The sequence below is a fragment of the Bufo bufo genome, chromosome 1, assembly GCF_905171765.1.
Source record: "Bufo bufo chromosome 1, aBufBuf1.1, whole genome shotgun sequence".
In the NCBI taxonomy this organism is placed as follows: Eukaryota; Metazoa; Chordata; class Amphibia; order Anura; family Bufonidae; genus Bufo; species Bufo bufo.
This window is the reverse complement of record NC_053389.1, coordinates 66,363,586-66,424,879: the sequence shown is the minus strand read 5'-3', so window position 1 is coordinate 66,424,879 and position 61,294 is coordinate 66,363,586. Positions and strand designations below refer to the sequence as shown.

At 44.4% G+C, this 61,294-nt stretch overlaps 1 protein-coding gene and 1 long non-coding RNA gene across 3 annotated transcripts; one reads left to right on the top strand and one right to left on the bottom strand.

Annotated features, from left to right (window-relative positions):
- Positions 1 to 7,169: 7,169 nt before the first annotated feature.
- SCN2B (sodium voltage-gated channel beta subunit 2) lies at positions 7,170 to 46,356 on the bottom strand. Of its 2 annotated transcripts, none has more exons than XM_040425695.1 (5): positions 46,190 to 46,356; positions 36,931 to 37,094; positions 15,551 to 15,761; positions 14,561 to 14,797; positions 7,170 to 9,239 (listed from the first exon to the last, which is right to left on the bottom strand). In XM_040425695.1, the coding sequence occupies exons 1-4, from the start codon at positions 46,254 to 46,256 to the stop codon at positions 14,586 to 14,588; spliced, it is 654 nt and encodes a 217-aa protein (XP_040281629.1). In that variant the 5' UTR covers positions 46,257 to 46,356; the 3' UTR covers positions 7,170 to 9,239; positions 14,561 to 14,585. The 2 variants fall into 2 exon arrangements, with proteins under 2 accessions (XP_040281629.1, XP_040281620.1); XM_040425686.1 differs by having other exon boundaries at positions 14,601 to 14,797.
- On the top strand, positions 19,820 to 39,254 carry LOC120996040. The gene is made up of 3 exons (XR_005777711.1): positions 19,820 to 19,937; positions 22,276 to 22,280; positions 39,244 to 39,254. It is a non-coding gene; the product is annotated as an uncharacterized LOC120996040 (long non-coding RNA).
- Positions 46,357 to 61,294: the final 14,938 nt, after the last annotated feature.

The following is a 61,294-nucleotide window of genomic DNA, read 5'->3' as shown; positions in this document are numbered from 1 at the left end:
GAAGAGGTTACAATTTACCAAAGAGCACATTGACGGCCTAAAGAGACATTTTGTGGACTGATGAAAGTGAGATTGTTCTTTTTGGGTCTAGTGGCTGGAGACAGTTTGTCAGACGACCCCCAAACACTGAATTCAGCCACAGTGCACTGTGAAGACAGTGAAGCATGGTGGCGCAAGCATCATGATATGGGGATGTTTCTCATACTACGGTGTTGGGCCTATTTATCGCATACCAGGGATCATGGATCAGTTTGAAGACATCAGAATACTTGAAGAGGTCATGCTGCCTTATGCTGAAGAGGTAATGCCCTTGAAATGGGTGTTCCAACAAGACAACGACCCCAAACACACCAGTAAACGGGCAACATCTTGGTTCCAGACCAACAAGATTGACGTTATGGAGTGGTCAGCCCAATCCACGGATCTTAATCCAATAGAAAACTTCTGGGGTGACATCAAAAATGCAGTTTCTGAGGCAAAACCAAGAAATAGAGAAGAACTGTGGAATGTAGTCCAATCATCCTGGGCTGGAATACCTGTTCACAGGGGCCAGAAGTTGGTTGACTCCATGCAACACGGATGTACAGCAGTTCTCAGAAACAGCAGTTATACAACAAAATATTAGTTAAGTGATTCAAAGGAAAGCAAAATCTTCAAACATTTTTCAGTTTATATAGTGAATGTTTGAGTTTGTAAAGAAGAATACAAACACTGCTATTTTTTTGAACAGTCTAATATTCACTTTTCTTTAATTTTTTTTAGTGGAACAACACAAATTTGATATATTTTTCTTCATGATTTGGAATAGAATGTGTAGTGTTCCCAATGCATTTGTGTGTATGTAAATAAAAGCTATTAGAAGGATTTTGAGCTTGATTCACTTTTTAAACACACTGCTATTATTTTGAACACAACTGTAAGTCGTGACTGATGTACGGCGTCATCACTGGCCTAGGAAGAGGCCAAGGCTCTTGGTGAGCGCAACGTTCTCTTCAAATGGCTGATTGATGGCAGTACCAAGAATTGAACTCCCCTTGATCACATATTGATGACCTAATCCTGAGAATACGCCATCAATTAAAAAATTCTAAAGAACCCCTTTAATTAGAAAGACCACCGTAGAGCTGCGCAAGATCAACCTGCAGTGATCACATGAAGTCTACTAGAAAAGGAGGGAGGATCGATGCTATGAGCAAATATGTCAGGGGGTGACATAGGGCAGAGGTGAGGATCAATGCGGTGTCATGTTTGTCTCTCCCCCGGTGTGTCTTCTGTCTCTGTGTCAGCCTCTGCTTTGTGTCTCCTATCTCTTCCCACCTTGTGTCTTACGTTGGCGGCTTCGTTCTGCAGCTCTGGGCACAGGATCATTTTCTGGTTGCCAGGAAAACGGTGTCTGGATGGATCGGTCATCAAATTTACTGTCCCAGAAAACCCCTTCAACTGTCAGCCGAGCCATCAATATTTCATTGGTGAAGGTTCATCTCCTGGCCCGCCCGCTAAATGGAGGGGTCACAGTCCTGCAGAGAGCGCCAAATCCTTTAAAAAGGTTGTCCAAGATTTTGATATTAATGGCCTATCCTCAGGGTAAGTCATCAATATCAGATAGGCGGGGGTCCGACACGCTGCATCCCACCAATCAGCTCCTGCTTTAATAAAGATTGCGTTGTGCAGGGTGGGTGTTTTGGGCTGATATGGGCCCCCTGGGAGAATTGGGCCCTGGGCGGCCGCCCAAAACTCCCACCTTATAACTCGCCAGTCATTTATTTGGAATTGTGCTTAGATACTGTCAGATGTACTACTACTCCTATTCTGTACTATATTAAATGGAGACTTATTTATATCAACTAGTCCAGCACTACGCCAGTCACTGATTCCACACTCCTGCCTTGCACCCTGCCAAAATGCTTAACACCAAGGGCACCCCAATTACCACCCGACAGGAGCCGCAACATTAAGGTGTGCCCCGAGGGACTCCTGTCACTGCACAGCCCTAGGGGGTATCAGTGAGAGGAAAGCCAATGTGATCCGTGTACTCAGTTATCATTGCCAGAGCGACTACCACTCCCATCCTCTGCTCGCTCCTTCTGGGCTCGCTGCACATCCAAATGCATCTATCATTCTCATATCTATCTATCTAAAATATTGAATTCCACGGCACATCCAGAAACACGTGAGTTTATTCACCAGAGATACAGCAACGTTTCAATCCTCTCAATGGGATCTGTCTCCTATCTATCTCCTATCTATCTATCTATCTATCTATCTATCTATCTATCTATCTATCTATTATCTATCTATCTATCTATCTATCTATCTATCTATCTATCTATCTATCCATCCTGTATCTATCTATCTATCTATCTATCTATCCATCCTGTATCTATCTATCTATCTATCTATCTATCTATCTATCTATCTATCTATCTCCTATCTATCTCCTATCTATCTATCTATCTATCTCATATCTATCTATCTATCTATCTATCTATCTATCTCATATCTATCTATCTATCTATCTATCTATCTCCTATCTATCTATCTATCTATCTATCTATCTATCTATCTATCTATCTATCTATCTCCTATCTATCTATCTATCTATCTATCTATCTATCTAATATCTATCTCATATCTATCTATCTATCTATCTATCTCATATCTATCTATCTATCTATCCATCCTCTATCTATCTATCTATCTATCCATCCTGTATCTATCTATCTATCTATCTATCTATCTATCTATCTATCTATCTATCCATCCTGTATCTATCTATCTATCTATCTATCTATCCATCCTGTATCTATCTATCTATCTATCTATCTATCTATCTATCTATCTATCTTATATCTATCTAATATATGTATAAGTGAAGAAAAGTTACACGTTTTCCCTTTCATCAGCTACTTTTATTTGTCTGTGTCCATCTATTATCTATTGTTTTAGTACAGATGTAGCTGAGCTAAACATGTGACCGTGTTATCTTTGTTATCTCGTGATAAAATTCATTGAAAAGTTGAATATCTTTTTCTTGCCATTCTTTACTTAACGCATTAACCATCAAGTTTAGCTCGGCTGCATCTGTATATGTTAAAGGGGCTTTCCTGGAGAGGTCATCGGTTATGTGATCAGTGAGAGGTCCAACCAGCAAAATGAAGCGGCTGACGCACTCCAGTGAGCACTGCTGTATTTCAATTATTTTCCGCTCACAGCCACACGTATGGACGAGTTCATTTGTTATGGAGTCCCAGGGGTCGGATCCACACTGATCACACTGATCACACTGATCACACGCCTTCAACATGTTTTCCTGGAAACTCCCGGTAACTCTTTCATGCTGGGATAATTACTCTGCAGGTTAGGAGCAGAGACTGCTTCACCACTAGTTCAGGAGCGGCGGCACATGTGTCAATAGGAAAATCTTTGGTTTTTTTAAGAACTTTTCACCATATAAAAGAAATGTATCGGTCTGATGGCGCCCATGCACCTTCAGTAGCTGTCTCCTGAATGCTCATTCAGCCAAGAGCCATCCTTCCTGAATCCCCCCCCATCCACGCCTATGCTCAATAATTGCAGATTTGGCCAACTTTACTCATACGTGCATCATGGCCACCCTAATGGGGTTGTTCTAAAGAGGTTTTCAAAGTTGATTACAAATTTGCTCCTTCTCCTCCACCGCTCTCAGCGCCACTTTCCCGATGCCCCTCCCGCTGTCTGTATACAAGGCTGCAGCAGTGACATGCTGGTATACAGCACATTACCACAGCAGCCAATCACTGTACTCATGGTATACAATACAAGGTACTATCCATTTAGTGCTGCCATTGTCAGACTGTTCAGGGACATACCCCCAGTTGGTAACACCCCGCTGGAACTTCATTGCAGACTGCTAGCAATTCATTTATAAGGAAGGATAAAGGAATGGTACAACATAGTCATGAAAAAATCGGGGCCCCGCCACCCCCCCGTTTACATTTGCCCCGCCCATTTTCAGCTCGGGATTGTCTCTGAAAATCAGGGATAATCCCTTGAAATTTGGGACAGTAGCAGAAGTGACAGCGCCTCTTTAAAACATTAGGTGGTATGACACCAATTTATAATTAACTTGGAAAACCCCTTTTAAAGCTATGGTCATCTCAGATTTTTTTAAAAATATTATTGCATTGTACTTATTTTGGGCTAAAAATTTGTTTTCCAACTGGTGTATTGAACTGTTTGTCCTCTGTACCGTGCATAGAGGAGTTGTCTAACCGCTTGTCCTCTAGTCTAGGCCTTATCTCTGCACTCTTGAGAGTGCACACTCATTTAAAGGTGTTGTCCGGGTTCAGAGCTGAACCTGGACATCCCTCCATTTTCACCCAGGCAGCCCCCCTGACATGAGCATCGGAGCAGTTCATGCTCCGATGCTCTCCTTTGCCCTGCGCTAAATCGCGCAGGGCAAAGGCATTTTGGAAGCCCGGTGACGTCACTGGCACTGATGGGCGGGATTTAGCGCTGCCCTAGCCAGTAAAACGGCTAGGGCAGAGCTAAAGCCCGCCCATCAGAGCCGGTGACGTCACTAAATACACTGCAGTATGTTATTGAAAACAAAAGAGCCCGTGCCCTGCGCGATCTAGCGCAGGGCAAGGGAGCGCATCGGAGCATGAGATGCTCTGATGCTAACCTCAGGGGGGGTGCCGGGGTGAAATTATGGGTATGTCCTGGTTCAGCTCTGAACCCGGACAACCCCTGTAAGGAACCATTCATTCCTGATCATTGCCCACTCTTTTAGGCTAATCTCACACGCGCGTTTGGTCCGGATCCGTCATAGATCTGCACAGACGGATCCGTTTAGATAATACAACCGTCTGCATCCGTTCAGAACGGATCAGTTTATATTATCTGTAAGGCTACTTTCACACCTGCGTTAGGTGCGGATCCGTCTGGTATCTGCAAACGCTTGTATCCGTTCAGAACGGATCCGTTTGCATTATTCTTTAAAGAAAAAGTCTACTGTGTCAGTGAAAACGGATCTGTCCCCATTGACTTACATTGTGTGTCAGGACGGATCCGTTTGGCTCCGCATCGACAGGCGGACACCAAAACGCTGCAAGCAGCATCCATAGCTGAATGGAGGCGGAACGGAGGCAAACTGAGGCATTCTGAACGGATCCCTATCCATTCAGAATGCATTGGGGCTGAACTGATCCGTTTTGAACTGTTTGCGAGATCCCTGAAACAGATCTCACAAACGCAATTTAAAACGCCAGTGTGAAAGTAGCCTAAGCTGCATTTAAAGAGGACCTTTCACTTGTAAAAACTATGTGAACTAAGTATGCTGCCATGTAGAGCGGCGCCCGGGGATCTCACTGCACTTACTATTATCTCCGGGCGCCGCTCCGTTCTCCCGTTATGCCCTCCGGTACCTTTGCTCCTTAAGTTATAGTAGGCGGGTCTTCCCTTGTCCTGTGGGCGTCTCCTTAACTTAGGCTGCAGCGCTGGCCAATCGCAGCGCACAGCTCACACCTGGGAGTTTTTTTTTCTCCCAGGCTGTGAGCTGTGCGCTGCGATTGGCCAGCGCTACAGCCTAGGAGAAGGAGACGCCCACACGACAAGGGAAGACCCGCCTACTATAACTTAAGGAGCAAAGGTACCGGAGGGCATAACGGGAGAACGGAGCGGCGCCCGGAGATAATAGTAAGTGCAGTGAGATCCCCGGGCGCCGCTCTACATGGCAGCATACTTAGTTCACATAGTTTTTACAAGTGAAAGGTCCTCTTTAAATGCAGCAATCCACTTATCTATGCGAATGAATGACCTTTACTACAATCATTCATCCCCATACAGTTTCATTGTTTGTCAGCCGCAGTGTTGAGGAAATTATTCTTAAAACCCAATCCTTGTATCATTAATAAAGTTTAATATGCTTTGAAATAATGAAATAGACCCTGGTGGCAAGTGATTGGCTCCAACCTAGTTTTCAGCTAGTGTGGCCAACTTTATTTACAGCATATATAGTGTCTGACGACGCTGGTGCCAGTGAATGGCTGCAGCGGTGCATGTGATGACGGATGGGATGTAACACTTCTGGCCCACAGTTCTGGAAGCTGCATGGACGGGACCCTCAATCGTGGTACAGAGCCTCGGTAAATAGGTTAGTGGTTTTTTTTTATATATATACTTTCAGGGGTATAAGTAACATTGCTTTATGGTGGGGTCAGACAACCCCTGAATGTATAACACAAAATACCTATGTTTTACGTTTTGCAAAAAAAAAAAAAAAAATAGAAAATACAGAAAAAATTAATCTCATTCTCTGCTTTGATCCTATCTTACTGAAAATGAATGCTTCTGCACGTATACCAGGAGGTCAGTCCCCTCCATCCCTTCGATCAGCTCACATATTTAGAGGATGCTCAGATTTATGTAGATATACCACACAAGGGGACATATTTGGATTTCATCATTTTTATTTTTCCCTGAATTAATGAAGGACAAAGTGAATAGCTGAGTACTGTATCAAACAGTGCCGAGCTTGACCAACTTGGAATATAAAGCTTATGCCTTTAATCGGTGTCGTTTCGTTATTGCCCTGTGATATAGCAGCCATGAACCAAACATCCCTGTGGCTTCATAATGAATACGCAGTGCTTGTTTGCTTTTACCTCTAGTCTAGGCATGCAGGACCCATAAACACAGAAATGCATTAAGCAGGGGGACCCTTCTGCTGTGTATGACGGCTTACGCTTAAATATCGTGTATTGTTACTGCTTTTTTTTAGCTTCATTATATGTTCTCCTTTGTGTAGGATCTTGCAGGGTAGGGTCTTTATGCGGGCTGGTGGTCTACATGCAGTACAGAAGCTATGACTGTGTTGTTACGACATATGAGCAAGAATACAATGTAACATTGCGAAGAAGTATGCGAATGAGCTCTCCTCCAGAAGGAAGAAACCTCTCTCTATGGCTCCATTCAGACGCCCGGATGAACGGTCGGGATCTGTTCCGCAATTATGCGGAACGGGTGCGGACCCATTCGTTTTCAATGGGGCCGGAAAGGATGCGGACAGAACACAGTGTGCTGTCCGCATCTGCACTTCCGTTCCGCGGTCCCGAACTTCCGGTCCGCGGCTCCGCAAAAAAATAGCAATACCTGACAAGAATAGGCATTTTCTATTATAGTGCACATGGTCGGTGTCAGTGTTTTGTGGATCCGCAAAACACTTACGGGCGTGTGAATGGACCCTAATGCTGTCTACAGGTAGCTACTTCGTAGGTCAATGACTGATCCATTAAGGGTGTTTTCTATGTGTTTAATGTTAATGACCTAGCCTCAGGATTGATTATCAATATCATATCATATCAGCAGGGGTCTGACACCCAGCACTCAGCTGTTTGAAAAGGCCGTGACCTCCTCGCAGCTTACTATTCACGGCACTGTCCAATACATAACGACCGTGCTTGGTATTGCAACTCAGGCCCTTTCACTTGAATGGAACCGAGCTGCACCTAGCCCACATGAACGCAACGTCACATGGCCTAGAAAGAGGCTATGCTGCTCACTGAGTGCTCCTATCTCTTCAAGCAGTTGATCGGTGCTGGTGCCAGGAGTCAGACCCCCACTGAGGATAGGTCACCAATACCTGACTCCTGAAAACGTCCTTTAAAGAGCCTTCAAACATGACTTGAACATGAATCCCCTTCAAAAGGAAGAAGCACCCATCTGTAGACAGCTTTTTGGGGCTCTTGCCTCTCATCCATACAGTTGTCTCTTTTTGGAGGACATTTTGTCAAGGCTTTAAAGGGGTTTTCTCAAAACCAGAGGATCCACTACGATCCTCATCCATCATGAAAGCTGAGGCCCCAGAATGCCCTATGAGCATGCACATGTGTGACCAGCGCCCCATTCCCTTTTAAAGGCCTGCCGAGTACAGAGTTCTGTGTTAACTCCGACAGTCCCATAGGAAATACCTATAGAGGGCAGTAGAGAGACGTTTTTCTATCTGGAGAGCTAATTTGCATATCTTTTCCCAGGGAGCATTGCCTGTAAGACTGCCTATGCCAGCTGAAAAAGTATCCCCCTCCCCGATTGTTGAGATGAGATATGTGCAGTCCATTGCTATCACACTGAATGAATTGGGGGCTGTATTTCTTGCTTAGTGTCATCGGTTAGCACTTAGGAAAGTCATTTCTTCACAAGCTTGGCACAACACCAGCAAAGAAACTGAGTTAAGGTAACATTCATAGGCGTTAAAATGCCTGCATTGATGCAATTGGCAGTATATTGGCAGTGCTGAGTAGGGCATCCTGTGCGCCGATATGTTTTCTTTATAAAATTGGCAAGCCCCTACCCAGGTTATGCTATCAGATGTTCCCTGGCAAATATAATAGAAAGTCTATAAAGGAATAGATAGAAATTTACAAAAATCTCCCGCAGTAATGCCCAATAGATTTGTATCTTATCAGGTATTGGCAGTGCTCAACTATCTTTGATTGTAGTTTTTAATTGGACCCATTGTGATATCATTATTAAAGGTTTGGGCGGCAAGAAAAACACGAGAAGATCAGTGAACGTCAGAAACCAAATTGCTTTGGGCCTCGATCCACAGGATGCACTTTTTCAGTCTAGACTGCACTGTATTGTTTCATAGTCCATGGCGCCTTGCCATGAGGACAGCCATCTTGGCCATCTCCATGTCATGGATCCTACAGGCAAGGTTCTTCTGACATGGATACACAATGAGATCAGACACTGTTCTCGCACGGTTAAAGACGTATCATGTACCGAACCGGTAATGGGTGCTATAAGCAAGTATACAACATGAGCGAAATCTACGCAGTGCCACGAAACATTCCTTCATTCTGTGTGTGATCCGTACATACAAGGAGACCTTGGTTTCTTCTCCAGGACTCATTCACACCTATGCAGAACACAGTCCATAGGATAGCCCAAGTTATCGAGCCTGACATAATCAGCAATTATACAGAGTTTATCAGGATCATACACAGGAGAAGGCTCAAAATGTGTCTCCAGACTAAAGCTGCCCAGATGTGTCCTTCAATATGTCAGGATCATACACAGGTGAAGGGTTCCTGTCCAGATTATGTCACATAATCCTCATGCCCGGGAGCCGATTAATGCTCAAAATGAATATCAGTATTGTTAATATATTCTAAGAACAATGCTGTCCCCTTCTCCCTGGGAATCCACTTGAGGCTGTATATGTAAGAGGCAGGTCATAGGACCTCAGGGATGGTTGCCTGTAGGAAGAAAAAAACATGAAGACATTATTAATAATTATAGATAGTACGGAAGACCAGGGATGAATCCATATTTGAAAATGTACCCCTCTAAACTCACGAGACATCCGGACCCCACCAGCACCCTATGAACTAACCAGGGTGGTTTATGAGCAGCACCAGGCATGTCTTTCTGTATGTAACTGAAATATGTCTTACTTTTTACAAACAGTCCCAAGTTTAAAGGCCCTTTTGTTTATTGCATTGGTTATATCTGAATTTTTTGTATTAGCTTTGTCTTTTGCTGCCTTTATGTCTTCTCACACATTGCAGGCTGCTCAGTTCCATTCAGTGGGAAATCCATCAGACAAGTTCCCCGCAGCACAGTTTGCAGCCCTTCTGTCTGCTCTCTTGTGCTCATAAAGCAGGGGTTATTTACCTTCATGTTTTTTACAGACCCCACTGCATGGCCGGATCCATCTTCACTGCTGGGTTCAAGGCTCTGCAGATCTTAGGTCTTCCTGCATCAACATCTGGTTTGACGTGGGGCGCATGACCACAGCAGCCAATGACTGGCCGCATAGGTCACATGTCACCCATGTCGCGGCACATCACTCAAGTCATGTGCTGCACTTGCAGAGCCGTCAGGGCATTGATGGAGCCAGAACCCAGCGGCAAGGATCAGGTAAGCATAATCATTACTGCGGTTCCGGCCACGCTGTGAGGTCTGTAAAAAAAAATCATAAAGTTGAACAACCCCTTTAAATGGGTTATCAAGGAAATTATAAAGATGACCTATCCTCAGGATAGATCCTCATTATCAGATTGGTGGGGGTCTGAGTCCCGACACCCCTGCCAATCAGCTGTTTCAGCGGTTGTAGACAAAAAGGAAAGAGAAGGCGCTCATAGGGTGAATATGTAAAGGATTATTTCCCCTTTCAGACAGGAGGTAATATGCTCACCTGTTAGAGTTGCACCAATTGGGTGCAACCACAATGAGAGCCGAGTGATCTTGAGGGTTGGTTGGTGCCGCCGGCTTTGTCCAAAACACCCTTCGGTCGGTGCCGAACCGCCGAATGTGTGAGTATAGGAACTGTGGGTTTGGTGGACCAAGAAAGTCCAAGAAAAACGGACAAAGTAACAGGCGCAAATCCACAACCAATGGTAGAAAACAAATTGGTTTATATAGGTCCTGAATAAACCAATTTGTTTTCTACCATTGGTTGTGGATTTGCGCCTGTTACTTTGTCCGTTTTTCTTGGACTTTCTTGGTCCACCAAACCCACAATCGGCTGTTTCAGGGAGCACCGGGGAGTGCAGCCACCTCCCATCAGCTTTCCAAACACAGCCCCATTCACTTCAATGGTGAGCTGCAACTAGACCATGTGACCAAAGTATGGTGATGTCACATGGCATAGGAAGAGGCGCCCAACCTCTTCTAACAGCTGATTGGCGGAGGTTCCAGTTGGTGGACCCCCACCAATCTCATATTGATGACTTATCTTGAGGATAGCAAATACAAAAAAGTATACCGCGGCACTCTCATGTCTTCATAATTCCAACGTTTAATCACCAAATCACAGCAACGTTTCGACCAGTGTGGTCTTTCTCACTGCTTGGGAAAGACCACGTTTAGTATAGGCCATCAATATTAATTACCAGATAACTCCTTTAAGTTCATAATATGTGGTAAAGATGTCAGCTTAGATTTACACTGAAGGGGACTGAGCAGCCTGCAATGTATGAGAAAACATGCAAATATGTATTTATCCTGTAATACAGCCAATTCAGCAACAAACAATGAGATAATGTAATGAGATTAAAGATATATATTGTACAATGATTGGTATATATTTTACATGGTATATTTTAAATGTATGTGCAATAGCCCCAGTTCTATCCAGGCTGCACTGCTCATGATACTGTATGCTCAGTCGTACCTGCCATGCAGCAGAGTCCCTGGGAATGTTATCCATAGCTTGGCAACTATGAAGAGCAGTCCCATGGCAGATCCCTTGTATAATTACTATGGCTATAGTGACAATATTCTAAGCAATTCCAGCCCCCAGCCAACACATTGTATGTGCAATGTACTGCAGGTCGGCATGTTATTTCCTGTGATATATAGTATGGACAGTTGCAATGTACTGCAGGTCGGCATGTTATTTCCTGTGATATATAGTATGGAGAGTGGCAATATACTGCAGGTTGGCATGTTATTTCATGTGATATATAGTATGGAGAGTGGCAATGTACTGCAGGTCGGCATGTTATTTCCTGTGATATATAGTATGGACAGTTGCAATGTACTGCAGGTCGGCATGTTATTTCATGTGATATATAGTATGGACAGTTGCAATGTACTGCAGCTGCTTTCCCTTCACTTTGGGGGCTCTGTTCTAAGGATAGGAGCAGGTTCTAGAGGTGGGACAAACACCACTCTGGCATTGATGCCCTATCCTATACGTATGATATAAATGTTCCAGATGGGAATACTCCTTTAAGCTTTATCTCTACATTCTGTAGTCATTTTTCTTCCACTTTGTACAGTCACTTTATTGACATATTTCCTGACCTGTGAAACACTCGCACACATATACTAGATCCATAGTGAAAACCCTTGTCTTCTTCACGTTGAAAGCTTCTCTGCCTATAGCTGGATCATATGTTTCAGACAGCTGTTGACCAAATGCTTATTTAGCCGACAGCGATCTCTCCCGACTACCCCAAGCACATGCATACTCGACCGAGCACGCATGTATTCTGCATGGGGAGCGGTGAGTAAACCACTGACAGACAACTCTGACAAAAGGAGAACAAAAAGATTGACGTTGAAATTCAGCAGTCTCATCCTTCTCTCTTCCTTATATCTGCTGTGAGGGGAAGTCAGATAGATAGCCGGACCTATCAAAATCTTTAGGTTCAGTTGACATAAATCGAATGTGTATGGTCAGCTTAACTTCATTGCTCACCTTATTAACCTAGACAAGAAGTATTTGACCCATTTACCTCATCTCCCCTGTGTTTCAAGCTTCACCAACCTCCAACTTCTTGTTAACCATCTTCTGTCCTTCACCAACCTATGTCCCCCGGCTTCAGCCACAAAAACCATTGAATGTTGAGACCTGAACTTGGTCTCTCTATTACAGAGTGCTGAAATTTCTCAGTACTCAAGAAGCCTAATGTATCCCATCGTGCCATGGTAACCCCCTTACTTTATTTGCTCCTAAAATCAACCATGTCTATGATTGCGCTGATTGAGCACCATACATTCTCATTTCTGTGCGCCCTTGTCATTTGGTTTCCGATGGGGCTCCCTCTCCTGCCCATTTGGTCTGTCCCACCAGATCAAATACTATCTGTATTATTTGGATTTCAATAGTATATGCCACAAAACATATGATGCAATAGCCTAATTATAAACAGTATATGGGAAGCAATATCTGGATTGTGCATTCATCATCCTGGGTATTTGGCAAAGTTATTTATCCTCTGGTTTAGAAAGGTGGAAACCTAATTCCCTCTGGAGACACATTGTACTATTGGAAAGGTGCAATATGAACCAGAGCCCTACATGTTCTGAAGGACACTTGTGTCCTGACTCCTGAGCAAAAGATAAAGATCTATAATGATTTTTTTTTTGTTTTTTTGCAGATGCATTCCTAGGGTTACATGTTTTAAGTGGAAATTTTTCAGATTTGCTGTTTATCCTTGGCATTATGTTGTTCTGTACATCATATCTGTGAAGCATTCCGTTTTGTTAGATTTTATCATTGCTATGAGACAGAAAGTACTGAGAAATGTGAGAGAAATTTTGTAAAGGCAACTTAAAAAATCAGTTGCCTCCCCTGGACAACCATTTATCTAAATGATAAAGCAGAGGAAGTGAACTAATTGGCATGAGAATGGCAGCTGATACATCGGGTAGTCAGTTGTCATCACTGGGGTTAGCTGTGGGCTAAACCTAAAATATCTCCTGCAGCAACCAGAGTTTTGTATTGCCTTGTTCTCCAGCTATCAACTGTCTTCTCTGCCCCACCTTTTCTAAACTAGCTTTCTCTCAGAAATTTGTGAGAAATCCATATTGTGATACCAAGATGAGCTGCTTTCTCACTGAAGGATCAGATTACATAATCCCATAGAAGTCTATGGGGGAGAGAGAAGTGCAGAGAGAGAGACACACCACAGCAATGATTCAGCAGATTATGCAGCTAATAGTAGGTGTTATATTTCACCCCCAAGTGATTTATTCACATTTATTCTGCTAGTACCTCTTTATAATTTTCTATATGTTGCTTCTGAGGGAGCAAGAAAGAGTTAAGAAGTAGAATCTGCTGTCTCTATGTGTAGTCTATGGGGAGACATGATTACAACCAGTCTCCACCCAGCAGAGTTAGAGATGCAGTAAGCAATAGAGAAAACTGCTAAAATGGTTAGATATAGAGATATAACTCTTGTATACATATATGACAGCTTATTTTGAAAATGTATCTGAAAGTTTAGGTTGTCCATAAAAAACTTGTTTGCGTTGATGCCTCTAGAATGAGAGCAATTCTGACTAGCTGACATCCTGTTCCTATGACAAATATGCCATATAAACTACATAATTGATACATGACCCAAGTGTGTTAATAATGCCTAGTTCCCTTATGTGTAATCTAAAGTCACCCATGTTGTCCATGCTTTTAAAGGTAAAAAAAACTCTAAATATTTGGAAATTGACTTCCATGTTGTCTGGCCAAGCTTGCTTTCACCTGGGTGAAGGATTTATTTTGTTACCCTAGTGCTGTGTCTATGTACCCAGACCAAGGTCTGTTGGTGCCCCCTATTACCCATGACATGGGGCTCATGCTCCGACAGTCCCTCCCTCCATCTATGCCCCTGCTTCTTTAAAAGGGTTGTCCGAGTTATTAAAAACTTTGCCAAAATGCACTAAATGTTATAAAATAAAAAATTTGCCTATACTCACCTGTTACTCCTGTTTTAACCGCCGCAGCTTCGGTTTTCTTTGCGGTGTTTGTGTACAAAACTGCAGCATTGACATAGCCATGTACGGTATGTGACAACTGCAGACAATCACTGGCCCCAGTGGTCCTGAGCCATATGCTGCTTAGGCGGGTGATTGGTTGCAGCAGCCACAAACGATATACAGGCACATCAATTACATCATGGCTGAAGTGGGGAGCTTTGGAGCGGTGGCACTAGAAACATAGGGGTTCAGGATAAGGGGTGTAAGTTTTTGTATTAGTTTAATGCCCTTCCTGCTATAAAAAAATAAATAATTAAGTCGGACAACCCCTTTAAATGACTGGCAACGGGGAAAACCCCTCTACCTTACTCACCCTCTCCCATCTCTCCCCAAGCTTCTCATTGTTCACATACTTTCAGTTCTCCTTCAGGGTTCCCCTCTCCATCAGTCTTCACTTCTTCCTCGGTTTTCTGATCCTCTGAGTTAAGGTTTTGCATTTTTTTTCTTCGGACACATTTCAGGATGACAAGGCAAAGAATGACCACAGCCAGAAAACCGCCGACCGATGCTCCGACCAAAACTGCAACTGTGGAGTCCCTTTCTGGAGGAACTAGAAGAACACAGAAAGGGTGAACGGTCACTAGTAGCTCTGTACACAGGGAAGAAAAGCATATGGACACCTTCGGGCCAAAAAACATTTTTGAAATTGCATACTATTAAACATTTTCAACCGTTTTAATCTTCTCATGCATTCTCATACATTGCAGGCTACTCGGTTCCATTCAGTGTGAAATCAGCCAGACGAGTTTCTGATGGCTGAATCTATAGCTCCTCTCTCTTCACAAACTGACTAAAACAGAATAAAAACAACTTAAATAAAAATACATTTTAGCCTGTTTGAAGGAATTTACAGTGAATGGCATTTTGCAGCATGCTGCATAATTTGAAACATAGAAGCAGCATTAGCCAAATGGTTGAAAATGTTTTAAAAAAAACAAATTACGGTGATGATTTTTAATCAATAATATATGCTTTTAAACATGCAATGGATTGTTTATAACTGCAAACATTAAAGGCTATGTACACCTTCAGGAGACATTTTTTTATGATTGCATTTTACTAATTTTTTTCAGTACAACGCAATAATATATATATATATATATATATATATATAAAATGCACCCAAAGGTGTACATATCCTTTGAGCATTCATATCTGTATTAACTGGGCAGATGGTGCTGTAGGAAAACCATGCGTGCTACAACCCTATTTATAAATGTCTTCCCCTGGCATTTAATGAAACCTAGGTAACAGTTAATAGAAGGATCCTGGCCAGGTCAATACTTTGATGCCTATGTAATACCTTCTGTAAGGACCTCTAAGCGAATTTTCCCAGTGCCCTTGTGACGGTCTGGAGGGTTCAGCACATAACAATGGTACTCTCCTTCATCTTCCAGCTGAACATCATGGATTGTCACGGCCAAATCATTTTTGCTGGGGTTTCCTGTAAATTCTATGCGGTTTTGAAAACGCTCAAGTCGCTGGTTGATGATCTTCTTGTCGTACTGGATAAACTGTAGGTTCAGAAACAGGATAGTCACATTCTTGGTATGGAAATGGTAAAAAACTTGAACAATACGCGGACGGCATTAAGAGTTCATCTATTACATCTAGTTTCCACCTCATGCTGCTGGCTGTGGTATGATTTAGACACAGTCTTATGACATTGTTTGAAGGGCTATGTGTTCACTGTGTGGCACTGTTATGTACACACTCTATGGCAGTTATACAGCGGTGCTGTGTGGAGCTGTTTTTTGTGACTAGTGGTATTATCATGGTACAGTATAGCACTGGCTAGTAGAGAAGTCTTACATGTCTGATAGTGGCCTCCACAGGCATGATGCTTGCAAGATCTGAAAACCCAAGTGACAAAAGCATTGTCAAAGCAGTGTTAACAGTGAGGGACCTAAGCTAGGCAGCCTAGGCTGGGACAGGGCCGTCTTTTCGAATGGGCACGCTGGGCAGTTGCCCGGGGGCCCCACTTGCCTGGGGGCCCGCCTGCCCAGTGAACCCACCAGCCAACTTCCCAACCGTCATTTAGCAGCGTTGCCGCCAGGGCCGTCTTTACCAAGGGGCAAAAGGGGCAGCTGCCCTGGGCCCAGTTGCTCCTGGGGGGGCCCAAGGCAGCTGCCTCTTGAGCCCTGCTAGCTACTGCCCCGGGTGTCAGGCTGTCGGCTACACAGGCATCATGATCGTACTGTGTTAATGATCTTAATTCTAGGACCTTAATGAGTTTTGATCTAGGACCTTAATGACATCATTACCATGTGACCAGTAACCTAGCAATTACTGGTCACATGGCTATGAAGTCATCACAGGTCCTATCAGGAGTGTTGCAGAAGTTAACTGTGGAGCTTTTCTGTGTAAAGATTACATCAGAAAAAGGTGACATGGGGTTGTTATTTTAATATACTGTAAACTACTGTATAGTGGGGTGCTGTGTACTGTGTGGGGGGCTGTATACTGTGTGGGGGCCTGTATACTGTGTGGTGGGCTGTATATTGTGTGGTGGGCTATATATTGTGTAATGGGCTGTATATTGTGTGGTGGGCTGTATACTGTGTGTGGGGGGGGGGGGGGTGGCCTGTATACTGTGTGGTGGGCTGTATAGTGTGGGGGGCCTGTATAGTGTGGGGGGCCTGTATAGTGTGGGGGGGGGGGGGGGGCTGTATAGTGGGGGGAGTGCTGTACTGCTGTACTGTATAGTGTGGGGGGCTGTATACTGTGGGTGCGGTATAGTGTAGAGTGCTGTACTGTATAGTGTGGGGGGCTGTATCGTGTATAGTTTGGGGTGCTGTATACAGTGAGGTGCTGTATAGTGTGGGGGTCTATACTGCTCTACTATATACTGTGGGGTACTGTATAGTGTGGGGTGCTAAACTGCATACTGTGTGGTGCTGTATACTATAGGGTGCTATACTGCATACTGTGTGGTGCTGTATACTATAGGGTGCTATACTGCATACTGTGGGGTGCTGTATACTATAGGGTGCTATACTGCATACTGTGTGGTGCTGTATACTATAGGGTGCTATACTGCATACTGTGTGGTGCTGTATACTATAGGGTGCTATACTGCATACTGTGTGGTGCTGTATACTATAGGGTGCTATACTGCATACTGTGTGGTGCTGTATACTATAGGGTGCTATACTGCATACTGTGTGGTGCTGTATACTATAGGGTGCTATACTGCATACTGTGTGGTGCTGTATACTATAGGGTGCTATACTGCATACTGTGGGGTGCTGTATACTATAGGGTGCTATACTGCATACTGTGGGTTGCTGTATACTATAGGGTGCTATACTGCATACTGTGTGGTGCTGTATACTATAGGGTGCTATACTGCATACTGTGTGGTGCTGTATACTATAGGGTGCTAAACTGCATACTGTGTGGTGCTGTATACTATAGGGTGCTATACTGCATACTGTGTGGTGCTGTATACTATAGGGTGCTATACTGCATACTGTGGGGTACTGTATACTATAGGGTGCTATACTGCATACTGTGTGGTGCTGTATACTATAGGGTGCTATACTGCATACTGTGTGGTGCTGTATACTATAGGGTGCTATACTGCATACTGTGTGGTGCTGTATACTATAGGGTGCTATACTGCATACTGTGTGGTGCTGTATACTATAGGGTGCTATACTGCATACTGTGTGGTGCTGTATACTATAGGGTGCTATACTGCATACTGTGTGGTGCTGTATACTATAGGGTGCTATACTGCATACTGTGGGGTGCTGTATACTATAGGGTGCTATACTGCATACTGTGGGGTGCTGTATACTATAGGGTGCTATACTGCATACTGTGTGGTGCTGTATACTATAGGGTGCTATACTGCATACTGTGTGGTGCTGTATACTATAGGGTGCTATACTGCATACTGTGTGGTGCTGTATACTATAGGGTGCTATACTGCATACTGTGTGGTGCTGTATACTATAGGGTGCTATACTGCATACTGTGTGGTGCTGTATACTATAGGGTGCTATACTGCATACTGTGTGGTGCTGTATACTATAGGGTGCTATACTGCATACTGTGTGGTGCTGTATACTATAGGGTGCTATACTGCATACTGTGTGGTGCTGTATACTATAGGGTGCTATACTGCATACTGTGTGGTGCTGTATACTATAGGGTGCTATACTGCATACTGTGTGGTGCTGTATACTATAGGGTGCTATACTGCATACTGTGTGGTGCTGTATACTATAGGGTGCTATACTGCATACTGTGTGGTGCTGTATACTATAGGGTGCTATACTGCATACTGTGGGGTGCTGTATACTATAGGGTGCTATACTGCATACTGTGTGGTGCTGTATACTATAGGGTGCTATACTGCATACTGTGTGGTGCTGTATACTATAGGGTGCTATACTGCATACTGTGGGGTGCTGTATACTATAGGGTGCTATACTGCATACTGTGTGGTGCTGTATACTATAGGGTGCTATACTGCATACTGTGTGGTGCTGTATACTATAGGGTGCTATACTGCATACTGTGTGGTGCTGTATACTATAGGGTGCTATACTGCATACTGTGTGGTGCTGTATACTATAGGGTGCTATACTGCATACTGTGTGGTGCTGTATACTATAGGGTGCTATACTGCATACTGTGTGGTGCTGTATACTATAGGGTGCTATACTGCATACTGTGTGGTGCTGTATACTATAGGGTGCTATACTGCATACTGTGTGGTGCTGTATACTATAGGGTGCTATACTGCATACTGTGTGGTGCTGTATACTATAGGGTGCTATACTGCATACTTGGGGGTTTACATCCACTTTAATCATACAACTAAAAAAACGAAATAAATATAGATATATATATAAATGTACACACACTCTGGTGCTGGTGGGTAATGCTGGTGTGGGTACTGCTGGTGCTGGTGGGTATTAATGTTGGAGTGGCGTGTGTACTGCCTGGGTACTCTACATTGTGACATCACAAAAAAAAAAAATGTTTGGGTTTACATCCACTTTAAGTTATTAGTGCCCCTCAAGTTTTGACTGTAATATCTTATGTGTCCCCCTTATATAGCAATCTTAGAGTTGCCACTCGTTCGAGGAAGTGTAAAAAAGGTGAGGAAAAATAAAGTTTATTACGTGTTGGTGAAAATAACCTTTAGTGCAGAAATGAAACGTAATGTTTTGAGTGGAGCACAGAAGAGGAAAAAGGCTGCAGAGGAGAAAGAGAAAATGTGCAAACTTCCAAAACTAACATCTTGGCTCAATCCAGGTGCAACGTCAGCCAGTAGTTCTGCTCCTCCAGATGTAGCATCCACATCTACATGCACTCCAATTCCAGCAGAAATACCAATGGTATCATTACCTGATCCTACTGCTGGGGAAAATCCACAAGAGGAAATGCCCAATAAATATCGCCTTATTGATAATTTGCATTTTTATTCTAGTGCGTGATTGTGTAGACAGGGCCCCAGTGCACTGTATTGCCCGGGGGCCTATAATGCTCTTAAGATGGCACTGGGCTGGGAAACAAAGGAGTGGACACCCATCGATGAGAAGGATTTGCCAAAAAAATAAAATGTGGCCAAAGACCTATAAAACAAATGGACCAAGGTGTTTCCCTTGTTTAGAAGTGATGGCATGGTGTTCCTCAGCCCTAGTTACACCCTGTGGTTCCACCATTGGCCTGCTGTGCAGGGAACTGCTTTATAGCTCCATTCCCCAGAACTCAGACCCCCACTGATCATAATTTCATGGTGCATTCAGATGTTACCCCTTTAAACCACTGAACATCAAGGAGCAGATATCAGGCACCGGGATTATCAAGCATTTTGATCACTCAAATGAGTAGATTATTCTGCCAGCTTTCCACTGCTTTTCCATGGGGTTCTTTTTAGAACAAAAACAGATCAGACACAACATTAAAACCACTGACAGGTGAAGTGAATGACATTGATTTGGTGACAATGGCGCCTGTCAAGGAGTGGGATATATTATCCATCAAGTGATCAGTCAGTTCTTGAAGTTGAAGCGCTGGAAGCAGAAAAATTGTCAAGTGTAAGAATCTGAGCCACATTGACAAAGGGGGCAAACTATGATGGCTAGACAACTGGGTCAGAGTACGTGGTCCAAGGAAGGACGACCGGTGAAGCTTTCATCCAGCAAAGCTTATGAACTTGCCCATTGCTGTGTTTGAGTTTGTACGTCTAGGAGATGGAACGCCAGAATGATCTCCAGTGTCTGTAAGTCCATTCATAAAATACAAACCACAATATAAAAACCAAGAAAGAACGCTGACTGAGGTTAAAGGGGTTTTCCAGGAGTTGGATATAGATGACCTATCCTCAGGATAAGTCATCAATATCAGATCGGTGGGGGTCCGACTCCCGGCACCCCCAGCGATTAGCTGTTCACCAGTGTTAGCTAAAGGTTTCACTAGAATGGGTGAGTCTTGTGGGAAATTCAGACCTAATGGTGCACAGTCCAATGAACACATGTGAATTAGCCGATTAACTATTTAGTGGGTGTTCAGTCTGAATGCTCTTCGTTCTACACTGGGACTGCATCCATATGTCTCTGAATGAGCCCTAAGCAGAACAGGGAAAAGGGAATAGATAAGGTTCTTTTCATTCCTTAGGCCTTATGTCACATGTCTTTGCCCATGATGATGTCCATGACAAGACACAGGTCACTGTTTCATCCATGAGGACATCTTTGAAGGGTCAGTGTGTTTGGTCTGTGTGTCTGTTTTTGCCCTCTGTGTGTCATCCGTATTGCACATACACTGCTAGGCTGAAAAGAGATTTTCCAGATCATCTCCAACTCATCTCCAAAATTACTGGATGACATCCATGTTATTTCAGTAATTTTCCGCCGGTCTTGATTGGCCATGGAACTCTGGAGGAGACATTTAATTTATGACAAGGCTTGAGTCTCTGGCAGTCCATGCACCAGACTGAAATCTACTCTAGGCGTAAATTTCAGTTATTATTTATACTAGTTTCTGGATAATAAATGTACCAAGCTCTTCCCACACTCTTCCTTCCCCACACCAACTTTTTGGAAACTGGCGAGGGAAAAATAAAGGATGTAAAGTTAGTAACCACATTAAATAGATACATATGCTGTCTGTGTCCTCTATGGGCAAAAACCAAACGAAACCTCTGGCAAACAGGGGGTTTATTTATTTAGGTGTCTGTCTTATGGTGTCTGGTCTGGGGTCTGTATTTATTTTGTGGTCTGATCCAAGTCTGCATATATCTAGGAGGTCTGGGGTCTGTATATATGTTTGCCTCTGGTCTAGGTTTTGCATATACTCTGGGGTCTGGTTTGAGGCTTGTATATATTTTTGGGTCTGGATCTGTATTTTAAGGGTTGCATTCTAGGGTCTATATTTATTTTGGGGACTGTAATTATTTTGTAGTATGTTTATTCTGCGGGTTGGTCTGGGGTTTTATTTGAAGAGACGTTTCAGAAATTGAATTTTTGTTTTCTTTTAGAATTTTTGGCCATTTTTCTTTTTCATTGAAGCAGTACCCTATCACTGAAAATTAAATGCAGAACATTGTCCTTCTGTAGCAGTCAGCACAGAGAGATAAAACTTCTATATAAATGGGTAATCCGTGGTCAGTTTACTGCTGCTGTGAGGAGATGTTATCTGCTAATATAATAGTAGGTGAAGGATTGGAATAACAGTATGGCAGGTCTATTGTTTTCTTGACAGGCATGGATAAAAATGCCCACAGCAGAGCATGGCACTTATGCTTTAATTCAATCACTCATCCCCCTTCCCTCCCTGGTCGTAGTGAATGGTCTGACTGAGAAAGTTAAGCGAGACTGTCTGCCATGCTAAAATACCAAACAAAGAGGAAGTTAAAGAGCCAGGACAGGAAGTAGAATACATGGAGGGACGTCAGCAAATTATATACTGAAAACCAGTAACCAGTATTTTGTTACAATATATAAAATACATAAATATTCACATTTATACTACATTGTTACTATATGATAATTATATATATTTTTTAAGGTAGCGTCCCTTTAATTTTTGAGGCGAAATGAAGGGTATATGCATTACATGTGACTGGAACTCAGCAGCCCTATGTTAAAAACTAAATTCAGGCCATTTAAGACACCTCTTCCCTGAATCTTGTAACCTGGCATATATGTGTAGTATGTATAAGCTGTATGTGTGGTTGCGTGTCCCTATATATATGTGTTACTGCCATACATACCAACGTTTAAGTTGGCAAATTTGGTGCATCCAAACCCCGCCCCCTGGGAACGCCCTACTCTATCCGGAAACACCCACTTATGGGTAGGGTTATCGTTATCCCCAGCCATTTTTTGCCTAGGGCAGACCAAATTTGCTGGGACTGTCTCAGAAAATCAGGAACAGTTCTGGCAAAGCCACTTGACAACTATGTACTGGCTTTATGCCTTTTGCTGGCAGTCCGTGCAGCAGGATCCCTAGACCTATCTCCTGCCAGCCTCCTTGTAGACCAGTGATTGGGGCATCAGAGGAACCAGTGGCGTAGGGATCGCCATAGCAGCCATAGCAATGGCTATGGGGCCCTACGCCACTGGGGGCCCGCCGCCGACTGAGGATAAAAAAAATAAAAATAAAATATGTGGCAAGTGGGCCGGGCGTGGGTGGCGCTGTGATAGGGGGCGGTCGGACTCGGAGCCGGAGGGCGGAGGTAGAGAGGCAGTCTGGGCGGTGGTTCGTCGGAAGTGGAGGAGGCGGAGTCACACATACAAGGAAGCTGCTGGAGTGTGGGTGGCTGGCTTGGCGCGCGGCGCGCGTGCGCAGTACGGGTAGGGTTCGGTCAGGTGTCGGTCGGTTCATCTTCAAGTGGCTGAGGTGAGGGCTGACTGGGGAGTGGGACTGAGTCTGTCACTGTCTGAGTCTGTCCGACCGAAACGTCAGACGGCAGTGTCAGTCAGTGGAGAGACGTGTACTCCACACTGTAACTGGAGACTAGTGTAGTGGACAAGTAAGGAGACTGGAGTTATTTCATCTGTGTGTGTGAGGTACAGCCGGATCTCAGCATCTTCCCTGCTAATCCCTATTCACACATATACCTGCTCAAGCCTGGCAGGCGCAGCTGCATTATTTAATAGTGTGGTGTGGTAATGGTTAATGGCATTGGCGAAGACAGCCACCTAATCCTATCTGAGGGGTCTGTATTCGACCCCTTCAGATAGGATTAGGTGGCTGTGTCCGCCAAAATGCCATTAACCATTACCACACCACACTATTAAATAATGCAGCTGCGCCTGCCAGGCTTGAGCAGGTATATGTGTGAATAGGGTAGATGCTGAGATCCGGCTGTACCTCACAGTGAGGTACAGCCGGATCTCAGCATCTTCCCTAATCCATATTCACACATATACCTGCTCAAGCCTGGGAGGCGCAGCTGCATTATTTAAAGGGATTCTGTCATCAGATTTAACCCCTCTAACCTAAACATATGCTTATGTCCAGACTAATAAGAAGAATCCTAAGCTGGCCTTATTAAACCTCACTGTGGGTCTATTTGCCCCCAAAAAAGGTTTTTCTAACCTGTCAATCACTTACTTAAGGTGCCCAAGGGGAGGTCCGTTAATACAGGGTGCCCGGCCGCACCCCTCGCCGTCTGGTGCCCAGCGGCGCTGAGCTGTAGAAGGCGGCGCAGAAGACAGGGAAGGCGGCGCTGGGCACCGGATGGCGAGGGGTGCGGCCGGGCACCATGTATTAACGGACCTCCTCTTGGGCACCTTAAAGCGAACCTTTCACCTGGATTTCACTTACTAAACTATCAAAAGTACCTTATAGATCATCCTCATTGTGTTAGCACACGGTCTTGTCCCGCTTTTCTGTGATGTATATGCATGGAAAAATCGCTTTATAAAGTACTCTTCTACCGTGACTTGTGGAGCTGGAGAAGTCAAGGGGGTAGCCCTTCCCTCACTCCAGGCTGTAACTCCCCTGCCCTAACCCCACCTCTCTGCAGTCTAACTGACACCCGGCTCAGTCGCCGGGACCGCGCTTGTACAGGCGGCGCATGCGCCGTCGGACTCAAGCGCGATCCTGTAACTGAATCGCACATGCGCCGTCCCCGATGCCTGCCTGTCTTCTCTTCCTCACGCGCGATTCAGTTACAGGATCGCGCTTGAGTCCGACGGCGCATGCGCCGCCTGTACAAGCGTGGTCCCGGCGACTGAGCCGGGTGTCAGTTAGACTGCAGAGAGGCGGGGTTAGGGCAGGGGAGTTACAGCCTGGAGTGAGGGAAGGGCTACCCCCTTGACTTCTCCAGCTCCACAAGTCACGGTAGAAGATTACTTTATAAAGCGATTTTTCCATGCATATACATCACAGAAAAGCGGGACAAGACCGTGTGCTAACACAATGAGGATGATCTATAAGGTACTTTTGATAGTTTAGTAAGTGAAATCCAGGTGAAAGGTTTGCTTTAAGTAAGTGATTGACAGGTTATAAAAACCAGTTTTTTGAGCAAATAGAGCCACAGTGCGGTTTATTAAGGCCAGCTTAGGATTCTTCTTATTAGTCTGGACACGAGCATATGTTTCGGTTAGAGGGGTTAAATCTGATGACAGAATACCTTTAATAGTGTGGTGTGGTAATGGTTAATGGCATTGGCGAAGACACAGCCACCTAATCCTATCTGAGGGGTCTGTAACACAAGAAGGTGAAAGTACATATCGTGGGGTGTGTATGTGTATTAGACAGAAGGTAGGGATATGTATCTTGTGCAGTTTGGGTATTAGGGATAGTAAGGGGTATATATCTAGTGCTGATACAGAGCCGCTCTTCACCTACACGTGTATCAGCGCTAGATATATACCCCTTACTCTCCCTAATACCCAAACTACACAAGATACATATCCCTACCTTCTGTCTAATACACATACACACCGCACGATATGTACTTTCACCTTCTTGTGTTACAGACCCCTGTACAATTTAACAATCTTCTTTAATACACAGACATTTAGATTCATACATTTCCTACACTGGCACAAATGCGTTGCCAGTGACCAACTGTCTGTGCTCAGTCCTACGCGTAACCGTCGCAAGTGCATGAGGAGCTGCGGATGTGGCGGCAAGGTCTGCGAGGTATGTGGGGGAGGGAGATCCGGGAGGGGGGGCCCATAATTTTTTTTTGCTATGGGGCCCAGTCATTTCTAGCTACGCCCCTGAGAGGAACGTTGGGCCCCGAGGAGGTAAGTAACCCCTGGACACCAGGTACTTGACTCAAAAATGTGCCCATTAACCCATTACATTTCATAGACTAGCAGGGATGTTCCCATTAACCCCCTCCCTACCAGTGAACCATTCCAATCACTATCATTTTGAAGTGATTTTATGAATGGGCGTAGTAGGGATGCAATTAAGCCTTATTTGCCTATGGTACCAAAATGTCCTGGCCCCGATTTGGAATTCTGAATCAGAAAAGCAGGCACAGATTATTGTATGCTTCCATCGATTGTCTGTGTCTAGTTGAGTCTTATGTCAGTAGTTTTCCTTTTAATGGGGTTTTCCCATAAGAACATTTTTCACCTACTCACAGGATAGGAGATAAGCGCCTGATCGCTGGAGCCGACCTCTTGTACCCCCACCGATCCTGAGAATGGGGGGCTGGAGTCTCTTATGCGAATAGGGCTCTAGTGAGCATGTCTGACCACCGCCACATTCACTTCTATTGGACTGTCGAGTACAGCACTATCGCGGTTAGCCCCATAGAAGTGAATGGTGCAGCAGTCACACATGCATACTGCCATCCCATTGACACAGGAGAATCAGGGACGCCTGTTGTCAGGATTGGAGCCCCAGTGGCCACCCGTTCAGTGATCACACATTTATTACCTATCCTGTGGATAAGTTATAAGTGTAATTTATAAAAGATTTGTAATTTTCAGTGATTTTTAGGCTGCGACCCATTGCATGACCAACAATCGCTGTGCAGCAATGTAGTCATGAACTGAATGTGGTCGCAGCACGACTTGCAAGTTGTCAGAACCATGACCCCAGAATTACAGTCTGGATTTTTTGCAACTCTAGGGTCAAGGTTGCAGCAATTTGCAATTCGCCATTTGACCACTATTCAGATCAATGGCTGTGCTACGATCATAGGTAACACGATGAGTGTCACGGCCAAGATCATTGTATAGACCCATCCATATTTTCATAGACTAATATCAACTGTACTGATTCAGTCTGAAGATAAATACGGAGCATGGCGAGAAAAGAAATATCTAAGGTTGACTTCATTCCATACGAATGAAGTTGTTTTGGTAGCCAGCACATTCTGCAGAATCTGTTGCAAGTGAATTTACCTTTGAAGGGGTTGTGCACTAATTTCCAGACCTCTCAGACTGGAAGGACCCGAGTTGGTGATCATGTTTACCTGATCCTTGGCGCTGGGTCGCGGCTTGTTCGTTCTCCGCTGCTTGTCTCGGGTCCTTTCATATACGTTTTCATATAAACTTCCTGTTTGATGTCACTACAGCCAACTGGCTGCTGCTCCCCCTGCGTCATATCAAATGGCAGCAGATCACCGCTGCAGCCAGGGATTGGCTGCAGTGGCATCAAAGAGGAAGTTTACATGGAAGGACCGAAGACAAGCAATAGAGGCTGGAGCAAACAAGCCAGGACGTAAGTATAATCACCAACGTGGGTCCTGCCAGTCTGAGAGGTCTGTAAATGAGTGCAGGAAAATTAAAGAAGAAAAAGCTGAGGATCACAAGAGTTAAAGTAGATTCTGTGCGGAGAATGGCATTAGCAGGCAAGGAGAAGATGAGAAGATACTAGACTTTATAGCATCACTAACTTTGCAAAATAACTTTTAATATGTCATAGACCCAGCAGCAGCAGTAAGACCCCCTCCAATCTCTAGAACGAGCGGACAGATGGCCGCGCATATCACACTCTCTCTCCTTGCTGCTGAGGACGGAATCAAGACGGGCCCATAACCCATAGACATGGAGCCTGTCTTGTGCAGCCAAGAGAGAGGGTGCTATATACACGTGGCATTTGTCCCCTCGTTCTAGAGATCGGTGGGGGACTCAGCACTCAGACCCCCACCGATCAAAACCTTTGATATGTATCTATGACTCATCAAAAGTTAGTGACGCTTTCAAGGCTATGTACACCTTTACTCAGTAAGATAAGAACTAAGCTGTAATGAGTGTTTATAAGGTCAGAGAGCAGAGATAAGGACCGAGCCCGTCAGCTCCTGGTCTGACGGAAAAGACAGAAAATCCAAAGGGTGCTACTAGAGCATCTCATCCCTGTACAGAAAAAAGGACGCCACATTTTTAATAAGCACCAATTGAAAAATATATTTTTAGCTCAAAATGAGTATAATGCAATAATAAATAAAAAATGCCCCAAAGGTATACATAGCCTTTAAAGGCTAGTATCTTCTCATCTTCTCCATACCCACTATTGCCACTTTCCCTTCAGAATCTACTTTATATTGTGCACTTGTGTTCCGAACTCAGCTTTTTCTTCCTTAATTTTCCTGAACTCTGCTATGTCTTTCCCCACACCCGCCACCCTTCCTCCAGCACCCGTTGTGTTTATTACAGGAGGAGGAGATTTCACCCACACGCTCCATATTCACTTGCAAGTTACATATTTCTTCCCCGGCGTTTCGACCTGTGCACTTATATGCAAGACTCGTTAACTGACTAATCCAATACACATGGCTTCTTTTCTGCTTTAGGCTTCATGCTATGTTCTTATTCCACATATTCCCACACGTTATACACTCCCAGCGGGATCCTGAAGCCCACTTATAATGGCGTGGTGGGTTCTAGTTCCTGAGACATTGTTATACTTCCATTAGTGTTTGCTTTCCTACCACTATAAAACATTTTTGTTTTTTGTCTTTTCAGCTTTAGTTACCTTTTCTCTGGGCAAGCAGCTTGAAGTTATAATGGGCTTCTTTTGTAAAATATATGTTGGATCAAGTGGGGCTGACTGCTGGTAACCACATCGGTTAAAAGAACGTAGCGTCCCCTCTCTGAATGGAGCAGTACAGTGTATGGAGGTCCACCCTTCACTTGTATGGCAGTAGTGTTGTCTTCATGTAGTCCCATAGAAGTGAATGGTGGAGTGGACCAACATGCCCACTAACGGTCCATTAACAGAGGGGACACCCCCCCAGGGATCCAACATTTATGCCCTATCCCTAGTATAGGCGATACATTCCTTTTGTGGGACAACTTAAAGGAGTTCTCTGGACTACAGATATTGATCCTCGTCTGGATAGGTCATCATTATCAGATTGGTGGAGGTCCAAGACCGGACATCCTCAACCATCAGCTGTTTTGGACAGTGCTGGAAACTATACAGTGTATGGAGCTGCAGGTGGTAGGCGCTGTACACTATGTTCAGTACCCCAGTACAGGGGGTAACTGCAATTGTTTGGTAATGTACTATGATTCTATGCTATGTAATGTGTACTCAGAATATGTGTGCATGGTGTAGGTACAGCCAGGGTTAATCATCCTGGTCAAATCCTCTTAGGAAGCTTAGGGTGTGGGCTGGCTCCACCCCTAGCTCTAGAGAATTCTAGTTACTTTGAGGAAGAGATTGAAGGGGGAAGGGAACAGACACTATTAGGGTCATTTATCAAACAGGTGTAAATTAGAACTGGCTTAGTTGCCCATATCAACCAATCAGATTCCACCTTTCATTTTTGACTGGTCCTTTGGAAAATGAAAGGTGGAATCTGATTGGTTTCTATGGACAACTAAGACAGTTCTATTTTACACCAGTTTGATAAATGACACCATATGTGCTCCTGTCACGGATGTTCCCGCGACAGGTGGTAGGAGATCGGCGAGACTGGCAACACGTGGTTTGATCTGACTGATTTTCCTTGTGGATCAATAGGCATCTGTGTTGTTTCTGGTAATGGCCACACCCCTTGCCTCAGGTGTTGCTAATGTGGTCATTTAACCTTCCTTATTTATTGTTGCTTCTTCCACAATGCTGTGCGGTTTATAGCTTCAGTTTCAGTTGTGGATTGCTGGTGTGTGGATCTCGGCGGAGTTCCTGGTGCTTCCATAGCCCCTTTGAAGTTAAGTCTTTCCTTTCCCTTTTTGTATTTCGTTTGGGTTCTGTGTGTTGCATTTCCTTATTGTTTCTATTAAGCCTAAAGGAGACTCCTGTTCGTCCTTCTTTTGAAGGAACAGGTAGTCTCGTCCCTGCCATTAGTACCAGGGTCCTATAGGACTAGATAGGACTCTAGGTATTCCTGCGTATAAACACACCTACCTCTGGGGTCTGTTCATACTGGTAGTCGGTCAGGATTTTGGTTAGGGTTTTACTAGGAGGTGTCCTTCTTCCTTCCCTAGTTCTCAGGCCTGATTCCCTGTTCCCTCATTCCCTCTTATGCTCGGTGTGGTGTTTCCCTCCCACACCGAAGCGTGACACCTCCTCTCCTCAGGCCTCCAGCTTCAAGAATCCAGAGACTATTAGATCTCCATACGATCCTCTACTTTTAGAGAATCCACATGGCCAGGTGAAGAGTCAGTCAGCAAGGTAACCTTGTAAATAAGGACATTTGTTTTGTTGAACCTAGCCTGGTTAGTGACCCCTATCACACCACACAATGGCCATTGCGTTGCAGTGCACTACTACATCAGCCAGACACCCATACAACCAATGTCAATGGCACCCTGAACTGTCATCAGGCCGGAGCCCCAAATACAAGGAGTGCCCCAAGCGAAGAAAGGGTGCGCCCTCCTTTTCACTTCACCAGCCCTAGGGAATGACGGCCTGGGAGAGACCACAGTGACACATTCTCTAGTTAAGGCCATTACCACTCCCATCCTAAGCTCCAGCTCCTCAGGGGCTCGCTGCATGTCTAGTGGCTGTGCCGGAGTACTATAGCTCTGCTCCCATTCAAGTGAATAGGAGCTGAACTTCGGTATGCTGCCACCAGAATCTACACAATGGAAAGGACCTTCTGCTTCTGCTCCATACAATGTCAGCTTATGACACTGTGGCACTGATCTCACATTGATGACCTGTCCTGAGTATAGGTCATCAATATCTGTAGCCTGGACAATCCCTTTAATTGGTGATACCTACAGCATAGAACCAATGGAGGTGTTGCTCATAGTAAGGGCACTTATTGCCAGAACAGACTACCAGAATACTGAAACGCAAATGTGGACGTAGCTTAATATAGAAACCTAGAATGTGTCGGCAGATAAGAACCATTTGGCCCATCTAGTCTGCCCAATATACTGAGTACTATGAATAGCCCCTGGCCCTATCTTATATGAAGGATGGCCTCATGCCTATCCCATGCATGCTTAAACTCCTTCACTGTATTTGCAGCTACCACTTCTGCAGGAAGACTATTCCATGCATCCACTACTCTCTCAGTAAAGTAATACTTCCTGATATTACTTTTAAACCTTTGCCCCTCTAATTTAAAACTATGTCCTCTTGTAGCAGTTTTTCTTCTTTTAAATATTCTCTCCTCTTTTACCTTGTTGATTCCCTTTATGTATTTAAAAGTTTCTATCATATCCCCTCTGTCTCGTCTTTCTTCCAAGCTATACATGTTAAGGTCCTTTAATCTTTCCTGGTAAGTTTTATTCTGCAATCCATGTACCAGTTTAGTATCTCTTCTCTGAACTCTCTCCAAAGTATCAATATCCTTCTGGAGATATGGTCTCCAGTACTGGGCACAATACTCCAAATGAGGTCTCACTAGTGCTCTAGAGCGGCATGAGCACCTCCCTCTTTCTACTGGTAATTTCTCTCCCTATACACCCAAGCATTCTGCTAGCATTTCCTGCTGCTCTATGACATTGTCTGCCTACCTTTAAGTCTTCTGAAATAATGACCCCTAAATCCCTTTCCTCAGATACTGAGGTTAGGACTGTATCACTGATTTTATATTCTGCTCTTGGGTTTTTATGCCCCAGGTGCATTATCTTGCACTTTTTGACCATTCCTCTAGTTTTCCTAAATCCTTTTCCATTTGGTGTATCCCTCAAGGAACATCAACCCTGTTACAAATCTGTGTGTCATCAGCAAAAAGACACACCTTACCATTGAGGCCTTCTGCAATTTCGCTGATAAAGATATTAAACAATATGGGTCCCAGAACAGATCCCTGAGTTACCCCACTGGTAACAAGACCATGGTCTGAATATACTCCATTGACTACAACCCTCTGTTGTCTGTCCCTCAGCCACTGCCTAATCCATTCAACAATATGGGAGTCCAAGCCCAAAGACTGCAATTTATTGATAAGCCTTCTATGTGGGACAGTATCAAAAGCCTTACTGAAGTCTAGATAAGCGATGTCTACTGCACCTCTGCCATCTATTATTTTAGTCACCCAATCAAAAAAATCAATAAGATTCGTTTGACATGATCTCCCTGAAGTAAACCCATGCTGTTTTTCATCTTTCAATCCATGGGATTTTAGATGTTCCATAATCCTCTCCTTAAGTATGGTTTCCATTAATTTTCCCACTATTGATGTCAGGCTTACTGGCCTATAGTTGCCCGATTCCTTCCTACTACCTTTCTTGTGAATGGGCACAACATTTACTAATTTCCAATCTTCTGGGACGACTCCTGTTGAAAGTGATTGGTTAAATAAATTTGTTAATGGTTTTGCTAGTTCACCGCTGAGCTCTTTTAATAGCTTTGGGTGTATCCCATCAGGCCCCTGTGACTTATTTGTATCTTCCTTCTATACCTTCACTACTTTTATGATCTACCACCTGAATTTGTGACTATACCCTAGCATTGTGTCTGATCACAATGAAATAAAGATAGAGCAGTATTGCATTATGGGGAGTCAGGTGCCTTGAAACCATCCTGCTGACAATGCTGGAGGTGGCGATGACGTACGCAGTCAGTAGGAGGGAGATTGGCCAGCAGGACTCTTCCAAGGATCGGCTCCTCCCTCATGACTCCTGACCCACATTAGATTACAACAAACTTATTTTTCTGATATTTGTTGAATTGCTAAGAAGATAAAAAGATATCATTGTGAATCTGTCACTATCCTGAGTTGGGGGGCATTTTGGTGGCCTAAATCCTGATGACAGTTTCCCTTTAAAGGTGATCCGCTATCTAAGGACAGAATAAAATGGTGACAGAGACCCTGATGCTGGGTCACATACTTGAATGGACCCATAATCCTTACTGAGCAGCTCCAGCTGAAGTTCACTCATACAGTGCGCAAGCTCAAGCGTGTTCATATTGATGAGCTTATGGCTTTCCCTTCCCCCTCCCCAGGTTCAGACTGGGAACTTAAAGTGGCCCTGGAAAAAATAAATAAAAAAATGGCCCCATGTTGTAGGTGTTTCCAAACTGACAGAAGGCATGGCAACATAAGTAGGCGGGGGCAGCAATACCATAGTGCAGAACAAAATACCACAGTGCAGCACAATATACTGCCTCAGCGGAACCAAATACCACAGTGCAGCTCAATATACTGCCTCAGCGGAACCCAAATACCATAGTACAGCACAATGTACTGCCCGAGCAGAACCAAATACCACAGTGCAGCACAATTTACTGCCTCAGCAGAACCAAATATCACAGTGCAGAACAATATACTGCCTCAGCAGAACCAAATATCACAGTGCAGATCAATATACTGCCCCAGCAGAACCAAATACCACAGTGCAGCATAATATACTGCCCCAGCAGAACTAGATACCACAGTGCAGCACAATATACTGCCCCAGCAGAACCAAATACCACAGTGCATCACAATATACTGCCCCAGCAGAACCAAATACCACAGTGCAGCACAATATACTGCCTCAGCAGAACCAAATACCACAGTGCAGCACAATATACTGCCCCAGCAGAACCAAATACCACAGTGCAGCACAATATACTGCCCCAGCAGAACTAGATACCACAGTGCAGCACAATATACTGGCTTAGGACAACCAAATACCACAGTGCAGCACAATATACTGCCGCCCGTGCCACAATTGGAAGCTGTATTATCGTCCTGAGAATGGTGATACAGTTGAATTCAGGACGGCACCTGCGGCCACTGGCTGTGTATAAGTGCCTGATGCTCCTACATTAATTAATGCTGAGAGCATCAGATCTTTATGTACCTGGCTTGGGTGGCCCTCTGGGAAATTTCCCTGTAGGGTCTATGGTCAGTCCGCTCATGCCCCACCCCCCATAGAAGAATGACCCCTCACGTCCTGTACTGTGTATAGGAAGAAAGGTGCCTAAAGGCCATTAAAGGGACCCACACACTTAGATACCTGCCCATCAAATGCTTGTTTGGCCGTCACCTATTGCCCCCCCCCCCCCTCTTACACGTCCACTTGACTAGGCCGAGAGTGCATATGACCTCAGTGGTGAGAGGAAATAAGCGGCTGCCAGACACCTTTGCAGGCAGCTTGTCACCCATGCTGGGGTGGACTTGGAACTTCGAGTGGCCCTGGAAAAAATAACCTAAAAGCGACCCCATGTTGTAGGCGGGTCCAAACTGACAGAAGGTGGAGCAACAGAAGTAGGCGGGGGCAGCAATACCGTAGTGCAAAATATCATCCCATCAGAACCATATACCACAATATACTGCCCCAAAAGCTGTCCCTCTGTGGTGGCCATCAATAGCTGCCATTTTCTGTCCTTCTCCTCCTCCAGTTGTCTCTGATTAAAGGGGTTCTCCAGGTTCAGGGCTGAATCTGGATACAAGCTCTTCTTTATGCCCTGACTTCATATGAGTGGAGCATCGGAGCATTTGCTTGCTCTGATGCTCCCTCTTGACATGCTGCATTGCGCGGCTCTGTTTGTTTGCTGCCAGTGATGTACCGGGCTTCGCCTTACTATACTAATCGGAGACTTCTGCCTAGCAATGAGCCCAGTGACGTTACCGACACAGGCGGTATACCATGTAATACAATGTACATCGCTGTGCTCGGTTTGCTGTGAGGAGGCCGCAGTACCCACCGGAGTGGTTGCGTCAGACAGCTGTTCAGAGGGGGTGTCAGGAGTCGGACTCCCACCACTCAGATACTGGTCATCGATATTCGGATCCTGGAAAACCCTTTTAGTTTCCCTCCATACTTGTCTGAAGAATAAACATTGTAGAAATGTCAGCACCTTGCGGTGAACTGCTCCTTCCATGTATCTCCACTTTTTTGGTTTTGATTCGTATCAGGAAAGTGTCTTGCTGTAATTTTATGTCTTTTTTGTTTAGTGATTGAGATGTAGACAGTTGTGATTATTGGTAAAAACTGAATTAAAATTACATAAAAGATGAGCTGTCCCCTCTCCTGACATGTCTGTTGTAGTAACTACTTGCATTCCTCAGGTCATAAACAATCTGGAGCATCTATTCTTACTCCTTGCTGTGCCGTTCCTCTATTATTCCTGCTAGAAGTTAAAGAGAATCTGTCACCATGATTTTGGACTATTATCAGCAGTACTACATGTCAGGAGAGGTGACAGCTCCTCATTAAAGAACATTTTATCATAAAATAAAGAAATATCAGTGATAAATATGTGACTACTTCTGTGACAAAATCGTCCTATTCATCTACTTCCAAGTACCGGTAGCTACTACAGGTTATTACACGGCCATGTTTTCTGGAATAAGAATTTTTAGAAATGACCTGATGCAATATGGAGATATTTCACTGAAGTAGACAACTTTCGGACATAGTGGGGGAGATTTATCAAAACTGGTGTAAAGGAGAACTGGCTTAGTTCCCATAGCAACCAATCAGACTCCAGCTTTCAATTTTCAGAGCTTTTTGGGAAAATGAAAGGAGGAATCTGATTGGTTGCTATGGGCAACCAAGCCAGTTCTCCTTTACACCAGTTTTGATAAATCTCCCTCACTGTGTGTCTTTTGGGATTTTATTTTTATATTTTATGCGGAATATAGTGAGAATGCATGATCATGAAAAGTGTTTTTTGGGAATAAAATACTGAGGGCCTTTCCTCAGGATAGGTGATCAGTATCTGATCAGTGCGGGTCTAACTCCCGGCACCCCCACCAATCCGCTTTTTGAAGAAGTTATGGCACTCCTCCTAGGCCAGTGATGTCAGGTTCATCGGTCGCATGGCCTAGGCTCAGCTCAGTCCTATACAAGTGAATGGCCCTGCAATACCAAGCACAGCCACTATACACTGTATGGCGCTGTGCTTAGTATGTTGTGAGGCGGCTCACCAGAGCACCGCAGCCTCTTCAAGTAGCTCATTGGTAGAGGCGCTGGGACTCAGACCCCCACCCATCTCATATTGATGAACTATCCTGAGTGTAGGCCATCATTATCAAAATCCCAGAAAACCCCTTTAAATATGAATATTATGTCAAGGGTCATTGTAAGGTATATTGTATGTTGCAATGTGGATTTAGGACCCTGACATGCCGTGTCAAGACCACATGAATACTCTGTATGAATCAGGACTGACTATTCAATGGCTGTGTACCTCTAAGGCTGTCCCAAATAGCATATACATTATAGATCACAAAAATGAAGACTGTTTCCCATTTAAATGCTGTTAAATTAACAAAAATTATTTTAAAAAGTTTGGATATTTTCATACATGGTATGGCGCCTTCTGGTGATCGAAATGTATAGAAATCGGCACAGCCAGTTAATGAGCTAAGTGTTGCTGGTCAAGTCACACATGCATGCTTAGTCACTCTCCCCACAGTTGAGACTATATTGTCAGCTGCCAGAGGGAGAAGGAGACTGATTTTGTCCAGAGCCAGTCCCAAGCAGCATAGATTGGCATCAGTATTTAAAGGGATACAGGGAATCATAAAAAGGATGGAAAGGGGTATTTTTATATGCTAGGAAAACTACAAAATAAAAACAGCTATTAACAGCATTTCTGAACTTATGATATAAAAATGGGATAACCTCTTTTAAGGGGTTTGGCCCATCTGGAACATTGAAGGCACATTGCTAGGATATGCCATCAGTGTTAGACACATGCAAGTCCCATCTCTGGGACCTGCGCTTAAATCCAGAGTGGGGCCCCATAAGTGAACGGAGAGCAGCTTACCATGCACGATCGCCTAACAGTCACCGAAAATATCTGAGTACCAGCTTGGCTATTTCTGACAGTCGCATGGTGGTGAATGGAGCTGTGGCGGTGCTTGTGCAGTGCGCTCGACATTCACCCCTATGGGACGCTCAGTAGCCCATTTTCAGAATTCCAATAGAGATGAATGGGGAGGCGTGCTCTCCTTTACTTTGAGACCAATTCTAGAGGTAGGAGGTGGGACCAGCACCTATCTGACCTTAACACCATATCCTAGCATATTCCATCAAATTCCCAGATAGATCAACCCCTTTAATGGTTTCCATCTAGCTTTGGACATGATACCATTATAATATACAGCAAATGAAATGTAAACTTTACAATATAAAAGAAGCTGCTGGCTGCTGAAAGAACAAAAACCAGGCATATATACAAATGAAAAAAAAAAGCGAATACCAATATGGATGATGCACAGGCATTTATGGTTGTCACAGACGGTTGGTACACTGTGGAGACACATGTGCGGTTCCTGTTACATACTGGTGACACGTTGAAATGACACAGCGATGACATACTGGGTGGACAACGGTTTGCCACTAGCACAGATACATGACACACAGATGACCCAGAAATTTCACAGTGATCCACACCATCTCTCACCGTCTCTTCGGTACAGTTCTCGCAGCCCCGATACGTCCAGTTCATGGAGAACTGTTTGATGTCCATCTTGTAGCACGACTGGAAGTTGCAGGGCAGTCGTATGTTGGAGCCATTAAGGGCATGAAGAACAGCAGGCACGGTGATCTCCATCCCGGATGCACAAACTGAGCATATACAACCATTAGTGGCACAGAGATATAACCAGAAGCCTTTACATGCACAACAGTATGTTTCAGTGTCTTATAGTCCAGTAGGTCCTACAAATGTGTGAGATATGTAAAGGTTATATAAAGCTACACGGTGGGGATGTAAGAATGCAGAAATTCCTGGACTAAGGCCAATTTAAAGGCTATGAACACCTTCGGAAGCAATATTTTTTATTATTGCATTTTCCTCATTTTGGGCTAAAAATTAATTTTCCAATTTGTCTTTATTAAAAATTCTCAACAGTTTTTGTCCTACAGGGTTAACTTTAAGCCTGTCTATAGAATATTTAGGTTTCAGTTTCATGCTGAACCTTCAGGTTGCTGCTCTGACAGCTCGATGTATAGCCCTTATCTGTAAACTCCTGACACCGAACCTTCAGGTTGCTGCTCTGACAGCTCAATGTACAGCCCTTATGTCTTACTTCCTGACAGCTCATAAACACTCATTATAGCTAAAATCTTATCAAACTGATAAGAACATGACTTGAAGAAGCATTTATGAGCTATAAATGCTTCTTCAAGTCATGTTCTTATCAGTTTGATAAGATTTTAGCTATAATGAGTGTTTATGAGCTGTCAGGAAGTAAGACATAAGGGCTGTACATTGAGCTGTCAGAGCAACAACCTGAAGGTTCGGTATGAAATTGAAAGCAAGATACTCTGTAGACAGAATTTATAAATTCAAAAAATATTTGCCCAAAATGAGTCAAATACATAATCATGGACCGGCCACATGCTGTCCCGTGCATCTGAGTTTGATTTGCAGAAAAGGGTTGTTTATTCCTAGTAATTTCTGCAAAATACGAATTGACTCTTATAAAAGTAAACCCTAAATTGGACAATTTTAGAGCTGCAGTTGCAGATATGTAGAAATGTCTCAGGCTACTTTCACACTGGCGTTTTGGCTTTCCGTTTGTGAGATCCGTTCAGAGCCTCACAAGCGGTCCAAAACGGATCAGTTTTGCCCTAATGCATTCTGAATGGAAAAGGATCCGCTCAGAATAAATCAGTTTGCCTCCGATTAGTCACCATTCTGCCCTGGAGGAGGACACCAAAACGCTGCCTGCAGCGTTTTTCTGTCCGTCCTGGGTTGCGGAGCGAGATGGATCCTGACACACAATGTAAGTCAATGGGGACAAGATAGAAAACTGATCCGTCCCTCATTGACTTTCACTGGAGTTCATGACCGATCAGCTAAAAACGCTAGTGTGAAAGTAGCCTTACGCTCCATCAAGCTTTCTACGGGTTGAACCGTTGATAATTTAACCATTGCTGAGCATAAATTTTGCATGACATTGGTGCTGTGCTAACTGCAATTAACATGAAAGGAAATTTGGCAGCAAGTCCCCACATAAAGAACACATTAAAAACAGTACCAAAACTGCACTGTGTGGCTGAAGCCATGATGTCTTGAGCACTCTGCACTCTCGGCAGGGTTTTTGGTTTAAAGGGGTTCTTCAGGTTCCAGATATAGAGTGGGTCATCAATATCAGATCAGTAGGGGTTTGACACCCAGCACCCCTTCCAATCCACTGTTCACAGCAGCCGCACCACACTTAAAGGGAACCTGTCACCATGAAAGTGCAATATAAGCTTACACATGCTGTGTTATAGAGTAGGAGGAGCTGAACAGATTGATATATAATTTTGTGAGGAAAGATTGAGTAAAACTTGTGTTTTATACTTTTAAATTTCTGCTCATTCTGGGCTGTGAAGTCCAGGAGGCGGTCCTATCAGTGATTGACAGCCTCCCCTCTTTGACTGTGTATACGGACATGTCTGTCAATCAGTGATAGGACCGCCTCCTGGACGTCAAAGCCCAGAATGAGCAGGAATTTAAATGTATAAAACACAAGTTTCACTGAATCTTTTCCCACAAAACTATATATTAATCTGCTCAGCTCCTCCTGTTCTATAACATGCTGCCTGCCGCTCAAAAACTATGTTCAACATAACAGGTTCCCCTTAACCCCTTCCCGACATCCGCCGTACATGTACTGTGGATGTCGGGTCTTTAAAGATGGTCTGGAACTGTTTCATATAGCAGACATGTATGTAATCTGTACGTTTCTTTTGCATTGTATATGAAGCAGAATCTGGTTGTAAGTCCTAAGAAGCTATTGCGCTATTAATTACCTGTGAAACCAGTTTCCCATTTATCAGGTTGAAATTATAATTTGTGCGCTAGAGGAACTTCAAGAAGCATTGACATTGTCAATGGCAGGTGGCCACCTATGTCAATTTTTATTCGTTTTACTAGAGTCATATATGATTGTGTATAATAAGTTACAGAAAATACAAAAACTGAATAAAAACCATTAGCCTATTAGCTTTATTTCATTTTCATGATCCTATGTTACAGTCCTCATTATTGACCATATCTTCAGTAAAAACTTAAAGAGTCTCTGTACTTTCACACAATTTAATTTAATAGAGAATGGTGTAGCTAGTGAATTTCTAAATCACTTCATAAAAAAAAAAATAATGCTTGCATCCACCTGACAAAAAAGATGTAAAGTCATGGCCAATAGGGTTGTCAATTGCACCTAATCTGTAGTCCACTGCCTGTTGTCAGGCAAGATTCATCCCTGGCTACAGAGACACAGAAGATGGATGAGAGGCAGTGGGGGCGGATCAGAGCTAGCTGAGACCCTGGGCCTGATAAAAGAACTGCTTCTACACTGCTTCTGAACATCACAAGACGTTCCTGTGTGTCTGTAAATGTGAGCTTTCCTTCCTTATCTGTGAGCTTAAGAGCTGAAAACAAACATAGTGGGAAGTAAGGGAAAGGAGGTCACAGCAGTACAATACAAGCATATTTCACTGAAGGAATATGCCCCTGCTTCTGAGTGAAATGCATCTAGCTATGCAGCTGAAACAGGGAATAATATGGCTGAAAGAAATATTAGGGAAGCCCAAAGGAAGCATAAAGGCTATTCACACACTGGAACTGAACTTTTTCAATTGATGTGTTTCTTCCTAAATGCAAAACCAAAAGGGTCGTCCTAGTGTTTTCTACTGATCACCTATCCTCAGGATAGGTCTTTAATATGTTACCATGAGGGTCCAATGCTCAGCACCCATACTAATCAGCTGTTTGAAGAGCCTGCAGTGCTCTGGCAAGTGCCTCAGCCTTCTTAATCATCCATTGCATAGTGACTGCTGCTCAACCCCATTCCCTTGAGTGGAACTGAGCTGTGCCTAGCCCATGTGACCGATGAAAGTGCAGTCACTGGTCTAGGAGGAGGCACTCACAGCAAACAGCTAATTGGCAGGTGTGCTGGGAGTCAGACCCCCAACGAGCAGATGCTTTCTAAATATGCTACCGACATAGATCTGACAGCACACTGCTCTTGGTTCTGTCGGCTCTCTCTGCTCTCACCCTCCCTTCTCTCAATGTTAGCAATAGCAGCAGGGAGTGGGAGGAAGCTGTACCTGGGAGATCAGAGTGTGTGGAGATGGTGTGAGTGCATCCAGGTCTTCATGGAGGGCAGATAACACAAACTGTACTGTATCAGAATGTAGATAGTGGAAAACACACATACATGGCAGACTCAGCAGAGGGAGAGAGAGAGGGAGATCACACAGTCTTTAGAATCAGTGTGTATTGAAATAATAGTGGCACCCCCAATGCCTATGGAACTGGTAGGTTCAGTCCAACTGATCCAAAAATAACACTTATCTAGTATCACCACAAGGAAAATCTCTCATGGGCTGTAGAAGGAGAAAGCAGTATTGGAATAAAGCTGTGAAGATACAGGTGAGCTAGTGAAGACAGCAGCACCCTGGACACACACATCTCACATGCAGCCTGTATCATTGGTAGGGACACATTCACTTGAAAAAATACATCTGAAACTAGGAGTAGGTTGCACATTGAATATCAGATGGTCTGAGAAAGAAAGGAGGAATGAAGATTGCAGCCTGACACTTGGAAATATGTTTTTTTTCTTAGGTCAAACGTGTCCACAGTCTTTTAACTTTTCAGGAACAAAAAGCTACATACAGAGAATACTGGAAGATGTCATCTCTGAAGCCCACAGAGCTTGAATGCCGCTATGGACTACAATACAAGCAGAGCCTCAAGATCAGCACAAGATAAGTAGTGTAATGCATTAAAGGGATTGTCCTGATTATTTAAAAATAAAAAGTTTGTGATAAAATAAAATAAAAAGTCCCCCTGCACTTCTAGCACTGCTTCTCCAATCCTCCCTGCTGCTGCAACCATTATGTCATCTTCTTGGCTGCACCAGTAAGGTGCCTGTATACCTTCGAACGCAGTCCGACAGGGAGGATCAGAGCAGCAGTGGTGCAGTAAAATGTTGGTGATTTATTATTTTATCACAAATGCTGATTTGGCAGACTTTTTTAATAACTTAGATACCTCTTTAGGGTCCATTCACACCCTCGTGGTTTTGGCTCCGCATCTGTTCCGCAATTTTGCGGAAGGGGTGCGGAACCATTCATTTCAGTGGGAGCCACAAATGATGAGGATAGCACACCATGTGCTGTCCGCATCCGAAATTCCGTTCCACGGTCCCGCAAAAAAGATAGAGCTTGTCTATCACAACAATAGGCATTTCTACCATAGGGCCGGCCATGTGCAGTCCGCAAAATGCGACCTTGCCAATCTGATATTGATGACCTATCCCGAGAATAGGTCATCAATATGTTTGCACAGCACATTTCTTGACACTTGTTAAGAGCTCATTTGCATCCCTTGCTTTCCAGAATCCTGGAGGAGCAGGTATGGCCTATAAGTTTCCTCACGCTGACTGAAGCGCTCTCTCCCCAAGGAGAGAATAGTACCCCCAAAATCACCATTTTCAAGATATTAGTTTCCTGTGAAGATGAGAAGCAGATACAATTGTATCCAGTCTAGGCAATACACTGTGAGCTGAACACATCTTCAGTTTGCTACATTGTATACTGCAGTCCACAGATCATTATCTAGGCTGGATACAATTGTATCCACTTGTCAGCTGAGGACAGGACTGGCTAAGGGCTCTTTCACACTTGCGGCAGGACGGATCCGACATGCTGTTCACCATGTCGGATCCGTCCTGCCGCTATTTCGCCGTGCCGCCGGACGGCCGCTCCGTCCCCATTGACTATAATGGGGGCGGGGGCGGAGCTCCGGCGCAGCACGGCAGTGCGCGGCGAAAGCCGCCAGACTAAAAAGTCCTGCATGTCCGACTTTTTAGTCCGGCGGCTTTCGCCGTGCACCGCCGTGCTGCGCCGGAGCTCCGCCCCCGTCCCCATTATAGTCAATGGGGACGGAGCGGCGGTCCGGCGGCACGGCGAAATAGCGGCAGGATGGATCCGACATGGTGAACAGCATGTAGGATCCGTCCTGCCGCAAGTGTGAAAGAGCCCTAAGGCTACTTTCACATCTGCATTTTCCTTTCCAGTATTTAGATCTGTCATAGGGTCTCAAAACCGGAGTAAAGCGCTTTAGTTTTGTCCCCATTCATTGTCAATGGGGACTGAACTGAATGGAACCGAGCGCACCAGAATGCATTCCGTTCCGTTCGGTTGCGTTCCCATGTCGGACATAAAAGCACTGCAAGCAGCGTTTTTGTGTGTGCCATGGGAGACTGATCAAGAGGGATCCGGCATGAAACATAATGTAAGTCAATGATACCGGATCCGTTTTCTGGGACACAAAAGAAAACTGATCTGGCGACCATTGACTTACAATGGTTTTAGTGCCGAATCCGTATTGGTCATTTTAGAGATAATACAACTGGATCCGTTCAGAACAGATGCAGACGGTTGTATGATCAGTAACGGAAGCGTTTTTGGTGATCTCTGCCGGATCCAGCAGAAACGAAGATGTGAAAGTAGCCTAAGTACAGGTTGTTCTGCCTCTGAACGTAAACCTTGTCCTCATTCACACACAGCAAACACATATCTTGAAAACTTTCAGGCATTAAAACATCAAGTATTCATGAAAGCGGTAGAACTTTTCCTATATACAGTGATAAAGCTTTATTTAACTAAAAGCAGAAGACCCCTTAGGGTACGACCACAATTTTAGAGGCTAATATCAGGAGCGAATCCTAAGAGGAGAGAAAGTATAAAGGACAGATACGACTTCTCCTCTTTTTTTAAATTGACTCCTGGCTTTGGTTTCCGTGTGGCCGTACCCTTAAATGTAGTTTGTTACCTTAAAGCAGGGATGCCCAACCTGTGGCCCTCCAGCTGTTGCAAAAAACTACAACTCCCAGTATGCCTGGACAGCCTACAGCTATTAGGGCATGCTGGGAATTGTAGTTTTGCAACAGCTGGAGGGCCGCAGGTTGAGCATCCCTGCCTTAGAGGGTAAACTTTCAGCATCCATGGTCAATGCTCACGTGAGGACAATTTCTCAAACCATTTGCATGAAATGTGTCTCCGCTTACAAGCCAATAATCCATAGTGCCTACATGCAAAAACTGCCTGATATCTGTGATTACAGCATTAATTCATTTTTACACAGTTGTGATCATTCAGTTTTTTGTTTGTTTTTTGCATTAATTGTAAAGTAAAGCAGTTATTTCTCTACTAATTGCATCCATGGCTAATTTATAGGTTCCCATAAATGATTACAGAAACTCTTCTTCCGCCTTGCATGGATCTCTAACTCTCTTTTACTTTCCTTTGCAGATCCCCCCCCCCCCCCCACCCCATAGATCTGTGTTTCCTCTATGGTTGGTGCACTGCGGGTATATCCTGGACCAGCATCTGGTGCACTGTGCAGGTCACATTGCAGAGTGAATGGAGTTAGAGGGGGTTAAGATTCCCCTAGTGGACACGTATGGCACTGCAGTCAATCCTGTTTACCGGAATGGCAAGGGTAACTCCATTATTACAGGATCAATATCTACTCTGCTGAGTCAAGTTAACGGGATGAGGAGGGAGGGGGGCTGGCTGCATTAAGGTAGAAGGCAAGGGGGGGAATAGTTTTACTGGATGGAGCATGTTGTCTTCTTTAGATGCTGATTTAATGGGACTTATATAATCCCAAACTGTTAGGATACCTTACACGACTAGTCACTGATAGCTCGGCCATCTTATCCCCCAGGGATTCCTGTATGCAAAGGCCAATTATGTCCGCCTCTTTTCCAATCAGATGTCCTGTGGCAGACGTTCAGTTCCACCATATAGTCTACATACGGGCCATCTTCTTTGAGAAGACCACCCCCTTTATCCAGACTAGATAAATTTTGCATTCCCCCATATATTATACTATTACTATTATATTACTATTACTACCATATATTATACTATTACTATACTATTACTATATTATACTATTACTATTGGCCAATATATACTATTGGCCATATTCTTTGAGAAGACCACCCCTTAACTAGACCATATGTCCTATGACAGATTTTCAGTTCCTCCATATATTATGTATACTATTGGCCATCTTCTTGGAGAAAACCACCCCCTTGACCAGACCAGATGTCCTTTGACAGATGTTTAGTTCCACTACATAGTCTATATACTGTCCATCTTCTTTGAGAAAACCACCCCCTTATCCAGACCAGATGTCCTGTGACAGACATTCAGTTCCACCATATAGTGTACATCAGGGATGCTCAACCTGCGGCCCTAATAGCTGTAGGCTGTCCAGGCATGCTGAGAGTTGTAGTTTTCTAACAGCTGGAGGACCACAGGTTGGGCATCTCTGGTCTACATAATAGCCATCTTCTTTGAAAAAACCATCCCCTTATCCAGAGCAGATATCCTGTGACAGATTTTAAGTTCCACCATCCCTGACATAGAGTATACTACTGACCTTCTTCTTTGAGAAGACCATCCCTGTAGGAGACCACTTTTTAATGCAATTCTGGGTGCTTATCTTAAAGAGTTTTCCCTACACACACACATATATATATATATATATATTGTGAGTCATATGGGGGTGGGTAGTTATACTTAACGGTATTCTATATATGAAACTTAGGGCTCATGCATACGAATGTATTTTTTGTCTGCATCCGATCCGCATTATTTGCGGATTGAATGCGGACCCATTCACTTTTATGGGGCCACAAAAGATGTGATGTCCACATCCGTATGTCCGTTCTGTGGCATTATGGACGATAGGACAGTTTTATTATGGCCCAGACGTTCCGGTCTACAAAATGCAGAACGTACATGACCGGTATCCATGTTTTGTGGATCCACAATATGCGGACCGCAAAAACGGCTACAGACGTGTGCATGAGCCCTTATTGGGTTCTATAGGAAATAATGTCCTATCGCAATACCATCGTTATCGTTGATTACGTGTATTGAGATACTGTAACAATTCCTCGTATGACTGGCCCTGTGATAATATCTAGATGTAACTACAGTCATTTTCTACTCTATGAACATGTACAATACATCTACGGTCATTTTTACAAACCATTTACCACTACAAATAGCTATTATCATTCCCCTTGGGCCACTAATCACTTCACATAAATGGTCCTTGATCTGGTGCCCCTTATCTATGAAATGTTGAAATCTTGTATTCATGCCCTTGCTCCTTGTGTCAGGGAATTGCATCTCACAGGATCCCCTGAAGCAAGCCAAATTTTCCTTCCTTTTAAAAAATCCTGTATTTTATCCATCAGCTTCCACTGATTGTCAGTCCCCATTAATCCCCCCCCCCCCACCCACCCTGCATGATTTTCTAAGCATTGCTAGAATTAGGTCAGACATATAAAGGTGACCTGGGGTATATCCGACCAATAATAACAGGTAGATATCCCAGGTTGATGGCAAATAATCCTACACTATATGCAGTGATTTAACTGAGGATCATCCTATCGTCCCCCACTCTGACAGTGTTCGATGCTGACGCAATGGTTTTATTTTTTTATTTTTTTGCAATCATTTTTCATCCTTCTATTGCTTTTTTTTATTATTATTATTATTTATATGCTGTATGTACGGGCGTCATTTACCCCCAGCTGGCAGTGAAAGGGTTACCGTGGAGTGTGTAGAGGGTGGAAGTGCATTGCGGCAGATGTATACCCAGCTGTGCATGCAGAACTGGCCATACAACTTACCCAGGAGGCTGAGTGCCAGTGTTACCAAGCCTAGCCCAGGGGGTGTTGGGCGCTCTCTCCTGCCCATGGCCTGGGAGGGGTGAGGGGGGTCTCCGGCTGCTGTCCTGGAATATATCTATTTATATAATGTGATTTTCCCCTCGATGATGCAGCTCTGACAGAACTGTAAACTCAATATGGCCGGATCTCCGGCTGCAGCAGAATTGCAGGAGGGTTGCGAGGAGGGAGTGGGGGGTGGGAACGCTTGGTTTTATGGTTGGTGGATTTCCTGGAAGGATGCAGAAGGGCGAAAAAAAAAAAATCGGACTCTCATGTCTTTATGGGTTTTTTTATTAGACAGATATCGTAAATTTTTACATGTCTCTGAATGTATGTTAACTAGCCTTCTCTGCTTTTCATATTTCTCCTATTTCTCCATATACTGTATTTTACAGGAATTTCTCGAGTGCTCCATTCTGCTTCCTAATATTAAGTCCGCATCACCTTTCTTTGCATTATTTGTCTCCCTCTACATACGGTAACTAGCACAGAATGCATAGAGAACCATGCAAGAAGAAATCACCCAGCTTTCCCATAGTCCTGATCAGCATATGATGCCGCAGTATGCTAGGGGTTCATAAACCTGTAGAAATAAAACTTCATAAAAGTAACAAATGGTCTATAGTAAAATTGCATGCATACATTTAAATGGACGCGCTGATTATTTTTTTCTTTATTTTTACAAATGAAAGGAGCCTGCTCGTCCTGCTTCAGCACACAGGATACATGGAAGGATTGTCTAACCGGGGATCAATTATCTGTTCCAGGATTATGAAATATTAATTCTATTGAGCTGAACTGCAGACGGAGCTTTTTAACAAATGTAATGCATTTAGGAAAAAGCATTTTAAACTGAGTCTTTTAGTGCTTCTGACCCTTCAAAACTGCTGACAGTGCTATATACTGTAGGTGACGGAGAGGACAGTGTAAGCATTCCAGGGGAGATGTGACTGCATGGTTGCATGACTGAGAAATCCAACTTTGAATCCCTCCAGCAACTCAATTGCAAGTGCCATGGAGGTGGTCCCATGATGCTGAGTGCACCCGCCTGTCTGCACTGAATGCTTGTGTAATGACCTGATGCAAGGGTATTTGCGAAAATTTCCCCCTATTGCTTCTGTGCAAAACCATCAGCTCACTACTTTATTGCACTTTGAAGGCTTAATTCACACTGTGATTTATGCCGTTGTTTACACTTTATGTATGTTTTATGTTGTTGAACTGCATTTTATATGTTCATTATACTATATCCTGTTTATTTACACTGTTATTGCACAGCACTGTGGAAAGGTTTAATACACAGCCAGCTAAGGCTAGTTTCACACTAGTGGCAGGGGACTCCGGCAGGCTGTTCCGGCGGGTGAACAGCCTGTCGGATCCGTCCTGCCGCTAGTTCACGTGTGCCCCCGGACTGCCGCTCCGTCCCCATTGACTATAATGGGGGCGGGGGCAGAGTTCTGGCGGAAGCACATGCCGAGAGGCGGCCGGACTAAAAGTACTGCATGCAGTACTTTTAGTCCGCCTGCCTTTCAGCATGCGCTGCCGTGCTGCCACCGGAACTCCGCCCCAGCCCCCATTCTAGTCAATGGGGACGGAGCGGCAGTCCAGGGGCACACGTGAACTAGCGGCAGGACGTATCCAACAGGCTGTTCACCTGCCGGAATAGCCTGGCGGAGTCCCCTGCCGCTAGTGTAAAAGTACCCTCATACTGAAAGATTTTGCACTGATAAGTTAGGAATTTTCCACAGTTACTATAAGAGAATATGCAGAGCTAAGTTTTGGAGGGGGGAAAACAGACACAGTCACCTTATAATTGTCCGGTTTACCTCTGTCTAGACTGTTGTTTATGTCTGAAAACTGCATAGTCATTCCCATTGACTTGAATTGAGGCTCAAGACAAATCTATGGCAGACTGAAATTGCAACAATGTTTCTATTAGGCTGTGCTTCTCCACTCCACCTCCTCCCCACATTAGAAGGTTCTAGTTCAGCTAGAAACATTATAAAAGGAGATCAGTCAGAGCACCTAGTTGCCTGCAGATAGTGACTGGTGTTCAGTAGGAGAGACTCTGTCAGACTGCAGGAGTGACCAGAAGAATACACTGAGACAGGGGTGCTCTGCCAGACACCCTGGGTCACCAGTCCTTTGACTAGAGAGCCAGCCAGACGACTGAGTCACAGACCCTGTACCACCATCCATTTACCAGCCTTGTGAGAGACAAAGGGACAGCTAGCTCAGAACTTTCGTCAGCACGGAACCTTCTTCTGTCAAGACGGAGACTGGAGAAGCCAACCCTATGCCTTGCCTCTATCGTTTGCACATGAGTTCCTCCTGTAAAAAAGCACACTGGTTTACTGAAGGCCCTGCCTCTCTGGACTTATTTCCCATTGGGGTGCACCATGTCTTACCATCCCCTCCATAGAGCAGCAACATGTGGTGATAACTCAATGGTGTCCAGGGGACCCCATGTAGTGTTTAGATCCCCCCAAATCTGACCACTGCACTTTCCCAACCCCTTCCTTATGATCTGAGTGATGGCAGTAATGTCCAATCAGGAGACCGCTAGAGCCATCACTCGGAGTGAAGGGGAAGGGTTGGGAACATTTCAGTGCAAAGGGCCCAGGGCACTCAACATGATAGGACTACTGCCTCCTCCATGTTGCATGCAATCATGGAATGAGGATGTTAAAAGTTGGATCTTTCAGTCATGCAACTTGCATAACCATCAATTCAGAAATGCTTTCACTGCTTCCCTCATCACATATATAGCACTTGTCAGCAGCTTTGAGGGGTCAAAACTGGTGACAGACTCCCTTTAAAGAGTGTTCACCTGAAGTCCTTGAGGCTTCCTGAAAAATTAAGTTCAAACCTGAATATCAAACAGTTTGGCTTCCTATAGCTCCCATGGGGACTGGTTGGCCAGATTTTGCAGAATTCAGGATGAGAAGTTTAGCAAGCATTATCCCTGTCTAATGTTCAGGATTTATAGGAAAGCTGATTGAAATGTGTTGCTTTTCCATTGTCTTTTTAGGCTGAGACTAATAAATGATAATAAAAAAAAACATAAAAAAATTACATTTGTTTTCAGTTTTTCTAAGGGGAAATATTACAAGCAACACTGCAAAATCTCCAGTATGGTGGCAATTGTTTTGACAGTCACAAGGTCGATCTGACTTTTTTCTCTGTCCGCATAGTTTCACACATTCCCTGTCCATGGTACTTACATGGAACTATGATATTTCTTATATCAAATCCTCTAAATGAGCAGTTACCAAATACCTTCAGCCCAGAGAACCCCTCGGGGTTGTGAGGAACCCTAGTCTGTTTTCCACACAGATAACATGTGTCACCAGGCTGCCTCGTTTGTGGCTGATACACATTGTTTGAGCTGGTGCATATTTGGGTGGAACAACTTCTGCTTTAATACTGTACAAGCATTCACTGGCACTCTGAAGAATGTCCTCGTAGGGTCTTACTAAGGGCAGACACAAATGGTCACATGGACATGGAAGATGTGCCTTGTTAAAATTGTTATATTAGCAATTATAGGGTGTATTAAAATGACAGGTGAGACTATGAGTGGCTTTTTTACTACTTGCGCACTATAGGGGGCATAAATACTACCGGGGGGGGGGGGGCTTTTTTATTACTGGAGGCACCACTAAGGGGCTTTATTACTATTGGGGGTGCTATGTGCAGCTTTATTTCTACTGGGGAAACTCTAGGGGCTTTATTGCTACTAGGGGAACTATGGAGGGCTTTATTACTACTGGGTGGTCCATGGAGGACCACTGGGGGACTACTGGGGGACTAAGGGGAACATTGTTACTACTATGGACTTTATAGCAGCATCATTACTACTGGGGAAATTATTATTATTGGGCACACTATATAGAGGGCACTCCTACTAATGGGGAACTCTGGAGGAGCATTACAACTATTGGGGCACCATAGGGGCTTATCACTCTTTGTGGTATTTTTAGGAACAATATCACTATGGGGGGGTCACCCTGGTATACTAACCTTTGGAGGACCTTTAAGGGAGCACTATAACTATTTAGCGCACTTTGCTTAGCCCTATTATTCCTGGCATCACTGCTTGGCACTATCTATATGTCCAAACCACTTAATGGGCATAATTACTGTCGGCATGGCAAAATTATTTTGGAGGACACTATGTTTGTGGCAGAGATACTAATTGCTGGGCACAATTATTTTTAAAGGGCACTGTGTAGCAATAATTATTGAAGGGGCACTATTTGTGTGGTACTAGTATATTCAGGGGGATTATATGTATGGCACTATTATCTCTGAACTATAGTATTTGGGGACATTTAGGAGCACAGCAAGCACAGTATTAAGGATAGTAGCAGGGTGACTTTGTTGGAGCACCAGGATGTGGAGTTTGTCTTGAGAAACTGGAGAGGATTATGGAAAAGTATGGAACCTAAGATGTCTATGTAGTAAACTCTGCAGAGATGAGATTTGGTTGGAAGAAGTCATCATTGTGGTCTGGGCAGAATGGAGAAGATAAGGAAAGAACATCTACAATCAGAGGGGATGCCACCGAATATAAAGGTATGTTGTGGTGCTGTACTGTGTTGTATGTTTGGTAGTGCTGAATGCAATTTAAAAAGTAATATTCACCCAGTAATCAAAAATTTGTCTTTGGTGTGGAGCCAGATAAAGAATTTGGCATACATGTATCGGGGCTTCGGCCCCAGTTCTTTTGAGACCCAAGCAACACCCATGGATTGGGAGTTTATAACAGTAATAAAGATATTGTCATGGGACAAGCCCTTTGAAGGGGTTGTTAAGACAATTTAAAAAAAAAGGCTCTGAATGGTGTAAAATAATAAGATAAGTAATATTTACCTCACCGATCCACTGATTCTCTACTTCATGGTGCCTCTTGACACAGCAAATGTGACTGCTCATCCAATCACTGGACTTCACAGCTACTTATTGGCTGGCTGAGCACACCGCCATGTCAAGAGGGACCAACAATCAGAAAACCAGCATGGGATCCGGGAAGCATCAAAACGGGGACGGTCTTCGGAAAGATAAGGTGAGTATAAATTCTTATGTTGTACCTTTCTGAGCCAGGTTTAATTTTTTTTTTATTGGCTGGACAACCCCTAATATGTACGAATAGTTATTATATTGTTTATATATTATTTGCCTAGAATTAGACCCATCATGTGGACATTATTGGGTATGGGTCCTTTCTCCCCCCCCCCCCCCCCCCCCCAGCCCTTTATCTTGCCAATAAAAGGAATACCCTGGATAGAAGACAGTATGAAATCGAACGTCCTCTCTGGAGACTCCAGAACGTTGGTTTCCAGACTCTCTAGAGACCAATGATGAAGTATGTGCAGTAATAGTCCTCTTGAAAACGGTTCTGCCCAGAGCTGAATTAGCAAGAAATTTAACTCATGAATGGCCTGTGACTGTTTCACATCATGTTATCTATGTGTCTATTTAATGTGATGTACTCTCATATATGGGTAACCCCTCTAACTTCTTAAGATGCTGTTTTTTTTGTTGTTTTTTTGCCAAATGTATTTTTACAAGTTAATTAGGCACGTGAGAGCTATATTTTTCACATTTATTTCCCTGCAGTTCATCTGTGTTTGCCAATTAAAATGTCAGCCCATCAATATTTTTTTTAGGAGTTCTGCCCCGTCCCATCCTCAGGATAAGGCTCCATTTACACGTCCGCAAATGGGTTCGCATCCGTTCCGCAATTTTGCGGAACGGGTGCGGACCCATTAATTCTCTATGGGGACAGAAAATATGCAGACAGCACATTTCCGTGCCGCGCCCCCGAACTTTCGGGCTTTGGCCCCGAACTTCCAGTCCGCGGCTCCGCAAAAAAAAGAACATGTCCTATTCTTGTCCGCAATTGTGGACAAGAATAGGCAGTTCTATGGGGGGTGCCGGCCGGGTGTATGGACCCTAAGTCATCAATATCTGATTGGCGGGAAATCTGACTCCCGACACACTTGTCGAACGTTAGAGCACTGTGCCATACTTTGTATAGTGGCTGTGCTTTGTATTGCAGTTAAACCCCTTTCACTTGTATGGGACTGCCCTGCGGAAAGGCCATGTGACCGATAGATGAGGCTAAAAAATAAGCAGCAAAACTTATTTGAGCTCTGCGGTCTCTTCAAACAGCTGATGGATATTGGGAGATGGATATTGATGACCTATCCTGAGGTCGTCAATATCTCACTATTGGAAAAACCCCTTTAATTACTTACAATGTAATAGTTTGCCACTGCTTAAAGGGGTTTTAAAGGGTTTGAACATGATTGTTGTGTTGCAAAAACAGCACCTCCCCTGCTAGGTTGTATGCGGTATCGCAGCTCTTTCCTATTCAGTTCAGTGGAGCTGAGCTGTAATACTAGAACTCCTTTACAGATGTTAGTTTTTTTTTTTTTGTTTTTGTTTTTTTTGGAAGAAAGCAGCCATGTTTTTCTAATCTCTTTAATAACTAAATGTGATTAGTCAGAGCTGTTGCTAAACAAAGCCTTGGCGATAAACCACATCTGACCCCCAAAGTCACCCCATATACCAACCAAGCTGACCTAGGCTACCCTTGTCCCCCAGCATGTACCTCTTTTTTCTTCGTTCTGTTTTGTTATATATTTTTTATAGCATGTTTTATATTCATTAGTGTTGAGCGAAGACGTGGAATTTGATCCGAATTTTAGGGAAAATTAGATTTGCCACGAAGCCGAATTTTCTAGTGTTTCATGGTAGCGAATCATTTTTCTCTGAAATGGCAGTAAAAAAAAAAAAAAAAACATACTTACCTCATCCGTTTGAGCGCTAAGACCTGGCCGCCTCCATCTTGATTGAAGATCTCGCACGAAATCCCGTGCGCTGTGACAGATGACGTCACCACTCCAGCCAACGTGATGACGTCCTCACGAGCCGAGCGAGGTTTCACACTGGATCTTCAATCAAGATGACAGCAGCTGGCTCTTTGCAATCAAATGGATGAGGGTAAGTAGGATTTTATTTTAATTTATTGCTGTCAGATGCAGCAATCATGTATGAACGCGGGAGCTGAGTTGAGCTGAGTCATTTGTCACAAAGCACATTTTTGGGGAAAATTCGGCGAAGCAGCCAAATCATATGTTTCAATACTTCGCTCATCACTAATATTCATGGGTTAATAATGTTGTATATACTTTCTCAGGGATTTGTGTCCAGCAGGAATTTTTTACGTGAAGGTTTTGTAGTTTATTCATATTTTATTCATATGTTTGTTTTCAATTAATATTTGCATCCCCCATAAAACAACGATTCTGGGGCTTCATTTCTTAGACCTTTGTGATGATCCTCTGTTACGCCGCCTGGAAATGTATGAATACAACTAGGTGCACCATTCCCTTTGTCGATAAATAGGGTGTGTCCCTTCACACTCTGACAGTGTCCCATCAGTGGCTTATGAATGTGGGTCTTTGTTTTGTCCTGCACGTATTCTGACATCATTTCAATACTAGGGCTTATTCACACGACCATGGTTTGGTTCCGCATCAGAGGTGCATTTTTTGCGGCTCGAGTGCGGACCCATTCACTTCAACGGTCCTAGTCTGGTCCTATTCTTGTCCGTTTTGCGGACTAGAATAGGCATTTCTATAAAGGGCCGCCCGTTCCAAATTGCGGAAGGCACACGGGCGGCATCCGTGTTTTTGCGGATCCGCAATTTGCGGACCGCAAAATACGGCACACGTGTGAACAAGCCCTTATTCTTACATATAATGATTGATAAATGAGTCCTTATGTGTTTAAGATTTGGAAAAGGACTGAAATGAAGTGCCCCCTCCTGTTACAAAGAAACTGCATCCTTTACAATTAACTTGTAGCTATGGGTTAAATACCTGTGTTTAAAGGGCTTATCCCAGGAAAAGTATTAAAATGCAATGAGCAGGGCATTTCAAATGAATTATGAAATCAGATTGTTTACTAAGGGCAACTAAGCCAGCTTTGCTTTACATCAGTTTAAGAAATTTCTCTCAATATTTTCTTACCCAGAGAAGAGGGTGGCGTTTGTATGTTTTCTCAGTATTTGTGTGGGTTTCCTCCGAGTACTACGGATTCCTTCCACACTTTAAAGACAGGCTAATAGTGTACTTAGATTGTGAGCTCCACTGTGGACAGCAAGTAATGATAATATATGTAAAGCGCTGCGGAATATAGAAGTGCTATATAAGTGCATAAAATAAAGAAACGTTTCCATTTCATATGAGTATGTTGTAAACAGTACTGACGTTATGTTGCCACCTAGTGGCCAATTGTAGTATTTCTTTTGACTAATATGCTGTTTATTGCAGCGAGCCCCTGAGGAGGCAGTACAGAGGATGGGAGTGGTAGTTGCTCCGATGACATGTTGTGTCCCTGTATACTTCCTCAGGCCGTTGCTCCTTAGGGATCAGTGCAGTGAAAAGGTAGATTGAAGAATCAAGCCAGAAGTGAATGTATAACAGTCTCCCTTTACTGAGTGCAAAATATAACTTGGTGCACCTCCTGCAGTAGTAAATACAAAATGCAGCTTCTGGCACCAGATGAGGAGGTAAGGTGGCTGGTTGGTAAGGTGTTCACTGTAATACAGGCTTGATGTTAGTCTGGTCTAGTGGTTGTTCTAGGTGATGGGTGTCTGAGCTGTAGTCCCTCACCTTGCATCAGTGTCTGTAAAGCTGAATTTTGCTGATCACTCTGATGTCTTGTCGGACTGATGCCTCCTGGAAGCTGCATTCTTGTTTCAGAAGATATCTCTGGATTGATGGTCTCACAGGAGAATTATACATAGTACCTAGGAGCAGGAGCTCTGCATATGCTTCCTCTCCTTTCATTCTCTAGACTGGAACCCCCACTCCTGCCAGGCAGCAGGACCAGTTAACTCCCACGAACAGGGTGGTTATCCCTATTCCTGCCAACCATTGCCAACCATTCTTCCTCTGCTGGAACAAATGGCCTAAAACATATTAAAATTTCATAACAATACATAATAAAACATTACCCCAGGTCTGGGGTACTGCCTTAGGCTACTTTCACACTTGCGTTCGGGGTTCCGCTTGTGAGTTCCGTTTGAAGGCTCTCACAAGCGGCCCCGAACGGATCCGTACTGCCCCAATGCATTCTGAGTGGATGCGGATCCGCTCAGAATGCATCAGTCTGGCACCGTTTGGCCTCCGCTCCGCTCAGCAGGCGGACACCCGAACGCAGCTTGCAGCGTTTTCGTGTCCGCCTGGCCGTGCGGAGCCAAACGGATCCGTCCAGACTTACAATGCAAGTCAATGGGGACGGATCCGTTTGACGTTGACACAATATGGTGCAATTTCAAACGGATCCGTCCCCCATTGACTTTCAATGTAAAGTCAGGAGTTAATATACCATCAGATCAGAGTTTTCTCCAATCCGATGGTATATTTTAACTTGAAGCGTCCCCATCACCATGGGAACGCCTCTATGTTAGAATGTACCATCGGATTTGAGTTACATTGTGAAACTCAGATCCGACAGTATATTCTAACACAGAGGCGTTCCCATGGTGATGGGGACGCTTCAAGTTAGAATATACTGAGAACTGTGTACATGACTGCCCCCTGCTGCCTGGCAGGTGCTGCCAGGCAGCAGGGGGCAGACCCCCCCCCCCCTCCTGTATTTAACTCATTGGTGGCCAGTGCGGCCCCCCCCTCCCTCCCCTGTATTAAATGTGACCAGTGCGGCCCCCCTCCCTCTATATTCATTGGTGGCCAGTGCGGCCCCCCTCCCTCCCCAGTATTAAGTATGACCAGTGCGGCCCCCCTCCCTCTATATTCATTGGTGGCCAGTGCGGATTCCCAGTATTGTGACCAGTGCGGCCTCCCCTCTCCCCCCCCCTAATTAAAATCCCCCCCCCCCCATCATTGGTGGCAGCGGAGAGTTTCGATCGGAGTCCCAGTTTAATAGCTGGGGCTCTGATCGGTTACCATGGCAGCCAAGCAGGGGCGTAGCTATAGGCTCATGGGCCCTGGTGCAAAAGTTCAATTTGGGCCCCCCCTACTCCACAGCAGAAGTATATGCCAATCGTTCACCAGCAAGGCAGTTGGCACTGGGATCTCCATGTTATTGGTCAGTTAATACATCAGGGACCCCCTGGCATGGGGCTTATTATCACAATCTCACCGGCGCTCCCACCAGGCGGGTCAGAGCCCGGATTCACTCAGGACAGACACAGAGTCGCAGTCACTCACTCACTGGACCGACCGGACCAGGACCCCGGTCGGTCGGACGCTCACCTCAGTAAGTCAGTCAGGTCAGTCAGTGTGTCTCGCAGTCGCAGTCACACTCACAGGATAGGAGAGCAGTGGCGTAGCGTGGGTTGCCTGCACCCGGGGCAAGCCAAAAATGGTGCCCCCCCCTACCCCGGGCACGCCCCTTTTAACAAATACTGTAGTAGATCACTAGCAGTCCTATGTAACACAGTGATAACTCTCTGAGTACAGAAAATGTTGTAGATGGGTGTGTAGTGTACGGGAGCTGTAATGCCCGTCACTACAGAAGGGTCACTTATTTATGGGGAGGTTGGTGTAAGTCATCTTCATAAAATATAATGTAATGTAATGCTATGTACTTCCCTGTTACTGTGAAATGTGCGTGTGCAGGCCTGCTAGGGGTGTCATTCCAGCTCTGAGTCACTAGAGGGAGCTAGGGAGCCCTAGGTTATATAAGGCCCAGTCAGGGAGAGGAATAGCAGATTTTAGACTGTGTTAGAGATCAGACTATGTCTGAGTTAAGTCCAGGCCATGAGCCTGTGAAAGCAGAGCAGGCCTGGAGCTTGCAGACTAGGAGAGGGTATTGCAGTCCCTGTAACCGGGTTCCAGATCCAAGGAGAAGGTTCCCCTCCTGAGTCCATATTTGCAGAAGCAGGAACACCACGGTTAACCAGCCTGAGGAAACTGAGAGAGGCAGAGGCAAGTCTGGGAAAGCAAGAGGTACTAAAGACAGCAGAGGAGGTACTTGATAATTACAGACCCAAGGATATACGCCAGAGCTAGGGCATTGGGCCTTGGGTAATAGTTTCCATGTCCCAGGATCAGTCAGGAATAGAGTGCAAGCCGCCTGTACTGCAAGTCCTGTGTTTAACCCTCTGAGATCACCTTGCTACATATTGCCTGCATTTTTTTGTACCGAAACCAACTGTCTTCAAAGGAACTGCGCTTCCATCTATGTCCATGTATGATGACTACTTAAGATCAAGTAAAATTCAAGTTCTGTTTTATCATCACGTGGTTCCTCAGTTATTCCTGCTATCAGCAAACGGTGTGCCACCGTTACTTGGCACTGGCGTCACGAACACTACCTTTCACTACTTGCCCTTGCAGAGAGTCAGCTGTCTCAGGTTAGTGGTCACAATTGCACTACAACACCCAGGAACACTATTAACCCTAACTTGAGTACTCTGCAGGTGTGAGGCCCCAGAATTCAGAACACAGTGTTACCTGAAGTCTGGGGCCGGATGCGGCAGTGTGGGTCAAATTCTATATACCCCTTACCCTACCGAGAAACAGATATGTGCATGGATAATATTATTACAGGAGAATGCCGCACCATACCTGTTACATTCAGTGACGTCTCCTGTGATGTACACTTTTCTCAACGTCTTTATCCAGAGATAAGACCGCCATGACACCTTCTTTCAGCCGCTTCTCGTCTCTGCAGAGTTTCACAGATTATTTTTTAGGTTCCTCACTTTACTCTCATCCTCTCCTTCCTGGTGTCTCAACAACTCATCCTGCTGCCCCCCAATACTGTGCTAGAGCCATACAGATAGTCCCCCATTCCCCATAATATTATTCCCCCTGTATATTATAATGGCCCCACTTTATTATTAATATAATGGCCCCTCTTTATTATTAATGTAATGGCCCCCACTTTATTATTAATGTAATGGCCCCCACTTTATTATTAATATAATGGCCCCTCTTTAATAACAAAGAGGGGGCCATTACATTAATAATAAAGAGGGGGCCATTACATTAATAATAAAGAGGGGGCCATTATATTAATAACAAAAAGGGGGCCATTATATTAATAATAAAGAGGGGGCCATTACATTAATAATAAAGAGGGGGGCATTATATAATAATAACAAAGAGGGGGCCATTATATTAATAATAATGTATTGGCCCCCTCTTTGTTATTAATGTAATGGCCCCCTCTTTATTAATAATATAATGTCCCCCTCGTTGTTAATATAATGTCCCCCTCTTTATTATTAATATAATGGTAGTCTCTCCACTCTTATTAATACTATGATGTCCACTGAGTACTGTGGTCCTCCTCTCGTGCCCCCAGTGCCTCTGCAATAAGGGTAGAACGTAGGGTACATAAAAAAAAAAAAAAATTAATACTTACCTCTCTCTCCTTCACAGCTTGTGGCATCCTGGTACAGGCGGTCATCATGCCTCGCTCACTGTGCCTTCCCGCGCCGCGTCATCTCGCGAGATCCGACGCAGGAGGTCACAGTGAGGTACGTGACTAAGTCCTGTGTCGCACCTCAATTGAAGCCGCTCCCCGGCCCCTCCTCCTCACTTCGCCTGCCCAGCTGCCCTGCACAGTGCGCGTCACTCAGGGCCTCTCCTCTCGGCCTCCGATCCGCCCCCTGTAAATCTTATTTTAGTTATTCAGCTGCGGCTGCGTTCTCCTGGCTTGAGGGGGCCCTGTGGGCCCCCCTGACTCAGGGGCCCGGTCGCAATTGCGACCGCTGCGACCCCTATAGCTACGCCACTGCAGCCAAGACGCTATTGCAGTCTTGGCTGCCATGGTTACTAAGCAATAAATAGAAGCATTATACTTACCTGCGAGCTGCGATGTCTGTGACCGACCGGGAGCTCCTCCTACTGGTAAGTGACAGGTCTGTGCTATAGGCAATGCGCCGCACAGACCTTTCACTTACCAGTAGGAGGAGGTCCCGGCCGGTCACAGACATCGCAGCTCGCAGGTAAGTATAATGCTTCTATTTATTGCTAAGTAACCATGGCAGCCAAGACTGCAATAGCGTCTTGGCTGCCATGGTAACCGATCAGAGCCCCAGCTATTAAACTGGGACTCCGATCGAAACTCTCCGCTGCCACCAATGATGGGGGGGGGGATTTTAATTAGGGGGGGGAAGAGGGGAGGCCGCACTGGTCACAATACTGGGAATCCGCACTTGCCACCAATGAATATAGAGGGAGGGGGGCCGCACTGGTCATATTTAATACTGGGAATCCGCACTGGCCACCAATGAATATAGAGGGAAGGGGGCCGCACTGGTTACAATTAATACTGGGGAGGGAGGGGGGGCCGCACTGGCCACCAATGAATATAGAGGGAGGGAGGGGGGCCGCACTGGTCATATTTAATACTGGGGAGGGAGGGAGGGGGGCCGCACTGGCCACCAGAGAATATAGAGGGAGGGGGGCCGCACTGGTCACATTTAATACAGGGGAGGGAGGGGGTCACCAGACTGATCCGCTCCTAACGCAAGTGTGAAAGTAGCCTTAGGTGTACTGGATTTTTTGAGCACATGAAAGAGAGGGGCATATACACAGTAACACAACAGGAACTGGAGGAAAAGACTACCCAGAAGGAACAGACCAGCAGGAGTGGACTGGGAACTTAACCCCTTAGTGACCAGCTTGTTTTGGGCCTCACTGACCAAGCGTTTTTCTTTTTTTATCGTCACGTTCCAAGACCTATAACTTTTTTATTTTTCCGTCTATATAGCTTTATGAGGGCTTGTTTTTTTGCGGGACAAGTTGTAGTTTTTAATAGCGCCATTTTGGGGTACACAAAACTTTCTGATTAACTTTTATTAACTCTTTCTGGGAGGGAGATGGGAAAAACAGCAATACTGCCACAGAGTTTTTGCGTTATAAATTTTACAGCGTTTCTTTTTCGGTATAAATAACATAATATCTTTATTCTCTGGGTCAGTACGATTACAGTGATACCAAATACATATAGTTTTTTATGTTTTACTACTTTTTTGCAATAAAACCGCTTTTTTTAAAAAAAGAAAAAAATGTTTTTGCATTGCCGCTTCCCAAGACCCAAACCTTTTTTATTTTTCGTTCTATGGATTTGTGTGAGGGCTTGATTTTTGTGGGACGACTTAAATTTATCATTGGTATCATCTTAGAGTAAATGGCGCTTTTTTATCTCTTGTTATTAAGTTTTTTCGATGGCAACTAAGAATAAATTAGCAATTCTGTCTTTTTTTTTTACTGCGTATAGGGGATAATTTATGTGATATTTATGTAGTCCAGGTCGTTACAGATGCGGCAATACCAAACATATGGGGGAGATTTTTTTTTGCAATTTTTTTCATTGAAAAGCGCATTTTTAATGGAAAAAAGGGTAATTTTATAAATGTATTTTTTTTTTTGTTTTACCACTTAATAGTCCCACAAGGGGACTATAACAGAGAGTATCTTGATTGCTTTTAAAATGCAATGCATTACCCCTATAGTGCATTGCATTTTAATGGCAATGCTATTCTAACATTGACCAGCAGGCTGCGCCAGAGAGCCGCAGCCTGCTGGAAATTACTGAAGGCTGGTCTGGGGCCTACATCAGACTCCTGCCAGTTTTCACACGCATCGGCACCCTGCGATTGCATTTGCGGGGTGCCGATGTGAGACAGAGGGAGTCAGCGGGCGCCATTGCCCGAGGCATGTAAAGTGTCAAACAGCCCAGATCGGCACTCCTGCCGGTCCGGGCTGTTAGAGCAGGGCCGCAGCTTTCATGTGAGAGCAGGGTCCTCGCTCCCCGCTTTGTCTGGGCCGCCGTAAAAAAGCGGCGGCCCAGCCTAAGGCCCCTTAGTGACCGCCATAAAAAGGGTATGGGTGGTCACTAAGGGGTTTAAGTGACCCGGAAAAAATGCTAAAAGTAGCTCTGTTTTGTAGTCGGGTCCAAATTGATGGAAGGAAGGGTCAACACAAGTAGGAAAGTCCAGCAATACCATATTGTGGCACATTGTACCACCCCAACAGAGCCAAATACCACAGTCCATCACAAAATACTGCC

Excerpts from the sequence above, each read along its gene's own strand:
- SCN2B (XM_040425686.1), bottom strand. The coding sequence starts at position 46,256 with ATGGGCAGGAGAGAGCGCCCAACACCCCCTGGGCTAGGCTTGGTAACA. Across the intron at positions 37,095-46,189 it reads ACTGGCACTCAGCCTCCTGG|TTTGTGCATCCGGGATGGAG; the intron begins GTAAGTTGTATG and ends GTATATGCTCAG. Across the intron at positions 14,798-15,550 it reads CTTAGAGGTCCTTACAGAAG|TTCCTCCAGAAAGGGACTCC; the intron begins GTATTACATAGG and ends GTGTTCTTCTAG.